The sequence below is a fragment of the Python bivittatus genome, unplaced genomic scaffold, assembly GCF_059951505.1.
Source record: "Python bivittatus isolate LINGU-HERP-01145 unplaced genomic scaffold, Pbiv_v1 ctg000700_np1212, whole genome shotgun sequence".
Taxonomy (NCBI): domain Eukaryota; kingdom Metazoa; phylum Chordata; class Lepidosauria; order Squamata; family Pythonidae; genus Python; species Python bivittatus.
Genome location: NW_028277098.1, coordinates 15,970,159 through 16,042,247, shown reverse-complemented (window position 1 = coordinate 16,042,247; position 72,089 = coordinate 15,970,159). Strand labels below are relative to the sequence as shown.

Here is a 72,089-nt window from a genome sequence, read left to right as displayed (position 1 = left end):
GCGATGAGAGTCTGCAAAGTTCTAGAGTCCTGTTTTTTTTTTTCCTTCCTTCCTTCCTTCCTTCCTTCCTTCCTTCCTTCCTTCCTTCCTTCCTTCCTTCCTTCCTTCCTTCCTTCCTTCCTTCCTTCCTTCCCATCTTTCTGTCTCTTTTTCCTTTGTATGTGCAGTGGAGGCAAAGAGATTTTTGTTGCTACAGGATTTGTAGCTGCTCCAGGCAAAGCAGAGTTGTTGTTTTTTCCCTCCTCAATTTCAGCATTTCAGATCACAGATCAGCTTCAAAGTGCCCCTGAGGGTTTGGGGAGGAAAAATAGCAGAAGTGTGTGGAAGTACGTGTAGTGAAATATGATCCTAATCAGTGAATAGGAGATAGATGAATCCATACCTTATATGGTGAGAAGCTGGAGTCACCTGGTGAATGAGAATTCTATTAGGAAAAGCATATTAAGGGTATAGGTACTTTATATAATAGTACTGTCACTGTTATTTAATAAATAAATAAAATTGATCATTGTATAAAGAACAAAGGTGTCCTAATTCAATAAATTAATCGGTATTCTTTATTACAGTCACTTGCCAGAATGTTATACAGTTTCATGACAATAATTACAAGGCACGAAGAGAAGTAAAATAAATATTACTAAACTACAAATTAAAATAAACAGAATAAAATATAGGTGCAAATACGAAGAGGAATCTAAAATACCTAGAGGCTGAATTGCTAAATTACTTCATTATTAATTGAATAAAATAATAAAATACTAAACTACTAACATAATAAACTAGTGAAATATTAATATGCTAAAATACTTCACTGTTTCTCAATCAATTTCTCAACTTTGTTGCAATCACAGACAAATATTGAAGATTTAAAATTTCATGAGATCAATATAAAAGCCAATAAAAGAAAGAAACTCGCTTCCATCTTCTTGCACTTGATATTCCTCTTGTAGCAGCACCTTATCTGGCACGATGACAAAGTGTTGCTATTTGACATGTAATTTTGAGTCTTTATCTGCAAACAGTTTACATAAAGTTGTCCAGAGCACCTAGGATTTTCTTTTATCCAGGTGCTATTATGGTTCTCCAAATATCCTATGAACAAGGCAGCATAAAATAACATGGGCCATTGTTTCTAGTGTATTTTCTGCACATAGGCATAATTTTTCACTAAGCACAGTATTCTTATGGTATATTTACCCTCAAGCTGAACTGAGAGAAGATATGCAGAGACTGTTAGCAAAACACAAGTTCAATCTGTGAAAACAAGGTAGTATCAGAAAGAAATTGAAGTTGCTCCACCTTGACTCTCTTTGGAATAAGAAGGAGGGAAGAGGAGATGCTGTCAGCTTTCAAGATTCTATTATAACCTATATCAATAAATAGAGTTCAAGTACTGGCTGGCTGTTTCCTGGCCTGGCCTTCCTTGAAGGGCTGACAAGTACTGCCCTTATCTGTAAGTGGTTTACCACTGCCTTTTTCCTAGGGCCGATTGGGAATGACTGTCCTAAAGTCACCCAGCTGGCTTTGTACTCTGTACCCCAACTGGGACTAGAGTCACTCTTCTGTCATGTTTGTGAGATGGGTAGATAGATAGATAGATAGATAGATAGATAGATAGATAGATAGATAGATAGATAGATAGATAGAGACTAAAACTCATGGTCTTCCGGTTTCTAGCCTGGTACCTTAACCACTACATCAAACTGGCTCTCAAATTTCTTCTGTCAATACCTTTAACTATAATCTATATGGGACCGAGCATTATATTAACTTTATAGGACCAGTATGTCCATTGACAAGTGTCCAGAAATCGGATTATTTTTGTTTTGACAAGTATAGCTATAAAACACACCAGTGTAACAACACAGATGAAGCCTCTTTCTTAGCAAAAGATTTTAGTCAAAAGCTGTCAGCCAATCGGTTGCTCAGATGTATGCAGTGTTGTAGTTCTCAACAGCTGGTCCTTCTTGTTGCTGAACAAGATGCTGCATGACAATCCTTGAAACCCCAACCCAAGATTTCACAGGGAACTGCTGTGGTACTAAAGGTTTTGGTAATTATTATTCAATTTTCTCTCTCAAGGTATCTGGAGAGATCAGAGCTGCTGATGCCTGAGGCAGCGAAGGATAACACAACTCAGTGCTGCCCATCTGCAAGAACATTTCTGTAGAAATCATCCACCTTTGCTTCAGTGGGATTGTTTTGTCATTAAATATACATGCAAGCATTGGTGCCTTGATTAGACGAGGCAGTTTAGCCTTCCATTTTTCACTGCAGAGGTTTGGGTTACAATATGTCCTTTGGCCTGAAGTGCAATCGAATGACAGACATAAAAACTGAAGAGCCTTGACCAGGTATTTGAGCCTTTCCTTTTCTCTACAGTGCTTTAATTTGTCCTTTGAAAAACTGCTCCATCATCTCTTGATTTTAAAGTAGCATGAAATATTCTCTCTTGGTCCTTCCCTACCGCCCCCTTGAATCAGCAGGCATTGGTAATATATACTGCTACGCTAGCATCTGAAACCAAATGGGATATTTCAATTAAAAGATAGGAAGCCTGTCACATTTTAAAAAATCAGAATAATTCCTGATTAGTGTCGTAGGAGGCTTGGTTGAGTCCTTCGCTGTAGTACCTACCAATTCCAAGCAAGAAAATTATCTTCAGAGATTCCAAAATATGGACTTGGGAAACTCTTGACCGATAATCTTGGCTATCTCTTTATGGCATAAGTGGGAAACTATGGCTCTAAAGATATGGTTGTCCCCTAACTCCCATTACCCTAGTCAGCATAGTCAAGGGACAAGGACAATGGGCAGCAAGGAATATTTGGATCGGTTCCCCACCTCTGACTTAGGACACAAGTTCCATTTTAGGACACAAGTTCAATTTTGTCCTTCATGCCCTTAAACATCTACATAAAATTGATGGGAGTTGTTTTCAGATTTAGAGCAAGATTCAAGGGAAAGTGTCACTCATATATAACGTGCAACTCCATTTCTCTAAACTAATGGGTTCCAGGGATAGTTTTGAGCCTCTGAACTGGGATTTGAAGTAATTAATGGCTTGAAGGTTAATCCAGAGCATTTATAAATGCTTCCAGTTGGTAGGACTACTGATCTCAGGGCAAGAGTGTAACTTATTTTAGATGGAAGCTATGCTGTCATGCTAATTAGATCCTCACATGCAATACGCACACATACAAAAGCAAGAACTATGCACATACCCTCATTAGTCCCTGGGGAGAAAGTACATAAGCATACACCTTTCACTAGGTTGCCTTTGTCCTCTTCCATTGGTCATAATGGAATCAATTGGCCATAACTATTGCATGCCCAGTGCTACAGTAAAACACGTGGAGACAGAGAAGCATATGAGTCTTACCAGGAGGAAGTATAAGATAATTTCCTCTCAGGGGAGGGGCAAAGGCATAAGGAAAACGCAACTAAGGACTTCATCGTCAAATGGAGCTGCAGACTTATGAAAACCTTTTGTGAAATGGAACACAATATGGTGAGAATACAGGTAGTCCCCAGGTTAAGAACGTCTGGTTTAAGGAGGACCTGTAGTTAAGAACAGAGCCTACTAGAGCAAAATTCAATTTAAATACACAATGATTCAAGTTAAATACACAATGGTTCGAGTTAATTAAACAACAAACACTACTGATACAGTACAGTATGATACAATAATACTGTTCCACTTACATACAAATTCAACTTAAGGGCAGATCTTGGGAACCGAACTCATTCTTAAATTCAGGATTATCTGTACATAATGTGCCTGGATCAGTGAGTATCTGGTCCCTTCAACCACTTTATTAGGGGACCTGCTTGGACAGAAAAAAATGCTATTAATAAAGGCTGTCCAAGGTCTCTTCTGTCTCTTTGCCACTACAGCAGGGATCGGGGATGAGACCTCCATGACAGAAAAGTCTTGCTTTGTGTCACAACAAAGAAAGCAGTAAACAACACAGAGGGCATGACCTTGCACTCAGCCTTTGCCCTTTCTATCAACTGGACTTCATCCAAAATAACAGACCTGCCTGAAGATGTGTCCTATGTCCCAGTAATCATGCTAATGAAAACACAGGTGCTGTTTATCAAGGTCAGAGAAGTTCCATAACATCAATAGTTATTTCCAAGACATATTTTAAAACAATGTGCTCTGCCTTATTGTCTTTGGAAACTTCAGACAGCTACCTCCTGTGAAAGTTCTGCTAATTTTCCAGCCAACTTTGTTATTGTGGGCCATTTATTTTGCCTGTTCTGGGGAATCTTTTCAAACGTACAAACTAACCAGCATCATGAGATTGAAGGCTAATGTGCCAATTTCAATATGCCATGAACAATTTCCTCGCTTCATGACCACAACTTTTCTGAAGCAGATCTTCCACGTGATGTGAAATGTGCAGCGAAGCTGTATAATACAAATACCAAGGTACGGTGTTACAATTACATGGTCCTGAATTCCATCAGCACAGAGTCAATAACAGGTAAACTATATCATGTCGCTTTAGGGCTGGCTACGGAATCAGCAAAGGAAATTCATTCTAAAAACCTCAGCAGGTTCTATATTGCTGAAAATACCAGCAAAGTAGATGGCCATGAGTAACAGTGACCCAAGCGATAGTCTTGTGAAGGCTACGGCAGTTCCAGTACAGACCAGCAGGTGAATGTCTGTCATTAGCACTTTATCTAAAGTGTGACAGCACCTAAGTAAGTACAAACACATGTGGCAGGTTGTCACAATGCACAGAATTGCACAAGTTCCCCAACACATGGGCTGCAGTAAAGTCAAGTGCCTGTGTAATCCACACATTAAAATAAACAGCTGCAGGGGACATGCCATCAATTTCCCATCCAGCAGAGCGGATAAACATCCGCAAAAGCCAAGGAGCACTTAAAACAAAGTCATAGTCCAACTCAGAAAGAAAATGTTGAGAATAGACTTCTATGTGTCTTATTACAAACCACAACCTTAACAGACCTATACCTACGGAGGGATTTTAATCCACCTCAGTTTCCAGATGCTGTAGTGCCAATGCCACAGGCAAGGATATGGCAAAACTGCACTGCCAACCATTTGTACCCAAATTCTGCCACCTGCAGGAGACTCTAGATGGCATGTAAATCAGGTGCCACAACACCCAAAGCCTGCCAAAATGCTGCTTGGCTGTGACCACTGATGCTTGTTACATGGATTCACGTGTGCTATTTGCTGAGACTTGGACCTTGCCTGAACACCAAATACAACTGACAGAGATGCAACACGTTCTTTCATTACACTGAAGATACAACTGCTTCCTATGGCCACTGCTTCTAAATAGGTTGGAAATAATGTTTAAAAACCATTATTTTTGGTTTGAAACCTCTTAATGTTTCTCCTACCTTTTCCCTAAAAATAGATTTACTATTATTACTTCATAATTTTAAGTTTGTCAGTCCTTTTGAGCATTATATTAGTATAGTAGGATGTAAATGTGGATAATATGATATTGTCTATTTTTCCCCATGTGGAATAAAAAATAATAATTCTCTGAATCTGCTAAGAGAATGAGAAAGAGACAGCAAGTGCATATGTGTGTTTGGATATGTTGCAGGGCCCCCAACCAAGAGCTACATTTAAAAAAACCCTGAATGATACATAGGTTATCTGTGTCAGCTTCTATGAAGATGGCTTCTCAGAATATAGTCATTAAAGCTCAATTATAGTTATGCAAATTATTTGTTAGCATTTAACCATTTAACCATTTCCAATCAAATGACACTGATGTCCTCTGCTGTTCTAGATAAAGGTTATCCAAATCTTTTTCTTTATTATTGTAGTAATGGTGTACTCTGGAGTAGATGTTCTGTTTCCAAAGGTGCTTAACAGATTTCGATTTTGCTTACATAAGGAGCAGGAATGCTGATCCAATCAAGATACTGAAGGGTAGAGACTCATGCTATTATTCACAATCATTCCTTCATTTTCTTTCTGTTGTCCTAGAGAAGAGATTGGGTGGGCTCACAGAACAGCAGTCCAAGAACTAAAGAAAAACATAAAATATTGCTCATGTGGTACAGTAAAACCTGTGCATAACAGGGTTATGCCTTCTGTTTTGGAGTTTTTCATCGTAGTTATATACATGAGTGTAAATGATAGTTCTTATGTCACGTTAATTGTCTTTCTGTAATTACTTCCTGCAGGTACTCAAATAAGGTACATGAAAAAGATCTATTAGATCTGAAACAGAACAAAAGGTAGAATTCTTAATAGAGTTAACATAAATATTTCCAAAAGTGTATTCTCGTAGTACCCTAAAGGTAGTATATTTTTTCCCACATTCAAATCTTCTGTCCAATACTGCCAATTGTGAATAGTAGCAATTATATTATTAAAATCTCCACCAATACTAAATGTTCCTTCACCAAATTCAATGGTTATTTCATCAGTTGTACAATTTATGTTGGGTATTTCATAATCTAAATACTACTAAAACTCTCATTGTGTTTATCTGTTTGTCTGTTTGTACCCTCAAGTTAGCCTAAACTAGTGATGGTAAACCTATAACACGCATGTCAAAGGTGATACACCACAATATTTTGGGTGACATGCCAGCGTTCACCAACACCTGACAACAACTATTCTCTCTGTTTGAGTTACCAAAGAAACTGAGTTTGTTTTATTCATATTTCATTTTTGTAATTATTTGATGTTTCTTTATATAATGCATAGCACCATACATTATCCAGTATTTCTTTTAAATAAATGAATATATAAAGAATTGTTTCTCTTTTGTTCAGGTGTGACATGCCAACAGAGTCAGGTTAGGCATTTTCCAAATTTTTGACATGCCGAGTCCAAAAGGTTTGCCATCACTGGTCTAAACGGTGCGTTATACCACAGCAATTTTTGAATCAAGGTACCTAAAATCTACTAACTTAAAGAATGTGTAAAAAATCCAGGACCCATTACTCCTGTGGAATTGAAATTTCCATGATGTTCAGACCAGTTTTATTTGCAAAGTTGTGGCCATTGCAGCATCCTCGCGGTCACGTTATCTAATTTCCGACACTCCCTGCCAGCTTCCCACAAGCAAATCAATGGGGAAGTCAGCAGGAAGTCAGAGGTTGCTCCTGCTCCTACTGCTTTTTTGCCTGCCCGTGGTCATTTTCAAAGCAAAGTAACAGAAATACCATTCAAGAAAATTTAATGTTCATTCTGGTCACATCAGACTGCACAACCCTTCTCTCAAAGGATGACCCAACAGGTCACAGGTTGTCGAGTATTTACTTATGAATAACCTCCATATGCTTCAGTGGGATTTATTTCTGGATAAACCACAACAATGCCTCCTAAACTGGGAGTGTCATACAGCTATAGCAAAGGGTCCCAAAATGTGGAAAACCAAACAAAAAGTCCACTCACACAGCTCTTCCACAAGCAAAGATAGTGAACAAAAGATACTTCATTGCTTGGGGTAAGGGGGTAAAGAGAAGTCCCTGTTTTACTTTCACCTATCTGTCTGCCCCAGCCCACCTCCTCACTACAGCAAAACATGAACAGAGGCACAAAGTGCTTCTTCACCCAAAGAAGAAAGTACCTACATAGAGACAGTTGGTCATTCTGTAGTAGCAGAAATAGTATATTTATTTGGAATGTACTAATACATAAGCTCTGTACAAGAATCTATAGTTCCTTTTCTTTTGAATAAGTGAACACTAGGAGTGAATGGAAAGGAGGATATGCCAGCGGAGACTGGTTTTATAAGACAAATAAGGGATATTATGAAAAATAGGTACCTTCTAGCCTAAACTAAATAAAAAAATGTATAACAAATGTGGCAGCCATCTTTATACATAACTTGGATAGAATATTTGAATGAAAAAGTGATAATTCTATTTAACAGTGGCAATTAAAAAAAACCTTTACAACAGCAGTTAAAGGAGACAACAGAATTATACAAGGGATGGGATTAAAAAAAAATTAAAAGAGCTTGCTACTTCCTCCAGGGAATAGTTGAGAGCCAGACAGAAATAAGTTTGATCTGTTTGCTGTACTGTTTTATCAGAAAAACACAGAATGAAATTTTGCTGACAGATTCAGGACACACCTTCCAGCAGTTAAAAAAAGTTGTTATTCCTATATTACTCTGCCCATGTTCTTTCACGGAATTAATTACTTTCATGGTGTCTCTATATACCCCTCTAAAAAGAGATCCATGAAATCATACAGTCCCCATCAAACATGGAGTTTCCCAGTTCCCTTTCTGTTTAAGAGCACATCTTCTCAAACTTTCCTTTATATCGTATTGCATTTTCACTGGTTTCTGGTCTCTAATACTGCATTATTTATTTCTCTTCCATTAAATTAACCTCTTCTTAAAAAAAAAAACAAAACACTTGCTTTTGCATCGAATCTAAGAATGATAATAACTCCAATCACCAGCCAATTTCAGCTGCATAGTATTAGTATAACTATCTGAAGCCATTTCAACAATGCAAAAAAACCAGGATTACAGCAGCACCTCATTTTTATAAAGCAGTAATTCCCAGATAGTGCATTGTCAGAAAACCACGTATAAAATTTTTAAAATAGGTAATTGTTTCACTTGTTTCATCACTGCATTATACCGTCTGCTATTCCCAATGTAGAGTTAAAACCATTTTTTTTATGAGAGGAAATGTATTCAGCATTCATGCAGTCATTGATATTTCTTAATCTGGTTCAATCTAAAAATAAACCTTTGGAGGTATATAAATTATTTCTCTGATCTCAGTTCAGAAATTTAGTTGCCAGCCATTTGGAAAAACACTACAATTTTGCACCTGTTTGAATGCTTGCTCTTCTCCCCAATCCTCCTTTTTTAAAGCCTAGCCTATGGAAGGAACACTCCAGAGATTAAGGGATAGTACCAACATTACCATTAGGACAGACAAAAGGAAATATCACTTACTGGACATGTTGAATTTCTTCAGTCGTTTCTTATCATAGCATCACCAGAACAGGCTGGCATTCCCTATTTTATCCCTTGCCCCATGATACTGGCTTTGTCTTGTCCCCAAGCAATGATTTACCCCAGGAGTACAAAAAAATTGAGCCTCCTAGCCACATGCAGTTTGGTAGGCTGTTGGGTACAGCCCCCAGACCCCCCAACTCCAAGCGGGTGGTAATTTATTGCATTCTTTTAAAAACCCCACAGAATTAAGGCAATATTATCTCTCTTTTTTAGTTGCCGTAAGGGCCAAAATGGATACCTCCTAATTTATATACCTTTAGTTTGTTTTCTATAGCACAAAACAGAAAAATAAGGGCAATTTATCGTTATACTGCCAGCTGGGTCACGGAGCAAAAACTGAATTCCACTCAGGTTCACTACTGTGGTAAGGCTCTTACTCCCTGTTCATAGATTGTATCCATTTTGGAACCCCACCAGAAAGTTGATGGACAGATCATGCTCAGTCCCAACCTTCCAAATGGAACCTTTTGCATTTTGACCACTAGATGGCAGTAACACTGCAGCTTTCACAACATGTATTGGTTGCCAAGCTGGTACTGGTATTGGGAGAATATTGGTAAGTGGGCCAAAACAAAATGAATGGATGAAATTAGTTAGTATTAATGTAAAAGGGTTACAAAAATCCCAAAACAAAATGTGATCTTGCCATATTTAAAATCATTAAGGGCAGACATTGCTTATTTACAGGAGACACATTTAATGGAACAGGATAAATCTCTATTAGTGAAAGATTGGGTGGGACAGGTTTACTTCACAGATACCTTGACAAAAGCTAAAGGTGTGGCCAGTTTGGTTCGAAAAGGATTCTCAATTGATGTACAACAGGTAATTACTGATGTGAATGGTCCTTATTTAATTTTATGTGCTAAAATAACAGGGAACCAGTCAATGAACCCAGAGGGAGGTACTGTAGATTTAGACCTAGTCTTGTCTGAGGCTAAAATAACTCTTCTTAACTAAATTCCTTCACAAGGTGCCAACTAATCAGGGGGTTCACTCCCCCTTCTGACAACTGTGATCAAGAGTCTTAAAGAGGCCCTACAAAAATTGGGTAAGGGAGATACCAGACGCTCAAGATAGCTTTAGAAAAGGGATATTATTGCTATGCATGCTGGTTAATTGAGAAAGCCAAAGAATATCAAAAAGAAGCCAATATGTGCTTCATTGATTATAGAAAGGCTTTATAGTGTCAATCATGTCATGCTGAGAAATGTGCTTAGAAAAATGGGAATCCCAGAACATGTCATTGTCGTAATGTGTAACCTATACACAGGTCCAGAAGCCACAGACAGGCTTCAGAATGGCAAAGTGTGGCAAGACTGTATATTCTCCCCTTATTTATTCAACCTACATGTGAAATATATATTGAGGGAAATTGGACTGGAAGAAAATGAGCATTGTTTTACAACTGGAGGAAGGAATATCAACAACTTGTGCTATGCTGATGACACTACTCTGACAGCTGAAAATGCAAATTATCTGCAAGCACTAATAATGAAAGTCAAGGAGTAGAATGAAAAAAATGGAGCTAACTTTAAATATAAAGAAGACCACACTAATGATAACAACTGCAGCAACCAGCCTTACAATTGACAATGAAGATATTAAAATAGTAGGATAGCTTCTACCTTTTAGGACTAACTATCAACAGTAAAGGAACCAGAGGTCAAGAAATATACCACAGACTAGCACTTGATAGAGTAGCAATGAAGGCTTTGGAAAATATATTCGGATGCTGTGATCTGCTTATACTTACAAAGATCAGAATTTACAGGCAATGGTTTTCTTTGTGACTCTGTCAGAGTTTGAAGAAGGTAGGTAGAAAAATGATTGATGCTTTTGAATGTTGGTGTTGGGAAAGACTCCTGAAGATACCACAGATAACCAAGAAAACAAACAACTGAATCATCATACAAATCAACCCAGAGTTCTCTCTTGAGGCTTAAGTGTCCAGGCTCAAATTGTCATAGTTTGGACACATTATGCAAAGACCTAGCTCTCTGAAAAGTCCATAATGCTGGGAAAAGTGGAAGAGAAGAAAGTTGGGGACAGATCATCCAGAAGGAAACCTATCTATGTAGTTACTAAGAATCGACACCAACTTTATGGCACATAATCAATCAATTACAAAAGTTGAACTACTTTAGGAACCACCTTCGTGGTTGTTTCATTTTCTCCCACCTCTGTTGCCAGATATGCTGGCTGGGGAATTCTGGGAGTTGAAGTCCACACATCTTCAAGTGGCCAAGGTTGAGAAACACTGCTATAGAGAGTGCTCAGATTATTTGGGAGCGGTTGGGAGGGACTATAGGGTTGATTATTGCAATGCTGTGTTCCAAGTTACTTGAATGCAGCTGTTGGGCATGATTAAAGCAAATATTTTAATGTTATGATCTGCATATCACTTGTCCTGGTGACAACACAACACACTAGAGCAGTGATTCCCAACCTTTTCTATGCCCCACACCCCTAGGAAATGTTTGGTTAATGTTCACACCCCCTATTAAAAGTAATATCACATTTGAAGATGAAGTAGTCTAATTTTTAATGCAGGTGAACAAATTGAATCTAAAAAAATAAGCTTTTAACTCAGTGCATAAAATTGTCACACACCCTGAAATTCCATCTCGTACCCCCTGGGGGTGCGGGCACCCCAGGTTGGGAACCCTTGCACTAGAGGTTAACTGGGAAAAAATTAAAAACATTAAGCTACACCTTCAGATGCATTGAGCCACAAATCTGAACCAGGTGCCCTCCCTAGAAAACATACAGATTGGAGGAGGTTGCAAGAAAGGTTCAAGCCAGCTTCTTTTGAAATCTGTTCTGTTCTTCCATGATTTAACTGCATAAGCTTCCCAGAAAGGTCCAACATGATACAGTTTATGCATTTTATTTCATGCTTAGGAAGTTTGTTTTGACAACATGAATTTTATGATAGAAAGTATGTACTCATGTAAATATGTAGAGTTGTTCAAATATCTTGGTGTTGCTTTTATGTTCATATTATGTGTGCCATTGTTGCTTATTCAAAGCAGCCTTTTCTACCTCAATTTTTGCATAGCCTGTCACTTTGTGGACTGTCGTGTCTAAAATAGAGACTGCTGCAAAACACAGTTTTGTATCACACTCCATCTGCTTAGGTAGGTGCTGAAAAAAACTAGTTTTTGCAAGATGAACACGACAGAAATAAATAAATAAAAAGTGTCAGCCTTTAAAAACCACTCCTTTACGATAGTCAGTAAGCTTTTTTTCAGCCAAAGCCCTCATTTTTAAAAATTATTATTTTGTCTGCCAAGGTCTACAATAAATAATTGCGATGATGATGTGACATCATCATAAGAGGATTTTTACCCTTTTTCCAGTTTCTTTAAAAGAATGTTTTATAGATTCATTAATCCAACTGGAGACTTAACACTCCTACTCTATTTCATTTCCAGATTTTAAAAAAACAGCTGGAAATCGCATTGCTGTTATTCAAGTTTGCCACTAAATTTTGGTGGTGCACTTCTGAGAAGCAGTGGGCACTACAGAACAGAGGGCAGGATGCTAGCTGCCTACCCTAATTTGGGAGAATGTGCTGGCTTTTGCTAGTTCTGGTTGTGAGTTGTAATTTGATTTGTATTCACTCACAATGTATCAGCAGGTTTTTAAAAATATATATTTATATATATATATTATGTTTCTTACGCTCTCTCATTGTGAGACTACCCTGGTAAAACCTGTTCATAAAATAACCATGTATGTTCTCTAGTCTGAATAACATTTAGCTTTAGTTAACTAACAATATATATATGATATTCTTAGCCTAGAGATTGCATCATCTATAATAATTCCTCTGGACCAAAGATAACCAGAATGTAGTTTGCTGATTAAGTTCTACCACCGCCTAACAACTGAAAATAATGTGAGCAGGACTTGAGAGTTTGACTTGCACTGAGTGTCACCTTAATCAGTCACAGGGTGAGAAATGAAATATGGAATGCAGAGGCCACAGTTCGTCACATTGAAGGACTCCTAGGATATCTGGTGTTTTCAGACAAGCATAGACTTGTATTTCAGCAAGCTGCTGGTATGTAGGCCCAAACTATGACAGAGTAAGTAGGGACTGGTATCTCTTGGAGGTACCCCATCAACCCCACGCTGAGTGCCTATACGGATTGCCCATTGCTTTCTGTATCCAATTTACAATACACAATATCAGGACTGTCCAAAGCCCTTCATTTGCTTCAACGAAGTGCATTGTGCCATGGTAGTAGCACTATTCATCTCAGTGAGGTGCTTTGTCTCCAACAGTTTCCTCCAGCATGCCCTGTAACTAGAAGAAGGCTTGTATATGCAATGCCTCTTCCTGTACTTTCAGTTCATGAATCACAGCTGTGCTTTGTGGCATGGAAAAAATAATTTCCCGGAAAAGCTCTTTCAGGAACAGTGGCTGAGACTGCAGACAATAAGCACTTGCACAGCAAGGTCAGGAGATAGCTGTATGTTTTGATCATGTGGAAAAAGATAAGAATAATATGAATAAAGTTATTACAAAGCTTGGTTTGCTTTTTTAACTGTTCTCTGGGAGTTATACTCCAATTTGCGTGAGACAGAACAATAATAATTCTCCTGCCGTATATTAGGACTGAGGTCAAACAAGAAAGCAGTGATACAGCTACTGACATGTATACAAATAGGAACATTGTCTAGCTATGTTTTGCTTGAATTGAGAGTTACTATGCAATCATTAATTTACACTCTGGCTGGTTAAAAAACAAAAAGGATTCTTAAAAAATTAAAATAATCATCTTCATTCTTTGTTGGAAGACAGTGTCATAAACATTATTGGGTTCCTCTTATCCTGGGCAGTAACTTCAGAGATAATTGCTTGGAGGGTGCAGAGTTAGGTCAGTAGTGTATGACAGAGGCCAAAGTGAGTGGGGACACCTATAGTATCTCTAATTCCCCTTTTTGACATTGTTATCATTCAGATTGAAGGCTGCAGAGATCGTAGAAATAATTGTATTCAGATGTTAAAATTGATATTTTGTTTAGAGGGATTGAAATTAAGTTGAGGGCCACATGCTGTGCTGTGGCCACAGACTGTCCAGCTCTGATTTCACCTATAGAAATGTTAAGAAATTTGTACAACCCAGCCACCTGCACCCTGGAAAAATAGATGTTGGTTTAACATTGACTGCCTTTTTTAATCATAACTTAATGGCATGTATGAGATATTGACATAAGCTTGTGTACTGGTCATGCTGGTACCATTTTGAGCAGTGAAACCACATTCTGGCAGTAACTATTATGAAAGTGAAGAAACTTTAAAATTAATGTGAAAAAGCTTCTGTTTCTGTTACTGTATCTAGTCCTTGATCAAACAGGCTATTTCTTTCCCTCTTCCCCTCCGCCAGCTTAATAATGAAATTCTACACATTAGTACAATCATGTAACGTAAAACCAAATCACAGGAATATCCAGATCAACTGACCGCAACAGTGAAACTGAAACAAAGGGGGATACTGAAGCTTCCATGCCTTTTCCTCCTGCTGTGGTCCTGATCTGAATTGGGACTATTGGTTTATACCATGCTCTTTAGGGATAACAAAACCTGTAGTTCACATATGGAGAACATCAGATTTCGGGAATCTGATGAAGTACATTCTTCTGGTCACACTTTTGAGCATTCGATAGCAAGTTTTCTTGCAATGTTGTTATGCATCATCTGCTAAGAAATGTATGTTAGATTATGTGTTATCAAATCAGTGTAAACTTTGTGCTTCCATTTCAGATTTGACTTATGGAAAATGATTGATATTCAGTTCTCAGAATATAACAAAATGCCACATGTGAATGCCTCCGTGTCTTAGAAACGGTTATCCTGATGTTATTTCTGATTCATAGAGGAGCTATAAAGCTGACTTGTAACTATCCACAGTGTGGCTCCTGGCTATTCATAATGTGATTTCTCAGATTTCTGTCAATTCTGAGGATGTTCCCTTAAACAAAATTTCATCAAGGGGAAAGTTGGCCCTCACCTTATTCCTTTTATCCACTACAAACAGTACTATTTCTTTTAAATGCTTCTAACATATTTTGAGGCTCAGCTATCTTTTGGCTGGCATGACATTTAGAAAACAACATGTCATTCGTCTCTGAGAGAAAACATGCTTTGAGGAGGCAACAAAGAAAATGTTAGTATGGCAGAGAGTGCTATAAGCAACAAAACACATCAAAGTATTTTCTGAATGGTGCAAGGAGCAGGAGTAAATTATTATTCCGGGAAGAGCCTAGGTAACTTTTAAGATAGAATTAAAGCTAGTCCTAAATGGAGCATGCCTGTACATGATGTACCTCTTCAGCATGATAGTTATAAAGTTTCCTTACTAGCTTTAAGGAAGATGACCTTAAGCTGTGTGTTTGATACATTGAACACAAGTAGAGGTGTGCAATATTTGCATCTGAAGTGGGAAAGATCTGGTATTGGAACCCATATTATAGCTGTCAGCAGCACTTTAAAGAAACCACGTTTCCTGGTCTTGCATTTAGTCACAGGAATTTCCATTATATATCCATAGGTCTGGGTTTGACCACGAGCTGTATTTGGCAGGGACTGGCATACAATTCCATCTCTTTGACAAGGCAAATATATATATATTTTTGAACACTTGCTTATCATCATCACCTATACTTCACATTAAACAACTGATCCCAGTGGTAAAATAGTATAAAGGTAGTCCTTGCTTACCAACCACTCATTCAGCAACTGTTTGAAGTTGCGACTGTGCTGAAAGAGCAGTACTTATGATTGGTCCTCAAATTTCTGGTCATCACACCACCCCCATGGTCATGTGATTGCGATCTGGGCTCTTGGTAACCAACTAACACTTACAACGGTTGCAGCACCCCGCAGTCGCATGATCACCATTTGCAACCTTCCCTGCTGGTGGCTTCCCACAAGCAAGTCAATGGAGAAGCCAGCAGGGAAGGTTGCAAGTTGCTCAGATAAGTCTCCCCTACCCAGCAGCAGCAGCCACCCCCAGGCCTGAAATAACTTGCATGCACTGCTGCAACCACACATGCACCCTCCCTCACCCTGTAGCAGCCACCCCCAGGCCCAAAATTGCTTGTGCATCCCACTGCAGCTGTCTGCACACCCTCCCCCACCCAGCAGGAGCCACTTGCCTGCCTGCCGGCCTGCTTGTGAGCCACCTGGGACTTGCAACTTTCTGCAGCCTTCCCCATTGATTTGGTGGTTGGAAGCCAGCAGAAAGTTGCAAGGAGGTCTTGACTTAATGACCCACGATTCTTGCTTAACTACCGCAACAGGGATTGCTGGGGTTGCTGTCACTAAGTGACATGGTCACGTGACATTGCACTTTACGACCACATCACTTAGTGACAGAAATTCCGGTCCCAATTATTGTTGTTAAGCTAGGACTACCTGTAACAGGAGTGTATGTTCATTTGCATAAGAAAACTGTAAACTCACCATCTTGCTGTTCCAAAAGAGCAACTGCAGCTGTGACAGCAACACTTTTTCAAAAGATTAGCATCTGTCCTTTTTTTATAAATTTTTATTAAGTTTTACAGAGAACATAAAAACTAACACAAATTAATAGAACGTAAAAAGAACAGAGAAAGAAAGAAAGAAAGAAAGAAAGAAAGAAAGAAAGAAAGAAAGAAAGAAAGAAAGAAAGAAAGAAAGAGCAGAGAGAATAAAAAGAAAAGAAGCTTCTGATTTCCTTTGCAGCAAATACAAGTGCAATGGCAAAATTATCTATGATTACCAAAAAAAAGGTTACTTTCCTCTATTATCCAATTTTTTTCTAATCATCAAATTCATAAGTGCATTTTTTTTCTGTTTCATGCAAAAAGTCTATAAGGGGTTTCCAGTCAGCCATAAATGTAGGTATTGTTTTATCTCTGATCAAAGAAGCCATATCCACAAGTTCCATCATCTTCACCAACCCATTCCTCCATTGTGGGTAGTGTCAAACCTTTCCATTTCTGAACATCTAATAATCTCGCTGCAGTTGTCATATACAAAAACAAGTTCCATTACTTTTTTCTATTTGCCTGTCCATTAGTCCCAAAAGGAAAGTCTCTGGATTCAATTGTACTTTAATCTTTAAAAACTTTTGCATTAATATATGTATTTGTGTCCAAAATTTTTTCGCTTTTTTACACATCCACCAAACATGATAAAATGTATCTTCATGTAGTTCACATTTCAAGCAAAGATTCAAAATATCTTTATACATTCTAGACAATTTCTCTGGTGACAAATACCAACAATACATCATTTTATAAAAGTTCTCTACGGTTAAAACATAATGTAAACTTCAATCCTTTCAGCCATATATTTTCCCACTGTTCCATTTGTATATTATAACCAAAGTTTTTAGCCCATTTTATCATACATTCTTTCACTTGTTCTTCTGTCTTTAACAAAAGTTTATACGTTTTAGCAATAACATGTTCATAATTAGTACATAATTCTGTTTCAAATTCAGTTTTACATTGTTCAAAACTATAAAATATTTCATCCATTTTAAATCTTTCTAAGAATTGTACGTGAGAAAACCATTGACAAGGATATCCTTTTATTGTTAAATCTTCTCTAGATTTTATTTTACAATCCCCTTGAGAAAATTAGTAAGTTAACCATTTATGTTTACTTATCATTTCTCATCTATGAAATGCTTCTTGTGCTGAAAGCCACAAAGTGTTTTTGGGCAGAACCTAAATTTATATTTATTCCATACATTAAAAATAGCCTAACTGACATAATGCTTTTTTAAAAAACTACATTCATCTTAGCTTTGTCATTCCATAGATATTCATGCCACCCAAATCTGAGATCATGACCTTCCAAGTCCAATAACCTTCTATTTCTTAACAACACCCACTCTTTCATCCAAACTAAACAGCAGGCAGTAAAATATAATTTCAAATTTGGTACGCCCAATCCCCCTGTTTCCTTCACATCTTGTAGTACCTTATATTTAACTCATGACTTTTTCTCTTGCCATACAAATTTAGATATATCTTTCTGCCATTGTTTAAATGGTACATCAGTTGTCAAAACAGGTAGTGTCTGAAACAAAAACAACATTCTAGGTAAGACATTCATCTTAATCACAGAAATTCTCCCCAACAGTGACAGTTATAATTTGTCCCATCTTGACATATCTTTTTAAACTTCATTCCATGTCTTAATATAGTTATTTTGAAATAACATACAATTCATATTTGTCATAGTAATACCCAAGTATTTTACCTTCTTCTCGATCTTAAAGCCCATTTTATTCAACAATTCTGTTTGATCTTGTATCTTCATATTTTTTGTTAAGATTTTTGTCTTCTGTTTATTAATCTTGAAACCTAATGCCCCAAATTCCTTTAATTTAATCATAAAAAATTCAATTCCTTTAAAGGTTCTGCCAAAACCAAAACCAAAAAGCTCTTAACTTGTATGACTCTTTTTTAATCTTTATGTCCACGATCCTCTCATCTTGTCTTATATCTCTGTTCAATATTTCAAGAACTAAAATTAAAAAAAAGAGGAGACAGTGGCCAACTTTGTCTTGTTCCTTTTTGAATCTCACATGGTTTGGTAAGTCTCCATTAATGATTATTTGTGCAGTCTGTGAAGTATAAATTGATTTCACCCATTTCATAAAATTCTCTCCAAAATTCATAGCTTCCAAAAATTTAAACAAGAAAGTCCAGTTCAAATTGTTAAAAGCTTTCTCTGCATCTAAAAAGATCAATGTGGCTTGTTCTTCATGATGTTGTTCCAAATATTCCAAAATGCCCAACACAGTTCTAACCTTATCTTTCAATTGTCTTTTAGGTACAAGCTCACATTGATCCTCATGAATAAATTCTTGCAAAATTATTTTTAATCTTTCAGCTAAAATTGTTCTAAACAATTTAGTCAGTATTGAATAATGATATTGGTCTGTAATTTTTTACTGAAATCAAATCTTGTCCCTCTTTAGGTATTAACATTATATTAGACTCATTCCAAGACTCCAGCATCCTGCTCCCTGCAGAATAGAATTCATCGTATTTTGTAAAGGTTGTAAAAGTTCATCCTCAGACCACTTACAATACAAACTCAATGGACCATCTGACTCAGGCACCTTTCCTGATTTACTCTTTTTAATTGCTTCTGAAACTTCCCTTTTCATTATAGGTCCATTCATAATTTGTCTTTGTTTTTCTGTAATCCTCAGTAAATTTTGTTTTCTAAGATATTCAGCTATTTTCCCCAGCGGAACATCATGTCCTTTATACAAATTAGAATAATATTGATAAAAAAAAATTTGTATGGCCACATTATCCATTAACATAGTATCTCCCTCCTGTAGTTTCAATACCATTTTCTTTTCTCTTCATAATTTATAAGCCAGCCATTTCCCTGGTTTATTCACAAATTCAAAATTTCTTTGCTTTCTATAATTCAATTTCATTTCCATTTCTTTTATTGTTAACATAGATAACTGTTGCTATAAAAATCTTAATTTGTTGGGAGATATTTCCTAGGGAGTTCCTTAATTCTTCTTTTCTTTTTATTTCATCCAAAGTACTTGTATTTTCTCTTGCCTCTTCTTCTTAAGTTCAGAATTATATTGTATCAGATAACTTCTGATAAAGGCTTTACTTGCATCCCAAACCATTCTCAAATCAGTACCTTTATTTAAATTATTTTCAAAAAATTCTTTTAATTTCTTTTTACAATCCTCAACAATTTCATCTTTCTATAACAATGCTTCATTTAATCTCCATCTGAAAGAAATCTTTTTTATTATTATTTATTAATCAGACTCACAGGATTATGATCTGAAAAAATCTTTTGTAAAATCTCTACTCTGGAATTTTTAGTAGCCAAGTCATTTGAAATTCAAATCATATCTATTCTTGAAAAAGATCTATATCTTTCTGAAAAATAGGTATACTCTCTTGAACTACCATTCTTCTGTCTCCATATATCAACCAATCCTAAATTGTGCAAAAAAAAAAAAAAACTTTTGGCAACTTACCCTGAGTAATTTTAATATTTTTCTCAGAAGTCCTGTTCTGCTGGGTGGAAACCACTCCATTCCAATCCCCCCAACTTTCATAAGAAAATCCATTAGTCCCTCCATAAATTGTTTATAAAAAGTCACTTTATTTTCATTTGGGGCATAAAGTCCCAGGGTCATCATTTTAACTCCATATAATATAACTTCTATTCCAACAAATCTGCCATGTTCATCAGTTAATACACATTCTAGGTTCAGTTGAGGATTAATATACAAAGCAACTCCATTTCTCTTTTTAATATCTGCTGAAATAAAATTTTCACCCGAAGATTTGTAGGTCAAATATTCTATATATTTTTTCCTGATATGAGTCTCTTGCAGGCAAATAATGTCTTGTTTTAATTTTTTCAAATAATGGTTTTTTTCTTTTTTGAGGAGCATTTGCTCCATTTATATTCCATGTTAAACATTTGTAATCCATAGTTAGTCCAAAAATTTAGAAAAGTCCAAACCTGTAGCACCTAGTTCAATATCATCTTTTTCCAGTTGCTGTTGTATCTGTTGTGTAGTTCCTTCTGAGATCTCCATTTCCATCTACTCCAAATCTCTTTTATATCTTTCTAAAAAATCTCTCATCTTCTGAACAGGGTTCAATTTGAATCTTTGCTGTTTAAAAGTAAAAATCACATCTTCCAATTTATCCTATCGAAATGCAATCTTTTTCTGTTTTAATTTTTCAGCCAAAAAGGAATATTCTTTTCTCTTATGCAAAATTCTGATGGGAATCTCTTTCAAAATAATTATGCCACTATTATCCACTTTTAATCTTATATTAAAATACTGCTGCAACACTTGATCCCTTGTCTTCTTTCTAACAAAATGCACCAAAACATCCTTAGGAATGTTCCTCAATCTGGCATATCTGGACTTTATTCTATAAATCTTATCAATTTTCGCATCTACATCTTCCTCTTCCAGATCCAAAAAAATTGCCAAAACATTAATAAACCACTTTCTAATATTTTCATCTGAAGCCTTCGGAACAGCTCTAAATCTCAAACAGAATTCTTTCTCTCTCAATTCCTGTAAAGCCAAATTATCCAATTCTCTTTCCAACTCTCTGCTTTGGACTTCTGACGTACTCTCTAAAATTTCCACTCTATCATTAATTTGTTTTACCACCCCAGATTTTTTTTTTAACATCTTCTTTCATCTCCTCTCTTCACTTTACAAATCTTTCATCCATTCTTTTTCCAAAAGCATCCATTTCCCATCTGATCAAATTTATCTGACATTTGTTCGAAACATGTCTGAAGTATATCTTGTGTAATTGCAGGTTGTTCTAACGAGTCTCTTCTGCCCTCTCCTGCCATTTTTCTAGTAGTCATTTTTAATCCAAAAGTAAAAATGTCCCAAGCAGGAAAAATAAAAAGACAAGCCTCTCTCCTTTTTTTCCTTATTATCTTCTTGTTTCAGCCACTTTCATTTCAGCCACAACAAGCATCACATCTCCATGGCAACTAAATATCACAGTCTGAGTCTTTACCTTATCTTTTGTTATGCAAAATCCACCAATTACATGCTCTCTTTAAAGATAGGTAGCAAGCATTCCCATGCCAGGGTATTCTCCTTAACTGGCTTAGTGAAGAATTATATCAAAGCACTTTCTTTTATTAATAATAATTATTATTTAATAATAATAATAATAATTATTATTATTATTATTATTATTATATCATCATCATCATCATCTTCAACCTATCCCAGGTCCTTGAGAAGGACTCAATAGGTAGATAAAAATGCCAAATCCAGTCTAAACATCTGGCTGACTGTGCGATCAACAACAATAAGAATAAGAATAATAAAAAACACCATCAAACAACATCTGTCTATCCCAGGTCCTCGGGAAGGACTCGATAGGTGGGTAAAAATGTGAAATCCAGTCTAAACGTCTAGCTGACTGTGTGACCAACCATAATAATAATATCTCTCTGACCATCCACTATCAAAAATAGAAGCCATTCCTCCAGCCAGTGGGCAAAAGTCAAGATCCTCACATAAGCAGGTATGTGGTGGGGCTATAAAAGAACAATAATTATTTTCCTGATCTGTGGCTCCTGCTTCACTTCTGACCCTTTGAGAGAAAAGATGTTAAACATGGCACTTTCACTCAATGAATGCTTTTCCTGTTGAACCATCCCTAAGTCTTCTTAGCTGTCCAATGGAGACTACACAGGATTAGAGGCACAAAATTAATCTAAAAATGCTGCAGAATGCTATGTGTGGGCAAATGCCTGAATATTCCCTGGCTGTTCATGTCTCTGCCACATTGGAAGTATACAAGGTAAGAAAAGTGCACAACAGAAAATATTTTCAGAGCAGGGATGCTTTGTTTCATTGAAACTATTAAGCTTTGAAAGCAATGCTGCGCTATACAGCAAATAGGAAAATTACAACTGCTAGTATGCTGCATAGGAAAGTTTATTTTGATTTGAATGGTTTTAGTTAGAATATGTTCTGAGTATTTGAAGGCAAACATGTATATAATACATATATGTATGGAAAAGAAGGCTATATTAAAAGAAACGCCTATGATTGCTTAATGATGCTCTATAGCTCAGTCTATTCTGAAACCTTTTTTTTTTTTTTTTTTGTCTTCAAGTGAGACTTGACTCCTGGCAGATACATGAGTGAGTCCCTGCAGTTTTCTAGGCAACATTTTTGTAAGTGGTTTGCCATTGCCTTCTTCCTGAAAGAGAGTGACTGGCCCAAGGTCACCTAGTTGGCTTCCATGTAGGACTAGAACTCAGGTCTCCCCACTCCTAGTCTAATACCTTGTCCACTAGACCAAACTTAGTGCTCATTCATGAGCACTGAATTTGGTCTAAAGGATAAGGTATTGGACTAGGAGTGGGGAGGCCTGAGTTCTAGTCCTTGGTTTGCTATTTTGGAAGTACCAGAAATAGGCTGCCGGATGAGAAGCTGGACTGATCCACACTTCCTCCTTGCCCCAACATGAGGACAGCTTATTATTTTGGAAAGAAGTATTTCACAGCCTGCATCTACCCTGCTGGGAAGGCCACCTCCACTCACATTTTCTTGCTCTGCATCAGTTTTCCCACCCTGCTGGTTCAAGCACAGCAGTCCAGTGCACCTGCTGAGCTTCAGTCCATCTTCCAGAAATGTTTCCCTTCCACACACCCGCTCTCTGCCCTTGATGGCCATTTTTGTACTGGGCTGCTAGGCTGATGGACTTTTTTTTAACAGGTTCAGGGGTGAAACAGTAAAAATCTGGCCATTTCTTTGTTTGAACAGGGTCAGCAGAAAAACAGTGAAATGCTAGCCACTGGGGGGGGGGGTCCCCTTTCAACTGGATTTAATTGGTCTTCTAGCACAAATGACAAAAAGAACTATAAAACTGTTGCCCTTTTCCCTATCCCATCTGCCCTCAAAAGACATACCCACAGAAAAGAAAGCAGTTGGAAAAGGAGAAAGGAGAATTATCCAACCTCTTTTCTGGCATTTTCTTGATTGCAGTTGTATGCGAAGAATGAGGCCCTGGCACTTTTGCTCCCATCCCTTTGGACCCACTGCACACCATTTTGATGTGGCAGAAGTCTAAACCCGGGAACCTTTTCCCTCATCCAGAATGTCAAATTCTGATTTCACAGGGCTCTAACTCAAAGGGGGTATCTTAGTGCATTGAAACTAAGCCGTACTATTGTTACACATTGTGGTTCATAAACCACGGTTTATGACTCGGCCTGAAGTGTTCACCTTTCCAGCTGTGGTACAGTCAAAAAGCCAGTGTTAAACAGTGGTCTAGTGGAATGTGTGAATCCAGCCTATGTGGGTACAAATGGCTCGAAGGTGATGGGGCCAAATGGGAAGTGCCATAGGGGTTGTAATAAAGTGAAGTGAGTATTTCTGGCAAAGGCTTGTGCGTTCTCTGCTTTCATCCTTCAGCTTAGGGCAGTGTTGTCCAAACTTGGCCACTTTAAGATGAGTGGACTTCAACTCCCATGCTGGCTGGGGAATTCTGGGAGTTGAAGTCCACTCATCTTAAAGTGGCCAAGTTTGGACAACACTGGCTTAGGGCCTACCCACTTCAAACATGTTTTCCATTCTCCCTTATTTGGGTTTTTTTCATTTAAAACAGAAAACACTTGACGTCTCTTCCTGTTTCTTCTGCCTATCAAACATTCAAAGTTGCTTTTACTGCTAGGAATTCCTAGAAAGAAATATCGCAACTTAGCTGATGGGATGTGAAATTCAGAAGAAGGAATTTCCCTGAGAAAAGATTGAAGGAAAAAAGGGGGGCAGGAATCAGAGGAACCAATGAAGTCTGAGGGAAAAAAATGCTTTAAAAAGAACCAGAGAAATTTAAAAACAACAGAGAAAGTATATAGAAGATAGTTACACAGAAAAAAGAAGATAAAACAATACTGTAAACAGAAATTACTGCCAGATTCCAGACAATGAGCAAAGCTGCTTTAAGAAAAGAATATGAGGCCCAGTATCTACCGTTTGAGGGAATCAGTGAGGAAGACATTAGTCTGTTACCGTTGAAAAAATTTGAAAAAAAAGAGGCTTTTCAAAAGAGCTGGTAAAAGAAAAGAAACGTCAAATCACTCAGGTACTGAATATTTAGAGATGTTAAAGGAAGAAAACAGACCGTGGGAAATGGAGATGAGGGTGGAAAGTACATTAGAAAAAAGAATTAGAAGCCCCAAATTTCAGATGCAGTTCAAAAATGAAAAGGCACAATGTCAGCATGAAAATGAAATGTTGCCATATCAGGGCTTTCATAGCTTCCAAGCAAGCTAAATCAAACCAATATTTTCCTAGTCTTTAGATAATATGAGAGCAGATTGGAATAACTGAAGTAGATTAAAACAGTGGCTTATAGATGACTCATTTGAAGTATTCGTTACTGCAGTGTAAATTCGATATGCTGACTCAGATAGTCAGTGTTTCTCCCTGTTGTGATGACCATTTAATTCAAGTAGGACAGATTTCATCTTCTCCTACAGTTATAGGGCTTAGGTTTGATGTTAGATTAGAGTATAATAAAAAACTGTTTTCTGTATGTTGCTGTTATTGCTTTGTCTTAGTTTTTGTTCTTGTTTTTATGCTGGTCCTTGACTGAAATAAAGAATTGATTGAATGATTGATTGACTGATTGATTGATTGATTGATTGATTGACTGAACATTTGGGAATGGTATATGCAAGTCTCATCTTATTTGTTACAAATTCAAAATGGGTGGACCAAAAATAACTTTATACATAATAGCTATGCGATAATACAAGGTTAGAAAGCAAAAATCCTTTTAAATTACCAGTGGCAGGAGTGTCAATAGGATAGCGATGAGAAAGAAGGTTGCTTGAAGTAGGCATAACTGAACATCAATTTCTACAATTTATTATAGGGGCATCATGGGCCCCAATATTCATGTTTGTGTCCTTACTAAGAAACAAAGGAGCAACAGATAGAAATGGAAAATTGTTGATAAGAGTTTCTGAGATATTTACACCTAAGCATGGGCTATAGCTGGAAAACCAGACAGCTGTGGAAGAAAAGCCAATAGTTGCCGGAAAAAAACACTGATGATTTTTAAAAAGCAGTGTTATAGACTCTCTTGGGCCAGCCCTTTGGAAAACCGCAGCTTTCTAACCTACTAGCCGCAGTATTCTACTATCCAATTCATCTAACATTAACTCATAAGCAGACCCTTGTCTATCACCCTATATATGTGTCCGTTGCAAACAGTATCATTTACTGTGCAAAAGTCTACATGCATTGCAATAACTTCCAAAGCAAGTGGGCCATTAAGACCAACTTAATTGGTCTAAATACTAGTGAATAGCTAAGTTCTACATCCTAATACAATCCTGTCTTAATGGCATCCTCTGACTGAACAATTATCCAGTCTCAGTCTATTTTTGCTGAGAAGGGAACGTGATCACTTGGTCACCATCTTCTTTACTATGTATGATATCTAAATTATGACAATTATTTCTTCAATTGTATGAATAATTATTACATGCATGTTTTATGCATATAAGTATCTGTCCTCAGTTGTCCTTTTATTTCCCCATGATACATCTCCTTTTTGACAATGCATTGCCAAAATCCCTATAATCTGAGAATGTTCAGTATGTTCATGCTGTTTCTGCAGCATGAAAGTGAATACATGAAAATTAATTAATGTGCTATTTTTGAGTATATATTTGATTATAAGAACATTCATTGATCCTGAGTGATCTTATAATCATTCAGTAATTTGACTCTTACTGGATTTGGAGAATAGATAAATAGGAATTGCTGCTAGTAGGAAAATAAAGTATTGCAACCATCTCAGATTACAGCATGAAAAAATGGAGGGAGATAGTGTACAAAGTTTCACAGTCAGTTGGAGCAGCTTTTCTCAACCTGGTGCTCTTTCAGATACCTTGGACAATACTTCTTATAATTCCTAAAAGTTTCAGTCCAACATATGTGGAAGGCACTAGGTGGAAGAAAGCTATGTCTCCATTATATAGCATGTGCTTTGCGTACCAAAAGCCTTAAATTCAATTCTTGTCATTTCCACTTAGGCTGAAAAAACCCTTGCTTGAAATTCTGGAGTGCCAACAGTACTGGTTTAAGGCAATATTCAGTGAAGATTTCATTTCAGGGAGCAAGTTCCTTAAAACATGAGGATGTTTTCTCATGATTCTATGTCTGAGCTGAAATTTAAATATGCTTCTAGCCACTGTATCATATATTTTATCCTTGTTTGCTTCTGAATCATTTACAATATTTCCCTGTGCCAGGTAAGCAAGCCTGAAAGCATCAGTGTAGATGCTTAACAACTATATTGAATTCAAGTAAATTTAATTTTAGATAGAACAGAATATAACAATGAAGGACAATACTCTTTTTATGATATCACCCAGATATCATAAAGATGATATCTTTTCTCATCACCCAGATTCCCACTTCAAGCTGACAAATTAATTTTCATGTAATATCTTTTGTTAAAAATATTTGTTTTGTCTTTTTTTTTTTTCAGGACAGGTTTTTAAAGCTTGCCTTGCCCTGAATATGAGTATAATGTAGTGATGAAAATGTTGGATTGGAATTGAGTAAACTCAGGTTCAAATCTCTTCTCAACACACAGGCCACCAGATATCTTTGGACTACTCATTGTCTCTTAGCCACCTTCCTTAATTGGACTGTTGTGGATATAAAATTAGCAAGACACCTGTGTATACTCCCTTGAGCTCCCAGAGAAAAGGTAGGATATAAGTATACTTTCAGGGCAATTGGAAACATTTTCCCTGACTTATAATTTTTTTTACTTTAAAATTAAAGTGGAGATTTCCAATTGTTAATATATTTTTAGCTTTTAAATATGCAAATCAGAGATTAACATTATGATTTTACGATACATATTTAAATATAAGTCCCAGAGAATTCATAGAACTTTCTCCCAGATGAGTAAATATAGGATTGCAGTGTAAAAAATCGGCTAGCCTAAGTCATTAAACCAAGTTTTCCAAATCAAATGGCTGGATTCATACAAATTCCTGTAGGACACATTGTGGATTAGTGCAGTGAGTGAATGCAATAAGTGATGAGTATCACTTACGAAAATTAGGTCTCCAAGAAATAATTGACACCTTATTTAATTAATCTACTAATAAAAACAAAGAGAATTTGTAGCAGTAAAGTCCACTATTGACTTGCATGTTCTTTTAATGTCATTGAACCAGTGAAATTAACTAACATAGAAATAAATTTTAAAACAACAAAAAATGTTGCAGTAGATAATCCTTCTTATGTCTATTGACCATGATTGCTAAATTGACTTTCCACTGAATATAGTTGCTTGGAAGCAAAGAATGCAAAATGACAATTGCCCTCATACTTTGATAATATTCCTAAAAGTATCTCCTCTTCCGCTGCAGAAAATAAACACTTGGCTAAATAGGCATTTTGTTTCATTCAGTTCAATCTTTCTTACATTCCTATGTACATTCTTATGGCTCTAGTTTACCACGCTCCAGATTCTGGGATGGGTGAGGCTGTTGTAGAAAGCCACCATGTTCCTGGATCATCACACATCATTTCTGAGACTGCTGGAGAAGTATCTCCAGCAGTTGCCATGTCATGAAGTTTATAACGGAAGAAATTCTTAATCTGTTGGTCATAGTCTAACACAAACATAATTTCTTACCCATTTAGGTAAGATAAATTCCTTTTCTGCAATGTAGACAGGAAGTAAGACTTCAACACGTAAGGCACAAGGTTAGGGAAGACCGATATATTATCTTTAAAGTGAATATCTGCTAATAAAATCATACTATTTGTTGCTGAAAAATATTTAATTCCAACTGCTTTTCTATTTATCTAGTATGATTGACTCAAGGACATTTTTAGTTCACCTTTTCCTTTTATTGTTGCTTTAAAACAAAGCAACCACTTAAGGGGCAGTTTCTTAATGAAAATATATCCTTGCTAATTTTATAGTCTTATGTTAAATACTTATTCACTACATATTTGATATGCAACAATGCTATTCTGAAACAACCAACACTGCTTCAAAGCTGGCAGTCTCCAAAGTGGTGCCTGAACCATGATCAGCAGTCCTTGGGGTATGCAGGCTAATATGATCATGACCTATGACATCTGCACCATGCTATATACTAGATGAGTATTCACCATCATCTAGGAGGATCTGCTCTCCTTGGGTACTATTCAACTGATGAATGAATTATCACTTTTTAATAATATATGATAATCATGTTGTTGTCATTGGCATTCCTTATAAACTCTTGTTGTTCCATGTTAATAATTTGTACATAATTGATATTTAGAAGATCTGAGGTATTTTTATCCAAAGTAGATTTTATGTTGCAGAGATACCACATTTTCTCAGCCTTCAAAGGGTAGAGTTTTATGTTTCAGAAAATGCAGTATTTTTCCCATCTACTATCACCTCAGGGAGCATTATGTAGCATATGAATGTGTCAAAGATGCAGTTAGGACAACAGGAAAGTCTGTGTTGTGTCAAATTATAAAACTATATGATGACTTTATTTCAGTTCTTCAGAGTGATGGTTTGTAAAGTCTCCATATCAAAGAAACACTTACCTCAGGCCTGCTGGGGAAATCTCATGGCTATCTAGAATCACTTTGTGTGATATAATAGAGCATAGCCTAGAATTTCTGCTCAATCTCCAAAGGGAAATTGGTCAGCCCAGGAAAGGTGTCCATATCTGGGATCCTTGGGTTACCAGCCCTACATCTCAAGAAGGCTCGCTTTCAATAGCTCACCTGCCCTGCCCTTCTCCTTAAAAAAGTCCAGACCAGCATACTATTGGATGGATGAATCTAGCTAATGTATTAACTTTTCACAATGCCATTGACACAGCACTATATTGCCAGTGGCAGCTATTCATAGTTGGTGCAATTTTTAATACTAGCCAGAATTCTGTTGCTGATAATGGAAAAACCTGCAGCAGAAAAAAGCAGCTACCTGAGTTCATTTTATTGGGGTCTCTTCAAAGCTGTAGCTGCTAGACCCACTTTACTTTGGAGTTCATCAAAACTGTAACTGCAGCTGCACCAGTTCACCACTGCAGAGTGACTAAAGGGTTCACCCTTTAAGACAGCAAAGGTTCAACTTCAGTAATACAGCTGATACTAGATTTAAAATATATATATATATATTTTATATAACTCCAGAGAGCTTTATTGATATTCTTAACAAGAAAACTCCTGCATTTTAAGGTTATAAAGAATAATGGAATTAGAGGAAACAGTGGCAGCATTGTCATTTTGTTTTGTTTTTTAAAACAGAAAATGCAAGGTTCCCTGTTTCCTTTGTAGCAATATCCATCTAAAGCACCCATCATCTTTTCAAGTAGAAAGCAAGACTAGCCTTTTTCTTTCCATTATATGACAAAGGGAATAAATTCATTAGTATTGTTGGGAAAGCAACACATGGTATTTTAGAAAATATTATAAACAATATGAGGCCCCTGCCCTAACAACTTACAATAATTCTATGTAACACAAGTTTTTAATGATGTAAGAAGAAAAAATAAAAATAGTGTGATATATATTTATACCATTGTTTTGAAAGCCTGTTTTAAATTCCCAGTGGTTTTTTATAGAAAACATATTTGCAGACATTTTGCATGCTATGACCATCAGAAATATAACATTGTCCAGAGTATTATAGATGCAATTTATGTTCTAGCTTGTTTGGTAATGTGTTGTTTTGTTTCCCATTATTCATAAAACTGAAGGAGTTTAAGAAAACATTCAAAATGCTCAGCATGCACACATAAATGAAATATTTTAATGTCAGATCATATTCATAAAAGTTACATTGTTTACATAGGGTTCATTTGTATTTACGAAAAAATGTTTTAAATGAAAAGAAGGGTTTTTTTTCTCTTTTTCTGGCAATCCTATTAAACAAATTAACATGTGCTTTGGATGTACAGCTTGAAAGGAATATAGTTCTTCAAATATTCCACAGGCAATAGTGCCTTTTAACAATTACAAGGCTTTTAATGCTAAAGAAATAATAACATCTTAACCTTGATAACTGAAATTCACCAATGATTTGAATGGTGCACAGCTTAATTTTGCTAAGAACTAGTTTAAAAAGAAGTCTTAAGTGATTTTCTTCATTGCATAGTGAATATGTAAACTTATTGAGAATTAACATGATTCATGGTATTTCATATTGATCTGCTCGAGTTTTACTAAAATAATGGATCAAATATTTTAACAGGAGTGCAGAAAGCTAGTAGCCACTGGTCAGGATGCAAAGTTTCTTGTTGTAATATTTAAGCAATCAAAATACAAAGTAACCAAATTTGAACATTCTAAAGTTCATTTGATATCAAGAAGGGAAGTACCAATTGAAAATTGGCTGGATTGTGCCCTTGTGAGTGAGATGAATTATATTAATTGTGCAGGGGGGAAATGAAAAGAAAAGGAAGTCAGAAGAATATCAAGGAAGTAATTTTATGTTGTTCAATAGCCTCTTTTGCTTCATATGCTCCAAAAACATTTGCAAGGGTGGGGAATATATCTACTGCATGGATTTTGTAAAAAAATGATTTTGTAAAAAATAATAATAATAATAATTTCAATAGTTATGTCTGGGTTAACTAGGTTTGCATCAAGTAAAATATTTATTAATGAAACTACTATACAGGAAACATCAAAGCGAAATGCATCATACAGAAAAAGTACACTCTAGGTGACAGATGAAAAAGTGCATGCAGGTTGCTTTAAATTTTAAGTCAGAAACAAATAATACTAATGTTGATCCCTAATATCTTAAATGAGTGAGAAACTTCTCTAAATTTACCAAAATGCCATCGAACATATATGACTAATACACATTGGCAAGCAGTATGAATGAATTCAGGTTTGGGATCTTATTTTACAGGTATTTTTGCTTGACAAATGTGAATTTAAATAGATTCATAAAAAAGGAAAAATCTTCTTAAATTGGACTGGGTAGTTCTGCCAGGTTGCTCTGATGTCACACACAGCCTCCAAGTGTTTAATTAGACACCATCAAATCACATATGTCATGTTAACATTCAGGAAATGACATTGAGTCTGTCTTTAAAAAATTATTTTTGGCTCAATAAATTTTGAATGTATGGTTTATCATAACCTAATATTGTCTTTGTCTTCACTGCAGTGGATTTCCGATCAAACTTTCCCCTTCTTTTAATACTTTAGGGAATTTTCAAACGTCGGGATGTTTGGCTGTAATGCCCCAAGATTTGTTCTCCCTGAAAGAAATCATAGTGACAATTTATTAAACTACAGAGCAACCTGGCTTTTAGGGGTCTGTACTTTTAGATTGTGTTCAATATACCTAGCAACTAAATTGTGATGCAGTTCACCATAATTTATTATTTTTTCATGCAATTACTACTTCCATTCCTATATTCTCTGGGCTTTGGGTTTTAGATTATTTGGTTGGGGTTGGGATTGGTTTTATTTTTTAATTATTTTAAAAGAAATATGCCAACCTGTCCTTAAAACACAAACAGGCACAACCCAGTAACTGTTGTTTGTGACTAAGTCTCATTAAATGCAATGAAATGCACTGAATCAATATTAATTTAAGTCCCATTCCATTTAATGAGACTTAATTTGGTTTAAAATTCTGAACTGTGCTCTCTATGACTTGAAAGGAATTCCCATTCCAAACCACCTCAAGCTAGTTGCATTTGCATTCAATGGGACTCAAGTTAGTTACAATTAATTTGTCCAATTTTCCATTGGCCTTAAGTATAACTAGAGCTCAATGGATCAGAGCCATATTATTAAACATTGCAAACTAAGACTGGGTTGTAATATCAATCAGTGGGGCATTATTTTCAATTTTTAAAAATAGAAATCTTAAATTGCATCATGTAAATTATTATTAAACAAAAACTAGAAATAATCCTATTTTATAATTGCTGTAAGATTCCCATTAATGTGTTAAGCACTTCACACAAATTCACACATACTGTAAAGCAACACAACACACTGCCACAGTCAGGAAAGACTCCAATTTTTAAAAAGGAAAACTGATAGTAAATAAAACTCCTTTGATTCAAAATGGTTTATTCACACAAATTTAATAGGATATATCACAATTGTTTGGTCCATAAATATTTAGGGGAAATAGTTTCTATACAATGCATTTTTCAATAAAACAAAACATGGACAACTTTGCTAGACCACTTAACTGTACTATAAACACGAAGCTCAATATATAAGATTATTGAATTTATCAACTATATCCGAAAGAGTGCACAACTGCTTTCTATGACATGTTTGTCCCCTCTACCAGGTTACACCATAAAAAGAGTTTCAGAAATAAGAGGTAAAACAGTACAAAACTAGTGAGGTGTCAAAAGGGTTTAAAACAGTTAATTTAACAAACAACACATATATATCCTGATTTTTTTTTTCCACAAGCTTACTCCCAAGTTATAGCATAAGGCACATTGTAGAACTGAGTTATAAGTAGTCTACTTAATAAAGTAGATCTATAGTACCATAGAGTTCTGTCAAAGAACAAAATTTATACGTATCAATTTTTTGTACCTGTAAAAGTGTATTAATAAAGATCTCAGCCTTTCCAAGGTTGTTTGGTCTGGTTAGTGGTAAATGCCCATAAGGTAATAGAAACAGGAAAAGTCCAAGATTGGCACCTCAATCCTAACTATATCAACTTGGAAGTAAATTCCACTCATGTCAATTGAACTTCCTTCCTTCTAAATGTGCTTTAGGTCAGCAGCCTTAAGCCTTCTAGAAGATCATGACCACACTGGCTAAATATATAACAACAAAGACACATTTTCTCCGTTACAGTGTTAACATCTCTTCCATTGTTTTTCTTTAAAAAATAAGCTACTTTTCTGTGCTAATTTTCTAAAAACCCTGAGCAAAAGTTAGAATAATGCACTTTAATATGGGCAGTGAACTGTCAGTATGTATCTACTCATTATTGGAGATCAAGCCCCCTCTCCCGCTTTCAAATAATCATGAAAAAAAAAAAGACTTTAAATAAAAAGAGAGAGGTATGATTGAAAGGAAAGGGGAAGGGAATAACAGAGAGAAGATGGACAAAATATAAAACATTTGTGCAAAAGTTATTCTTAACAATCCATCCAAAACATGATTTTGACAGTTTTTGGAAAGTCTCCCCTGTTTAATTAGTGTTTTACCAGAATAAAGGATACAAATGAACATTCACCACTGCCCAGACCATTCAGACTTTAGCTTAAATTAAAAAAAAAAAAATCAACCACTTGCAACTGTAAACTAGGAAAGGTATTTCCAATCAGCAATACATCCACAAGGCTTCTGAGTTTGGCAGCTTCCAAGAATTTCAATTTTCAAAAGGATTTTGTTTTTAACATAAAATATTTTCTCATACTGAGAAGAGAGCTTTTGTTTGCCTTTTTAAGGAAAAAAATGGGGGTGGGGGAGTGGCCACCATCAAACACAGAATGAAACTTACATACAGTGCAATCCAAATAATGTCTAATCAAAAATGAATTCCATTGGGTCCAATGGGGCTGATTCTCAATCATATTATGATTACATTTTTAACCCACTGAATTATGCTGGATTCACCAAGTGTGGCTATGGGTCTGCTATGGCCAGTATGTCTGCCTTTATATGTGTCATTTTGAATATTAATTATAAATTCATACAAAACAAATCAACCCTAGGTGAAGTTCCATGTAGGTAGCGCAGTACAATATATATGTTTACTTGGAAATAAGCTCCCAGTGAGTTAAAACAGGCAGACTTACAGTATGACAGCAGCACAGTATTACTCACATATTTGCTGAACTTGCCTTTTGAAAGTAATACATTAAAATGGCCAGCATTTACCCATGTTAAAAAAAATGCAAGTATGTTCAAAACAGCAGTGAATAAATATATTTAAGTAATTGTTCAAACATTTTAAGAAATTATGTTTTGCCTATTTCCATCTTCTTCTGAAAATGATTGAAAATCTGAATAAATCTGAACTTTAATAATGGAAATTCATGTTTTAAAGCCAAAAGTTGTGTTGGTGATTTTGCAAAAATTATTATTATTATTCTAGACTTACTCCACCTTGTCCCACTGAGATTTAAAAGCATTTGATATGCACATGCTGGATTTTTTACTTATTGAAGGAAAAAACAATATCCAAGACAGATATTGTAACGGCTGCAATTCCCAAGCCACTTGGCTCAGAATAAACCCACTTGTTTAAATATAATTAATCTAGAGCAGACAAAGAGAAAAGCATTGCTATTTTAATAGGGAAAAATAATATTAGCCTCAAATCTACTGATAATATCTAGCAAAATTTATGCACTTTACTTTGAAATCCTTTTTATTTCCATGGGATAAAACTGGGTAGACATTTAATTCTTTTCTTTAAATCAACAGAATTGTTATTTAATTTAATCTTGGCTATGCTAATGTTTTGCTATGAGTTCCACTGCAAGCCAGATTAAGCTGGAAACTTTATTTGTTTGTACAGTTGAGTGGATATTATGCTTCTAGGATCAATGTGTTTTACCCAAAAAAAGTTTGTGTTAGACACACGTAGCCGACACTCATTCTCTCTGAGGCTATTCTATTTTCTAGCAATATTTTCTAGCCTGCAGGACAGAATGATAAAAACTGACATTCATAAATAGCCTAAGTTAGTTGAAAACTTAATATCTAAATGTTATTCAGCACATGTATTTAGACATAGCTGGGGTATTACAAATCCTGAAGAATAAATATCTGAAGCATGGAGTCAGTGATAGGGTACATACACCACATTAAGCCATATGTTTAATTTAGCCTTAATGTAATGTGTGAGGTTTGCTGTGATGGTTTATAAATCAAGACTTTATGACTCAGCCAACCCAGTCAGTTATGGTTTATTCACTAAGCAATGGTTTAGCATGATACGTGAAACCTGTCTATTAGTTGCTCACTCAAGCTCTTACTAAGCAATGGTTTAGCATGATACGTGAAACCTGTCTATTAGTTGCTCACTCAAGCTCTTACATACAACACACTTTCAAAAATAAATTGCCTTTTGCTTTACAGGATGTTGATGGGCTAGAAAGGGCAGATAATGCCCCATGAAAAATAGAATTTCGCATTTAGGCTATCAGCTCTTATATATCAGAAGAGGCTTCTAAACAGTATAGCATAAAGCATCATACAGAAGCCAGCTAATACAATGAAGAATTTAAATGCTATTTCTTGGGGCTAGAGCACAGTACTTCCAGAGCATACCTACTCCCTCTCTTCTCTTTCCCTGCCCATTTTAAGCCTAATAAAACTGTGCAAACCTCAGTTCCAAACAAAAGTTTTGCAACTTTTTTGTATGCATAGAAAATAAAAGTAAAGCACAAAATGTAAGTATCTTAATAATAAAGTGATGATTAGAAGTCTGAAACTCAAATGATTCTTGGCCAGCCTTTCAGTAGTGAAATACTGGCATTGATTAAAAGTGGTCAGAGCATTTCGGCATCCAGAAAGTGACTAAGGAAATAGCCACAGAGAGTTGGGCTAGGCAGAGCACAGATCTCTCTGACATAATTATGCTAATGCTCAGCCCATCTGAGATTCAGTTAGGTGACCTGTACATGAGTGAGACTCGTATACAGGACATGTAGTATGCCACATCTCAGAATCAATACAGACAAGTCTCTTAACACACATCTGTAACTGATGTGTACTAACATTATTATTCTAAATACTAAGAACCGACCTCAGAGTGTGGTAGTTTGATTCTTTAGGCTGTTCCTACTCAGTGGTTCCTTCTATATATCCCAATGTGTATACTATTTGAATTTTGTGCTCTTTACAACTTTTTTCTTCAGGCTATGCTGGTTCCTTGTAAATGGCAGGTCAGTCATATAATTTGATGCCAAAAAGCAACTACCACTAGTTTAGCATGCCAACCCAAGTCACATCATTACACGGTAGAATGCAAATTGAGTAGGTTCTGTGCATGGCAAATATATCATAAAGACAGCTTCCAAATTGCAGGGAACCACCACTGAATAAAGAACTCAAGTCACAAAGATCACCCAACTTAGAACAACTGTCCCTACTGATCCAAATTTGACAACTGGCCAATATACACTATTAAAGTTTTAAGTCTAGCTTAATTTAGAAATATATTCCACTGAACTCAATGGCAGAGTTAGCCCTGTAACGTGGAAGAGGAATTCACCTACCTCAAGTGGCAGATTTTGTGCTGCTAAATATTTTTAGATTTTCTGCATCAGGCACCAAAAGATCTTGGCCAGCCTTGCTCAATGGGACTTCCTTACAACTGTATGTTTTTTATGATTTAGACACCAAGCATAATTTAAGAAAACAAACACTGATCTATTTATTTGGAAATACAGTTCTCTGACTAATATAGCAACCATTTTGCCCCCAGTAAATTCTGGAAATAAGGAACATACAATTTTAAGAGGCACTTAAACCTTCCCTTTAATTAGACAACGATTTAAAGAAATCCAACAACAATTTATAGACAAGTTCATGTCGCTTTATAATAGAATTCTATTACTGCAAACTCATTTGCCAAGTGGTTGTGGGTGCTACACACCAAGCTGGTTTTCCCAAATATGTTGTGGTGTTGTCTATTTTTTAAAATGTTGCAAATAATATTAATAGTAATTATAATAATATAATGGAGAAAAAAAAAGAGGAAGCAGAAGTAACGAATAAGAAGAATTTTGAAATCAAATGTTAGAAAATGTTTGTTAAGGTAGTTTGTGAGGGGCTCGCGGAATCGTGGCTGTCCAAGTTAGAGGTCACTGATGATACTACAGTGATAGTGGGATTGGTCAGGTCTGTTAAAGTGGTCGCAGTGCCGGGTGGAGTGAGAGCGCCGCTGTCTGCTGAGGGCGGTGCCGGAAGTGACGTGCCATCAGCTTTATCAACACCCCCATTCTCCTGTCGCAAAAGATTCCTTCTGAATTTGGCTCTTGCGTTTTGGAACCAAACCTGCAAACCAATCCCAATTGATTTCTTTACCAATGTTAGCTTTTGTTTTTGACTAACTTTTTTTCCTCTCTTTTTTGTTTCTTCCTGTTTCTGTTTGCATTTTTAAGGATTGTGGATTTCTTGTTCTACCTTTTTCCTCCCTCCCCCACATGCACTTGTCACACTATTATGTTATCTGGGGACTCTTTCAATGATAATTCACTAAGTCTAGCCAATAATCCTTTTAATGGGCACTTGTGGTTAGTTTCTTTCACTTGTCCCATAACATCTTAATGAAACTTGGTGAAATAAATATTCCACTACAAACTCAGATGATCATTTCAAAACATGGAGACTAAATGCGGGATGATCATTTCAAAACATGTGGTTTCTGTGTGTCCTATTTCAACACTGAGCTAGTTATTGCTATGCTGAGATCACTTAAACTTTTTCCATTCATTTTTGTTGACTTCTATGGAGTTGGCCCACAAGAAATGATGTAAACCATTTACAGGTGTGATACACTGTAGTATCTGTGGCCAGAACCTTATATCCATTAAAAATATTGTTATTACTTCTTCCAAGATCACTATTACTTTCAACTGTGTTATGAAAGAGTCAGATTTGAGAGCATCACATCTCATGGAACAATTCAAAAAGAACAGATTAACGTATTTTACATACAACAGAAATCCCATGTGATATATTGATTGCTACACTGCACTGCTTCAGCATTCAGGCGGAGGGCATTAAATCTTTGGATGTTCTCAAAATCTCCAATGTATAGTGTCAAATCAGCTTGCTAGTGACACTATTGAGCTAAAATATTTGCCTTCACATCATCTTAGAATTCTAATATAATGCAATATAGCAACAAATACACCCATAGGATGGCTGATTGTGTATAGCTCAGTTCACGTTGACACAGAGGACTCAAGGTTACTTTTGGGTAATAAAAATGGAGAACTGCAATAAGATAGATTATTTGCCTTAAATTCAATATCCAATTACTATTTTAATTACAAAGGATACTAGTATATTTTACACATTTCCCATCCCAATCAGAGCAAAAAAATAAATAAATGATTTTCCTTCAGTCCTGAGAGCAGTAGCTCTGGAGGGTAGCATAATTGCCCACTTAAATATACCTTCAGTACCTTGGAGGATATGATCTGAATATGTAAATGTTTACCTATTTATCTGTTGGAGGAGTCAGCTAATTTAAGCTAGCACAAGGGAAATGTAAGGGATATGCAATTTTTAAATAGAGAGAAAGGGTTGGGAGGGGGACATTTATAGCAGAAGCTTCTTACCTGCAGAACTCTCTTAGTTAGTCCAGTCTTCTGGGCAAGCTGCTTGAGATCCTTAGCATCTGGATTGTGATTAATGGCAAAGTAGGACTTCATGGTACGGAGCTGGTGATGCTTAAAAGAAGTGCGCATGCGCTTTGTCTTCTGAGATGGGGGATAAGGCTGCTGGTCTCTGTCCAGATGGTCTGCCTCATTTTCATTACAGCCTGTTTGGAAAAACAACAAGAAACAATAAAAGAATTGGAAAACTGAAAATAAGCAATGGGCAGGAAACCTTTCTAGCTGTGTGTACATAGACAAAAAAAATAAGATATGACACTAACATATTTTCTTCCATTGCAGCATTAAAACTTTAATATCACTTAATGTACTGTCTACGTAATATGCAGAGGATGAGGTGATACAATCCTGGACATCGTTTCAGACGGCAGTGGAAGTGGAAGGGTTGGATGTTTTCATGTTCCTCCATTTTTTAAAGTGATTTCATGTTCCTCCATTTTTTAAAGTGATCCCTGCTATCTATTTATTTCTAAAAATCTCAAAGCAGTGTATAATCTATAAAATACTGTAGTATAAAATAATAAAGTATAATTAAAGTAATATTTTTAAAAAAACAAAAATAAACATAATACAATAAGAGAGAAGCACAGAATTTTAAAAATGATAGTAGCCCTGAATCACTTGCTATGACCCAAATGGAAGAATAAAAAGCCAGACCTTTACATGTGACATAGATTCAGTCTGAAGAAGGAGCACAACACTGAGAAGAACCAAGCTTTATTTTGGGTGCCTGCCCAAAAAGCAAAGATTTTTTTTTACAGAAGTTGAGAGCTACAAGATGGAAAATCCTAGGGATCTAATTTGCTGGCCAGTTTGGGGGGGCTAGGCAGGTCCTTCTCAGTGTACCCAGGGTGAGTTAGGCAAAATGGGCCTTTCAGAGGGCAGCAAAGCTAGGGAAGCCCATTGTTAAAGGAGATGGAATATTGAGGTCATCAACTGATAGAGGATGGACGGTTGGGGTTTCTCTAGGTTGCAATTTTCTTATAAGGGCTTCTCTTGGGCTGTATTGTGGAGGAAAGGGTGCCATCTCCATTTTGTTTGTTAGGTTTACTTTCCCACTACACATGACACTGTAAAGCAAACAAAGTTGATTCCTGCCTAGATTCTCAGAAAAAGGGTTTTCAAAGCTGAGGTGTCACGACAGAGAAGGTCTTCCCCAACTCTCCATGTAATGCCCTTATGACAAAACATGGTTAGGCAAGTACACACTGGGAGAGGCACTCCAGTACCCCAGCGTCAGGGCCCCATACTTGAATGTCATTATTAAAACTACATCTTGGAAGCCCAGGCAGCTAGTTGAGCTCCCTTAGATATGATATCATAAAGGATGTCCCAGATAGCAGTCTTGCTACTCTACTCAGTATTAACTAAAGCTTTCAAATTGTTCACGGGCAAACCTGTACTGCAATCACCTAACCAGAGAGTTACCAGAATATGACAAACAAGGATTAGAGATAGTCCTTGTTCAACAAACACTCGTTCAGCGACCATTCGAAGTTATGACGGCGCCAAAGGGATTACGACTGTTCCTTGTAGTTGTGGCCATCAGTGTCCCCATAGTCACGTGATCACAATTTGGGTGCTTGGCAACCGGCTTGCAATTATGACAGTCGCAGCATCCGAGTCATGTGATCATCATTTGCAACCTTCCCTGCCAGCTTCCAACAAGCAATGTCAATAGGGAAATTGGCAGGTCACAAATGGTGATCACATGACCGCAGGATGGTGTGACCATGCAGGATTTGCCTAACAACAGCACCGGGAACTGCCACAACTGCTGTTGTAAATCAGTGCGATCACATGACGTTGCATTTTATGACCGTGTTGCTTAGTGACAGTGTTGCCAGTCCCAATGACTGTCGTTAAGCAAGGACTACCTATATTGTGACAAGGCCATCCCTATTAAGGAAAAGTCTCAGCCAATGGACCAGCTGCAGCTGGCCAAATGTATTCTGGTCCATTAAGGCCACTCAGATCTTTGACTAATAGAAACAAATCTAGGAGTATATGAAAACTATATACACTTCTGCTCCTCCAGGAAGAAGACGTCCATCCAGACTAGATACTTACCCAATTCCAGACATGTGAGCCATCAATCCACAGCATCTCCTTCTGAATTCAATTAATACAACAAGAGAAGGGCATCTAGCAAACTCCAGATCTTTTGGACTAAAACTCCACTGATCTCTTACTGTTGGCCATCAGAAAAAAAAAGTTAATATATACTTTGCCCTGATGCATTTATTTAGCATAGGACTTTTTTTACATGCAGAAGCATTAAAGTCAGCATGGATAAATATTCTTCACCAGCATAATGCTGAATTGGAAGTGGTATAGTCTGGAAATCTACTGTTCCATTCAGCATTAGCTCTAAACGATAAACAAAATGAGGGGATGGGTGATGATTCAGTAAAAATGCAAAAGCAGCCACAAGGCTGTTTCCTTAAAACATATATTATGCACCAACTGCTAATCGTGCAGTATTTTGAGAAAAAGCCTGCCAACTTTTACTCCTTTATTTTTAAGGCAAGTTTCTCCAGGAAGATAAGGAAGGGTTTCAAATTTCATTTGTTGTATTTCTGATACTTTGCTCAGCCAACTATCAGCAGACCTCCACGTTATTACAGCTACCACCTATAAGCTGCTTCCTTTATCCAAATTAATAAGAGTGGGTGCTCTGCAGCAGAGAAAAAGCTGCAAGAAAAGGGATCAGCTTGTATCCTTTCCTCCATCATCACTTTTCTCCTGTAGCTGTCATCAATATAATTTCCCCACAGAGAGGATGCTAAACCCATGATTGTGCATAACTGGCCAGTGCTAACACTTTCCTTTCACCTACACACATGAAGAAAAGTCAGTACTGGAGCACCCAAGCCCATCCTGATCACAGCAATAAGGCTTAAATATGTTCTTATCAAATGTTTAGACTACCTCTATAATCAGCTTGGACCAAAGGCACAATGGTATATATCATCTTAATTTGCTTCCAAAAAGCAAGGAAGTTGGGTCTGATTGTACCTCAGAGAAAGAGAATTCCATAGAGTAGGAATTGCCTGTCTTTCTTTCCATGCTTCATCTACCTCACAAGGAGGTGGAGCTCTCAACAGGCCTCGTCTCAATGACCAGACTTGGCAGGCAGATTTGATTCAGGCAAGGAGCCTGATATGTGTCAGTGCTGCTCTGTACAGGGCTTTAGTGGTTATGAATAGCACTTTGAATTGGCTATGGAAACTACTGGTAACAGTGCAGTGACTCCAAAATAGGTGTTACTCTACATTGGCTGTCCCTCCAGTAGCCTAACTGCAGCATTTTGTTCCAGCTACAGCTTCTGGGTCATCTCCAAAAGCAACCCTACAGAGAACATACTCCTGTAATCCATCCTCTAGGTGATCAAGACATGAATTACCATTGCCAAAGCATCCTGGACCATAACTACATGGACCATAACCACCAGTTATGAAGCTGGGTGAAGTCCCTCTGTCATGACTTCCATTTGCTGCCTGTGCAACAGCCACAAATCCAGTAATATCCTCCTGTCAGAGATCTCCTTTAGGAGGAGCATGACCTCATCCAGGATTATCACCAGTCCCCAGGTGTTTATGGTGGACAGCAGCTCCATCTTGGAGAGACAATACTAGGATTTTGTTTTTCATGCAAAAAGTGTCCTCTCTCCCTTCTGAGGATGGGAGGCCTGAGCCTTGGTGCTAAAATGACAAATTCTAAGTACTGTATTAGACCATTAAGATCAAGGAAATTAAGAGATAGTATGATGCAGACACATATATGTATGCAGTTCCTGCTGGAAAAAAAGGATGGAAGAATCCAATAATCGCATATTAGGAAGAGGTGGTTTCTTTTTCTTTCCTGCTTCAGTAAGTACAGATGTTGTATGCCATAGTGCTGTGTAAACTTGCTTTTATATACAGTAGATTTATGTCCTACAGCTAGCTGTAGCATGGCCATGAATCCTCAGCAGGATTAGATCTTTGAGAAAAGTGTAAATTGTAGACCATTGACTTGTGGCTTTTTTAAGCTGTCACTGACACCGCAGCTGTACTTGCACAACTAAAAATGAGCCAGTTACCTAAAAAAATACTACAAGCCTTCTAAAACCCTGATCCTATTATGTGGAAAGAATCCCTGTAGAGATCAATAGGACTCAGTGCCATCAATACATTTCAGACTGGAGTACAAGTGAATTTGTTTTAACTATTAAGCATGAAATATTAGTTCACTTTTCAGGAATGATTTAACAAAGCCAATTTCATCCTGCAGGAACAGATAGAGAGGGCCTTGAACAATCCTGTTTAGGTCACGGAATAAAGAGTGTAAATTAAATTTAACTGAAATGATTGATTCTAGGAAGGAATTGAATTAGTCCATATTTAAAGTATGTTTGAGTACATGTGTATCATTTGATTTTCATTTAAAGAGACACCTTGGAATATTCCCCAACAGTTGGCCGGATTTATTCATAAGGTCTAGCTATTCCTCATCCCGGTATGATGGGAAAACATAGATTATATTCTACACATTACATCAGTCCATGGAGATAGATCGGACTATTTCAGGGAGAAAGAGGGAGAGAGAGAGAGAGCAAGAGAGCAAGTGCATTTCATGGCTGCGTTTACCTTCTGTTAAAAGAAAGATAATAGGAAATAGATGCTATTTTCTCAACTACTTTGTGAAAGAAAATCCAACAAATGCTGGTTTAATGGTTTTCTAACATATTTCACCTCTCCCACCCAACAAGTATTTTCTGTGAATATAATAAAAATAATTTGGAAAAAACACTGGGAAGACAGAGGTAACAGAACTTTTTGCTACAAGAGGCAGCCTTTTATTCAGCAGCAGACAAAAGTATTTAAAAAGTATTTAAAAAGACTGAAAGAACAGAGTGAGTCCTATTAGGTTCAGGAGTTGAGAGCACTTTAGTATTTGACATATTTTCTCACCTGAAGGCCAAAGGAAACTAAATATAAAAATAATTATACCCACCAAATATATTTGGACTACAACTCTACAGCTCCTAGAATTTCAAGCAGCTCATTAATTTCATGCTTACTAGGAATTATCATCATTGTAATCCTATTACATCTAAGAAGGTGCAGGATGAAAAAAAAGCTGTTTTAATTCATTAATTTTTAGAAGATGCCTATGGTTTAGGCAAACCATCATTCATTTGGTTCTGAATCTGGATCAAATGTGGTTCTTCTGTGCTATCCAGAAACATCTGTACTCAAAAAGCATTTGTCTTATTGTGGATTACATACCTTTTTTTGTGGAGGGGGGTCTTCAAGTCAGTCTTGACTTCTGACAAGAACATGGAGAAGTCTGTGCAGTTTTCTTGCAAATGGTTTGCCATTGCCTTTTTCCCAGGGTTGGGAGAAAGTGAGTAAAGTCACTTCCATGGTTAAGGCAGGACTAGAACCCAGGTTTCCCTGTTCCCAGTCCAGCACCTCAACCCCTAGACCAAACTGCCTCTCTAAGTTCTCTTTTACATAATGTATTATTGCTATGATATCCCTGATTACATAAGGAAGAATTAAATGCCACTGAAGGTCAAACAGAAAATGTTTGAGTAACCTCTTCATTCAGTGATTCCAAACCAATCACCTATACTGTATGCTACTGTGTTATCAATAATTTGTGTAGCAGTTTTGTTGCTGCTGCTGTTGAAAAGTCCTAAATTTTGATATTCCTCAATTACCCTCTATGGGGGGGGGGGGTTGCAAACTAATTTATACAATAAAACACCTCTTAAATAAAACATAAGTCTCAGAACAGGCTAATGAAACTTGATTGTCCAAAGAACACTGACTGACTTCTGGGGAGATAAGTTGGAAAAATGGGTGAATGGAAAACAGAATAGGATATCAAAGGAAACAGCTCAATTGCCTGGCTGACTTGTACCCTGATCAGACACATCTCATACAGCAATAATTTGATGGAGGTTTACTGGCAAATATGTTGATGTCAGTGGTGCTCTCATTTTGCCTTGAAATTGTAGCACAATCCACGGCAAAGACTAAGGGAAGTAAAACTTAGAGTTTCACTTTTAAGATACAAACAGGAGAACACAAATAATTTTATTTCTCCAGAAAAGGAGCATCAGTGATGTAGGTGTTGGTAGAGAGGAAGGAGTGGGCAGGCCATGTTTTCCTATCAGAATGACTTGCAAAAATGCTAGTTAGGGTGAGATTGTCTTTGTCCTCTCTGGAAGAGGAACAGCAGCTGCTGTAGTACCAATGGCATTCATATCAAGTAAGAAATAACTGGTTATATTTCCATTAGCAGCAGTGGAACAAGAAAACAATGAAGTCTTTTTAGCAGAACAAAAGTGAATAAACACATTGCATACTAGCACAGGGTAGTTATTCTATAGAATTAGCCACTCCCACAAATGGCTAAATTACCTGCATTTTTACAGATAGTCCTTGTTTAGCAACCACAATTGGGACCAGCAACTTGGTCATTAAGTGAAACAGTCACTAAGTGAAACCACAACTTTGTTTATGATCTTACTTCAGCTTTCCTTTGCTTTACAGACCTGCGAAGGTCATAAATGCAAGGATTGGTCACAAAGTTACCTTTTCATCACCATCGTAAATGCAATGGTTGCTGTACGAGGCACTCACTAAACAAGGACTACATGTGCCTCCAAAGCCACTTAGAGAAATTCTAACAGAACAAGAACACTAGAGCTTGTCAATCATTCTCCATTATTGTAGGCATTAGGCATCAGCCTGAGCAAAATGACAAGATGGCACCTTCTGCCCTACTTCAACTATGGCAGTGGAACACCATTCTTCACTGTATCTGAGGATGGCAGGCTAGTGTAAGGCGCCTAGGGCATATGGTATGGCTTATGACCTCTGTCCTTGAATCTTGGTATCTGGCATCTGCTTTCTGAGATGGCTTTGCCAAATGATGAGGCTGGCCCTGAGCAATATTCTCCAGCAATACGCTCTTCTAATAGTTTCAGTGCAATGAAAAAAAATTATTTGGTATAAGAATTAGGATTTCAAAACTGAAGAAAGTTTGAATATCCTTCAATTTTCCAAATGAATGAGAAATCAACTGCACATTTCATCCTCAGTCCCAGAGTTACCTTCCTTTTCTTCTTTTTATGTGGTACCCCTTGGGCCTTGATCATTCACATCAGGTTAATGAACAGAACAAACAAAAGAAGTTGCAGATACTTTATCTTCTACCACACTAGAAAGCCAAAATATTCCCTGGCTTTGCCCAAACCCAGTTCAACAATATTCAGTATTGGTGTGCAAATGTCATGACTCACAAATTGGAGCACTGTCTACCCGCTATATGTGGTAGCCCACCAGTGACTCCCAACTGTCTTGCTGCCTGGGCAAAATACCTCACATCTCTCTAGAGAATGAGTAAGCAAGTGATAGACTCTCAGCCCCGTTTGGCCATCTATAAAACGTAACAATAACAGCTTAACTCATATAATTCTTGTTCAATGACCCAGGAATGTGCTTTGCTTATTTGAAAGCCTCAAACAGCTGACAGTCCATTGATCATGAACAACAATTTCACAGGACTTGTCAGGGCTTACAGAATAGGAAGTGACCTTAGTGCTCCCTGAAAGCAACCAAAGGAAAGATAATTTCCGTAAGCTTTTAAAGGAAATATTTTTTACAATACGTTGCCATATTTTGCTATCTTGCATATTTAATCATTAATTTGATTTTTACCACCATTTCTTCTTACAGTGACTAACAAAAATTTAAAAACAAAACATTTACAATATGTTGCCACATTTTGCCTATTAGCGGTTCAAACTTCAGGCTCTTGAACCACTGACCTCCATGTTGTCTGTGCGGACTGTCCCCAATTCTTAGCAAAGGACTTTTTCTCTCCATCTTCTACCTGAAGATATCTCTGGTAGCCTGGAACCATGTGCATGCAATCTTTAATATCTGCTGTCCTAAATGGCTAGAATTCTCTTCCTCCAAATTATTTTACAGCATTTCTGCACTATGTATTCTTTTAATTATTCTATTTTTTTCTCAGTTTTAAGGTACTGAATTACTTCATGTATAGTTAAAAATAGACTTCTAAAGTAATTCTAATGTAACAAATTCACAGGAAAAGAAGTGGCTTGGACTTAGGAGCAATCCTTACATATATTTGTCTTTTGTGATGTTTCTCAGCCCTTGGCAATATCTTGTCAGTAATAATTTTAAAGTACATATAGTGCACAGTAGGGCTGTGTATGCTTCAAAAACGATTCAGAAGAAGCACTTTGGACCTCACATGAGCACAGCACTTCTCCGCTATTCACTAAACCAGCCTGTCATTTTTCAGGTTTTCACACAAACCTGAAAAAAGGAGCTGCTTTAATGAATACCAGAGAGGAGCTGTACTCACGTGAGTTCTGAAGAGCTTCTTCTGAATCATTTCTGAAGCATGCACAGTCATAATACACAGAATACAGTATATGCCAGAGGCTTATATGTAAATGTATTATTCCATCTTCCTTACTCTATCAAATATTAGCAGTGACCATAAAAATGATCTTTGTGATTACAGAAGTAGACAACAATCTAAGATTAATTATATCTAATCACATTGATTTTGTATGGAGACTGAATTTTCTTCATGCCTTTGTAAGTTTCCATCTGCAACTAGACTACCAGCAGATCAGAAAAAGATGCTGTGGCACCAGAGAAAGCAACACATAATCACTTGTTTAATCCCTTTTTCATTTATTTCAGCTCTTAATACTAAAACACACTATGCTATAACCTGCTGCTGCAATCCTATTATATTCACCAGAAAAATCAGTGAAAGTTTCTTCTTGGGGAAAGTGTTTATGTTCAAAATGTTCTGAGGCTATATAGTCCTGCCATCTCATTCATTCATACCTGCTTTGTTCACTGAATCCACATGTTACATCCCTTTATTTAACCCTGGATATTTTCCATAATTGCAGAAATAGCAGCTTCTTTAAAAAATCTCACATGATTACTAGACCTCTATGTTCAACACTTCCCCTGCCCACCATCATTAACATAAATGACTTATTTTTATTTTTAGTACAAACTGCCTTAATTGGATTGGAATCTAAGAAAATACATGGTTCACATTTATCTGGGACTCGGTCATGCAAATCCTCTCATATGTCCTCAGTTACAAGTTGATAATCAAATAGAACAGATTTACCTGTTACATTTTTTCCCATTACTTGATTTTAAAAAAAAAGAACTGGAACAAACTAGACTTGCATTAAATTAATCATTTTCCACCTACATTACAAAATATACTTGGGATTAAGTTCCACAAGAAGTGTCTACAACAAAATGAGCAATGCTGAATGCTCTTCTTCAGGGTACAAGATTCCAACACCCAGCTACCCCTTTTTTCTATGACATTTTGCTCCCTTACAAACAGTTAACACACTATACTTGCTAAGCATGATCAGCACTCATTATGCCGTTTGGGGGCATTCACCCTCCTTAATTTTTTTCTGTAATGCATATGACTGCATTCAGTTAGTGAAAGTATCTTCCAAATTCCATTGGTTCCAGAGAGAGAACCTTGCTCCTAATTTTTTGTTTCTTTCAGTTTTGAGATTAATTAGAGTACAACTTTTCCATACTGGTAACCCCTGTCTGGAGTCCATATGTAAGGACACCTGCCTTACTCAATTTCTGCCACCAGTTGAAAACACAGTCAGACATAGAAGACATTCTACCAATTATCCACACTGCTGCTCACATTTTGCTTGTTGGCATGTCAATTATGTAAACAGTTTGCTTAGAGATGCTTTATAATAATCTAGGATTCCCTCCCCTGGTTGTTCTAGTTGCTTTAAGAAAGACCTAAAATACAATCCTATGTTGCAAGGATGAGGATCATTTTTCATCCCTAAGGCCACATGGGTCCTAAGCAAGTACGCCAGAGGCTACAGCTTAAAGCAGACACCTACTGCTGGCATGTAGCTACCCACATCTTTGTCTGGTCTCCTATCATTCCCACACAAATGCACATTGAGATAAAGCATTTTTTTTCTTTGATGTAGCTTTAATAGAGTATGGAGAACTGTTGCTTCTGAAACTGCTTATTCAAAGCATTGCAGAACAGCATTTTCCCAAAAATATTCCCAGCACCATCTTTCCAAACAGAAACGGAAGAAGTAGGATCTTTAGGAACCATATCTTCAGCCAGTACCTTGAGCAGTTATCAATGGAGCTGCTTCTTTGCCCCTTGCCTTTTGTAATAAGAGATTTATGAACTTTTCAGGAACTACTGCTACCAAACAGGCAAAGAGTTCCTAAATTTGCTCATTTGGAAAAAAGAAGAAATTCACAATGAATACAGTGAGGTTTATTTCTGAGTAGAAATGGATAGGATAGCACTATTAGAGTGTTTACTCATATGCACGACACTTTCATTTATATTATAAATAAATGCCTCTTATAAAAACCAAAAGAAAATCATTTCTAGAATCCAAATGAACATTAATGCTACTGTAATGTAAGTTTATACACATATTATAAGTAAGCGCAAAGTAAACGTCACTATAAGTATTAGACAGGCTCATCAGTGTTTGAATTAGACCACCCCATCACTTAGGTGTTCCTTCACAACAAAGGTTCCATCTATAGCAACTGCCAGGTAATATTTATCTCCATACCATGAAAAGCTTCTGCTTCCTGCAGACCACATTTCTGATAAAAGCAAAAACCAGGCAAGACAATTGGTAGGCACAACATCATATATGAAAATACCCTAAAAGCCAGAGAGGATATCAAAACCACCCTCCACAAAACCTTGGCAAGACAAATTCCCTATTTATAAAGAAACCCAATAAGCCGATATCTACGATTGGTAGTTTACCATAATGTAGTGCACATGTTGTCAGAAGCAACATATATTTTTCCCAAAGCCACGAGAATGTATTCCATCACAAAGAAGCCAAATACTTATCTCTGCCTCCAATTTTTAACTGATAGCTGATAACTAATGATTTTTAGAGACACATGAAGAGAAACAGACACATAGTTATATGCTTTATATATCCTAGCAGGGTTGCCAAATCCTGTGCACCCCTTGAGTTTTCTACTGGCAGGCCAAAGTTCCTCATCAGATCTCTATAAATGTGCATATTGAAACCAGATCTAAACCAAGCTTCAATTGCCTGAAAAAGGAAGAATGCCTTAAATTCAACAAAAGGACAAGGGACCTCTGCTGATGTTTTAAAATGGGAATTAGAAAAATTACTTTGCTTTACTCCTGCAGCACAGTGAAGTAGGACACTTATACCAAATCTTCCTTTCTAGTCTAGTCTCTCTTGAAAAACAGAGTTTTGCCAGGGTCCTAGATCCAAATCCAACAAAGCAGCCTTCCTAGGCAATGGACCAATAGATTTTTCTGAACTACAATTTACCATCATCTTCAGTCAGCATAGTCAACAATGGATAGAAGTTATACATTAATGCATCTCAGAGATTCCTAAAGTGGGACAAAGAAAATAAGTTTCAATTTACTTCTGATTTTGATCTGAATACAAGAAAGCTTGGCAAATGAGAAATAGTCCTACTAAAATATGTCACATTTACTTTTCTCTCTATCGCATTTTAAGGCCAACACAATAGCCACAAGCACATCCAAATTAAACAATAAACAAAAACTCTCCTCCCTCATTCCGTGAGCAGGCCTTCTCCATTCAAAGGCCACCAGAGGTCACTGCTACATTTGTTTGGCAGTTCAAAGATGTTGAGAGCTAACATTTTATGATTTTTTACTGGTGGAAAATGTGATGCCTCTTGTTTTAGCTACAGAACTCATATGGAAGTGGGGTGGGGGGGTGGGCAGGTTAAGTGCCACATAAATTTTATTTAGTCAGGCTTTATAAAAGAAGAAAATCCAATTCATTTCAATTCTCAGTTGCAATCTTTGTCCCACTGTGTTGTATTTGATTTTCTATCCTCCCTTAAACACTCTAATTCATCATGCCAAAAACCCTGACTTTCTTGTACAAAACATCTATCACGAAAAAAGAGGTTTTAAGCCACTTCACTAAATGAAAGGATTTTGTGAGTTAGATCTGAATTAATTGTTGTACTTCTGAATCTCCACATATGTTCTACTCAGAAAGAAACTGACTTATCCACAAAGATCTGTAGAAGTACAGACATAAAAAGGTACTGATACCTTAAAAACTATTAAAATACTTTACTATTTTAACAATTGTTATGTATAATTGGGGAGGGGTGTTTTTTTTTTGTACTTTCAGATATTACACTAGTGACTTAGAATAGGAGGGGGTGAAATTGGAGGCAAGTAGAATTAAGTTCCACTTGGGCCATGTGAAGGACTAAAATTCTCTGGAAAACCTGGAAAACTTCTTTCAGAGCATAATCAGGTCACATAGCCTGAAAGGTTATATTTCTATATAAATTTTGAATTTAGTTGTAATTTGCTTTACAGTGGTTTTTACCATACAAAACAGAGTAATGGTCATTTCTCCTTTGAGCCAAGCTTAACTCCTGGTAACTTCATGGACCATACAGTTTTCTTGATTACAATATGGAAGTGATTTGCCAAGTTTGTTTGTTTGTTTTTTTAGTTTCCCATACTGTTTGCACTGCAGATGCAGAGGAAAAGTTAAAATAAAAGCCAGATTCATATCAGAGGTACATTCTAGCCAAGATAACTGCAGATGCAGGTACTCGGGTATATGTGTGTAAACATAACACATACACGATATCACATACATTATATTCAGGTATGCCAAAAAAAAATCTAAGATATTGCAGTTCTTTTCCTGCTTGGACATTCTTTTTTGTCTCATCTGGTTTGTGGAAGGGAGACCTTCATTTGGGGGAGTGGGTACTTTCTACCAACATTGGCCCTTGACTCTAGTTCATTGCAACACATCATTGCCGTCCAGAGAACTGAACTCCGTGTGTCTGATCCATAGCCCAGAAATAAGCCCTACTTTACTCAAGCATAAATAGGATTCCAGCTTAAGGTTGCCATTTATCAGAAAGATTACAAAAATCAGGCTTTATATGTGTTGGGATGGGGGAAAATAAAGAGACATATTCCCCCTTCTACAGCAATCATGGCAAGCATCTCTTGGGAATCTGGGCAACAGAAAGCAAAATAAATAAATATATAGATAAATAGCAGCTTTAAAATGCAGTGGTCACTTTAGCTGTTACAGGTTTTTACCTTTCCAGTAAATGTGTAATATTACACTGGCATTGGATGAATATGAATTAAATCATTTATTTTCCGTGAGATTCAGTGTTCCAATAATAGAGCAGGAATATAACACTCTGCATGGCAGCCTTTTTTGGATCACATGCTAATGTCCAGCTCCTAGTAACTTTGATCAGAAACAGAACAGAATATTAGACATGTGTATATAATCTGATTGGCCTGATCATTTCTTCATGATGATTGTAAAGTTCACCTACTTCTACAGCCTCAAAGAATAAAATGTGCCCAACTAATTTGGGGCACAACCCAGCCAGCCTTAACAATGTTTATGTCATGTTCATTTCACTAAGAAAAGTTTAAAGAAGTACTTAATTCTCCCATTGAAAACCACCGGAATTGAATGATGGAACCCTGTGTTCATTAACTTCAGTCTTGCTAACTTTGGGAAAAACATTACAGGATTAGCATTTAATTCTCTAAAATTTACTCAGTGCCATCTTATAAAAAAATTATGGTTACCTGATTAGAAATATTTGGTTATTTGCTCATCATTAACTGTCACAGTTATTCTTCTGCTCTCTACAATAAAGCATTCGTTCACTCATAGCGATTAAAGCTTTCTAGCTGGGAAAAGTACCCGGGTTTTGTTTTGTCTTTATTTTTCAGTACGATTATAAACGAATGAACGATTCCAGTCAGACCTCACACACCCAGCTATCGAACAGTGTTTCTTGAATAGATTCTGGTAGCGATAGACCTGGAAATCCTCCTGCACAACCCCACCCCGCCCCCACCCCAGAAATAAACCAGAGCCAATTTTTGACGTCATTTGGAGAAAGTTAGGAACCGGGAGGTATCCCTTTTCTGCCAGTCTGGGGTGTCCCCATGCTGTTTTCTAAATTATTGTGCACACATTTTTGCTTTCTTCTTCTCTAAAAGGGCAGTATTAAGGTCTTCTCGTGGGAGGAGTGTTTCGTTCCTAAAACTGAGTCGCTCCGAGGCAAAAATGAAAGGACTGCAATGAAATCGAAGGTACCAAGCCCAGGATTAAGCACCGTTAAGATATTTGTGCCCTGAAATTTAAGTAACTCGAGCCCGAAGCTCAGTGAAGAAAGCCCCAGTGAAATGAACGTTTTCAGAAATATCTTCTGAATTTTCCTTACACTTTCATCCTATATAAACTTTTTTGCAGAAAACCGTGCAAACCAACCCAGTTGGACCGGGAAGGTCGCAGCCCGGGGGACTTTGCGAAGGTGGGAGTTAAGTGACTTACTTCTGAGTAAACCTGGGTAGCCTGGGGCTGTTCAGAAAGCACTGGATGACTTCAAATCCCTTTATTTCGCTCTGAAATAAGGCTGGGGCGGTGGGGCAAGGAAAGGCCGCTTTCCTCGACAGCAAGCCGCCGCTGCCTTCTCCTCCTAGAGAAGGGTGCCCAAATTTGCGCACACCCTCCCCCCCCCCCCCGCCATTCTCGGCCTCGCATTCCTAACGGGGAAGAACGCGGGGGCTGCCCGGTTCAATGCAAGCCTAGCCCCGGGCGCAGAGCTGCCCTCCCCGCGAGTGACGACACGCCCTGTGGCGGCCCCTCCCCCGCTGGATGCGGCCCAGCCTGCCTCGGAGGGAAGAGGCCCCAGCGCTCCCTGGCCGTTCGCCTGGCCTCAAAGCGGCTCCGCTGCCAGAGGTGCCGGTGCCAGCTCCAATTAACAGCGAACAATTAAAAACAGCTCGGCTTCCTTCTGCCCCCGCCTGAGACCGCTCTGTCCCGCAGCACAGAGGGGGGTTCTCCAAACAAAGGCTTCAACTGGTTACGGGATTAACCCATTTTTCTGGGTTGGTGCAGGACCTCGAACTTTAAAAGAGCCGAAGGAGCTGGTTTGCGCAGCCCCCGAACACGCAGCCCATTCAATCCTCGCGTGTTGCAGCTGGGAAGACAACCGCCAGGCTTTCGGCCGACTCGATTTAGCTTGCATCAACATGGTCGAAGGCTGTTCTCCGGCCCATCTTGGACCTGAGACTCGGGACTAGAGTGACGCGCAAGAGCAAGCAGCAAGTCCAGAGCCTCGGGGCCGTTTCGAAAAGACGATTTCATGCAAGAGGGTCCGATCCAAAATAACCAGTCGCGCAGTTCCGTGTTTCTCGCCCCAAGCTCCCTTCCTGTCTTTCCAGAAGTTCAAATTCATGCACAGCATACACACAACCACTCCATCCTTCTGGACCAGACCGAGTTGCACGCGGGCTAAGAGAACCGAACCAACAGACAAAGCACACATCCCGGAGGGGAGGTCCCGCGGAGCCCCTTCGGTTGACCACAGTCTTCGGGACCTCTCGCTTCTTCTCATAAAGGCCTTTTGCAACAATAACAGGGAAATAGCCTGCGCACATTTTCCTGAGCATAAGCGCCAAGTAATTCATCAGGGCTTGCTGCAAAATTCCTCGGAACCAGACTGTGCTGTTGGTTTCTGACTGAACGAATAGGTTTCAACTGCTTAATGTGGCGGGGTCGCGATTCTCAGCGCCATCCTTAGCCTTTCGGCTTTTTTGTTAAGACTTCCACACTAGAAATTTATAGTGTGATCGTTTTGGTGATGTGATGTACCATCAATGAAAGCAGGCTTTATCCCACCACAGTAATGACACTATACTAAGATTACATCTTTCCGATTGTTTTAGTAATTATGATAAATTGTCTAATCCAACACACCCACTACCCCTTTTCTTATACAGAAGATCAACAGCAGAAACTAAACATCCCAAGAATTAAAAAAAAAAAAAGTTGTGTCTTCTCAGAAGTAGATACCACTTACTCTGTTGGGCAGAACTTTCAGGTAAATGGACAACGGTAGCTTTATTTTCGTGAGAGGAAGGAAGCCCTACTCAACAATTGGACTTACTTCAGAGTAGGCATAACTAGGTTTGCACTCTAAGCAGTCAAAAGTCCTGTGATCTAAGAAGTCCCCAGATCCAAAGCCATGCCATCATAAACACTAAAGCCTAAAGAACCTCCCTATTTTTCAGCAGGTCATCATTGGTAGAGGAAACAAATCAGACTGTCCTACCTTGCAAAGCTGTTTTAACTTTTAACTTTACAGGCATACTTCAGTGGTGTACTTTGTATATTTAAAAGTAAAATATCAGCAGCATATTATTTTCTGTCTTCATCGTACTTGCCTGAAAATATGCTTATTGTAAACTAAACCAAACTCAGTGTGCATGACAGGAAGAAGTTGCTAAGGAAAGTGAGGAGAAGAAATACATTTGCATTTGCAAATTTCCAAGAGAAAAAGAACTATTCCAAATATAAAAGTCAGACAAGCTGGAGGAACATGCAATATTTATCAGAAATAAATATCATCTGAACCTGATAGTGCTTCAGGTTGCAATCCTAAACATACTGGATGGATTCACTCAATCCCCTAAACTGCAAAAGCTGGATTGGCAAAACAAGCCAACTCCATTTTGACCTAATGAGCAGTGTGAATCCAGCCCTGTACTCATTTTATACTTCCATATGTCCCTGAACCAAGGAAATTGGATTGATCGAGAAAACCAGGGTTAAGTTAACCATAGATTCATGTGTGTGTGTGTGTGTGTGTGTGTGTGGACATAACCTATGTTTCCCTTAAGCTCAGGGGAACTTTCTTCTGCCCAGTGTATGCTCTTATTCTCCAAAAAGCATATTTCCTTTCAGGCTTGAAGGCCAACTTTACAGATGATTAAAGGTTTCTATTCTTCCTTTAAGTCAATAGCCTCTGGCCCACAGTAATTCCTGCCAAGATATTTATTACAGGTTAAGGTGAAAAGATTGTTGGGGGGGGTGAGAAACTCTGAAATGGCCTAACAAAGATCCTGCTCTGCAATTTACATACAGGGTTGCAAGGGAAAAAACTGGTATCCGGCACCCTTCAGGGAAAAAAGCAAGCATGCCTCCCAGTCTACGACTAAGATCCCGGGCGGTAGAGCGATTAAGGCACTGCCATGCTCCTCCCGAAGCGGCTTATCCTGCGACCCACCTGAACTGTAGCTGACCAGGTCGACGCCCAGAGCCGGGCTCTTCCTCTTCCTGGGCCGCCCTTTCTGGACTGTACCGGTGCCATTGAAGTAAGGCAGGGCCAGGCCACCGCCCTTGGCTGCCAGCTCGGTGTAGCTGAGTGACGCGGGCGGGAAGGAGGCGGGGTCGGCGCCCTGGAGCAGGCTCTCGAAGTGCGCCCGGCAATAGACCACGTTGTCCTTCATGCCGAAATGGTCGCCCGTCGTCAGCGTCTTGTTGCACGTGGTGCAGGTGAAGCAGCTGAGGTGGTAGACCGAGTCCCGGGCCCGCATTACCATCTCCGAGGCCGAGATGCCCAGGTGGCAGCGGGCACAGCGCTGCACGGAGAACCTTCTGGAGGAAGAGCGCACCGAGTTAGTGGAGACCCGCCAAGAGTGGGGGGAGGGGCAGCGGTATTGCAGCCCCTCCGGCCTGATTGACTGAATTAGACTGATCAGCCCAAGGCCTGCCGGGGGGGGGGGGGCGGACAGGTTAGTTGGGTCTGGTTGGGCTCAAACCAGTTGGGGCCAAGCGAAAGTAACATAGAAGTTACAGCTTGGGAAAGGGTGACGTGATTGGCTCAAAAAGCATTTAAAACGGCTGAATCTCACCTGCACTACTCCTAAATCCAGAGGGAGTGAGTGGAAAATGGTCTTCTGGATGGGTTCAGTCCCTGAACTCCGGTGTCATACAGATCAAACGGGAAAGGTTGTCTACAGTTGGGCAGGCAAGGGAGGAAAATAAGTATTGCTTAAAAGGATAGCAGAGAGCCAGTTTGGTGTAATGGGTAAGGTGTCAAGCTAGAAAGGGGTAGACTGTGAGCTCTAGGCTCAAAGCCAGCTGAGTGACATTGGGCCAGTCCCTCTCACTCAGCCCTAAGAAACAAGCAATGACAAACCACTTCTGAAAAACCTTGCCAAGAAAACTTGTCCAGGCGACTTGTCCAGGCAGTCGCCAGGAGTCAAGACTGACTCAAAGGCACCAAAAAAAAAAAAAAAATTATAAAAGGATGACAATGAGATGATCTTGTATTTTAGTGCTGTGGTTGTTTATTAAACCCTTAAACCTGATTTTTTTGCCTTTTAAATTCACAATCTGGTGAGCAAAAAGAGACTTCAGGAGAGCCTTTCCAGATGTGGGAGCAGGAGGGAAACGCCATCATTTTGTAGGGAGGGGGGAATTGCACTGAGCTCAACTACACCTTCTTTGTGAATTGATCCCATTGAACTTTACGGAACTTATTTTTTAAATATGAGTGGATAAACCCTGTCAATCTCATTAATTTCCCCAGGGCAAAGTTCCATTTTCTTCGGATATCACATTGTCCCAATTTACCAGTCGGCCTGGCATGTTGTGCACACCCATCCCACGTCGTTAATTGATGGTTCAGTATGTCCTGTAAATACAGACGTTTGTACTCCATTAACCCAGAAAATTGGGTTAATGGAGTACTCTGTAGTGGGTCCTGCACAGTCATTCTCACTTACCTGTTAAACTCAGTGGGGCTACTTTTGAATTTACAAGGATTAGAATTAGGATAGTCCTATTACATTTCCCTTAAAATACTGTATTTCTATATCACAAGTAGGTACCTTTTCCATCTACCCAAAAAAAAAAAAAATTATATAAGATGGCAACCTCCATCCCTACACAAACGGTTTGTTGTTTGTTTGTGAAGCAATGGCTTTTGAGGAAGAAAACATCACTGGATTAATTGCTCAACTTTTAAGGCTGAACAGCTCCAGAAATTGAAGACGAATTAACATTCTTCTGGGGTGGGATGGAGTTACAATCTTGCATTTTTAGACTATGCCCACCAGGAGTGAGCTGTAATTTCTTCCCTCCACTGAAAAAGTGTTCTCTCCCTCACAGAAGGGGAAATTCATCTTTTGGTCAACCCTTGCCTGGGAAATTAGCATATCTAGCAATTAAGCCGATTAATCTATTAAATCAATCTACTTGATTTTGCGCTGCTATCTTGTTTTGTAATGGAAGGTGGTGCTCAGAAACGGGAGCTGGTATCCCCAAAGAGTCATCTGGAGTCCCGGAATAATGGGGGTGGGAGGAGAGATTCAAGCACATCAGGAAGCCCAGCCTCGCGTTCTTCATCCCTCGCTCAAACTAACCACTCCAAATATCCCTATTAGCTGCAGTCCTGGGTCTACAGCACATGCTCTCTGCGTGCGCTCAGGGGTGTTCTTTCTGGCTCAATTCGACGATGCTCCTTCGGGATTTCTCAGGTGGAGAGAGCCCAGAAGCCGGAGAGTGGCAAAGCTCATTTCCCCGCAGCGCAAAATCAAAGAACAGCGAAGAAAGAGGGCCTCTTTCCCCACCGGCTTAGCGTTGGTCCCCTCCGGCAAAAGGAGGGGGCGAGCAGGGAGCTGAGTCTGCTTCTCCCTTGACTGCGGGATTTATTACCACAACAAGGCGTTTAGCCCGGGGGCATGAAATGTGGAGCCTAAGCAACTTCCACCACTCTGGCCCCAGATAGATGTGGGGAATCCTCTATCTTTTCATTAGGACGAGGAGAGAGCCCTGAATGAGAGCAAATGAATGAGTCATACTTTGAAAAAGACCTGCGTGGAACAGCACCGGTCTTTAGCAAGACTCCCGCGAAATTGAAAAGCCTAGTAATTCAAAGCTGCTCTTTGGTTGTTTGAGAAAAGCTAACACTGGAAATGAAGCCTAAGCTTAATTCTAAGTTTAAAAAATTTGTTTTTGAGTATACCTTTCAGAAATAAAGCTAAACATAAAACACACCATGGTTGCTTTCTTACTTTTTGAAGGTTTTAGGTAAAGGTGGTAGCCCTAACCCACCAATACTTGGAAATAGATCTCATTGAGTTCAGTAGGATTTAGTGTAGAGTAAATAAGGAGCACGGCCCACATTTGGGGACACCTTAGAAACTTTCCTGAAATCTATAGGAAATGGTTCCAAGGAAGCTTGAGGGTCTGGTGGAAAATAACAATAAAAATGGGAATATTCATTTGAAGCATTGGGAAGGGAGACTAATAAAAATCCGAATATATCTCTTTAACAGGTGGACGAAAGCCAGGCTTGTCGGAGGGCAGTTTCTCATGAACAAGCGAGTCGGAGCAGGCTGCCCAGCGGGAGAGCTTCTGTGCCAAGCCAAGTTAATTTCCAGGCCCTAGTTAAGGAACGGATGGATCCACCACGCTCCAGCCTTACTCAGAAAAGAACATGGCAGGGCTGGCCACCAAGGAAATCTGCAGAGAGTATGCTAGGACAGCAAGTTACTACGTTCACATGACACTCCTAACATGGTTACTTAGTTAACCCGTTTTTTGACTAGGCAGAATACATTGAAACATAACCTACTCTAATGGCCTGGTTTCACATAACACGCTGGCCCTGGCACGCGCTGCACACCCAGCCTTTTCTGAGATTAACACTAAACCAGTTTAACCGGTTGTGCGAATCCCTCTGCTTCATGCATTCCTGACCTGATTAAGCGAATTGCGTGTACACACAATCTGTAAGAGTTCACCGGTGCAATTCAAGTAAGTGTCCCCTGGCGTTGCACTGATTCCCGGGGAGAGTATTTTGGAGCGTTTTGAAAGCGGCCTTCCTGGTGGCTTGACTTTTGCCCCGTTGCCTGTTCTGAGCAACTCATTCTTCCTATAGGAAGAAGGCATTTTGTAAAACTCGGTGGAGCGGAGAAGGCCTTGGCCAGCAGCCCGGGCAGAGGAAATACGCCCCGCTAGGTAGCAGTTAGTTATTTCCCAGCGGCAAGTAAAATGTTTGCGTCCCTGCAGCCCAGCAGGGATCTCTGCCCTGGACTTTTCTGCCTGTGCTTCTGAGGGCCTTTTCACGTGCATCCAATTCAAAGGGGAATGCGCACGTGCGAATGGTCCTCCACAAGCCGAACACTGTAATTTAGATTTCTCTGGACTCCCCCACACTTTTCTACAGAATCTACTCAACACTTAGGCCTTAAAGTGCCAGCTTCCCTCACGCAGGCTTTGCCCGGTGAGAAATGGTGGGAGGAACAGATTTAATGTCTCTGACAGGGTTTTAAATCCCTTGACGACACCCCTCCCTTTCTTCCAATAGAGGCAAGGTACGTATTTATTTTTTTCAGTAGCGGTGATTCACGCGTTTGGTCCGGAAGCATAAAAAAAAAATGTTCCGTCCAAGGAAGCACATGTGTGAATTGCCTTTATCATAATTTCCAACAAAGCAGTTGGGTCAATGGCTTAGTTCCCGATATGTTTGTGAGGAGGAAGGTCCTTTCACTCCTGGATGTCACATTTCCATTTTCAGTGGGAGATAAGATCCCAATATTCCCTCAAAGTTGTTTAATTTACCATCCCAAAACGGGGCGGTGCATCTGTGCTACATGTCGACATTCATGCCCGCGTAAACTCAGCCTCAGACAATCAAGGGAGGAAAACTAAGGTATCCTGCAAGTATGTGTGAATGCTCCCTGGAAGATGTTTTTTCCAAGGAAAAGTTCTGAGCCAAAAGGAATTCTTGCACTTCACCCCATTCCATCTTATTCGCCACCCCCCATTCCACCCCTTACGGGCTATACCTGTAATAGTCCTCCTTGCAGTAAATGCTGCCGTCCTTGGCAAAGCAGGTGAGTTCTGACTCCAAAGCCAGTTTACATTCACAGCACTTCAGGCAGCGGAGATGCCACTGCTTGTCCACAGCCAACAAGTAGTAGCGGTCGGAGATTTTGCCCCCGCATCCTGCGCAGAGGGCAGGCTTCTCGGGACTCAGCGGAGGCATGTTCTGCAGAAGGAAGCAAACGTCAGCGGATCGGGCAAAGGCTCACAGGCTCGACATCTAATCAGGTGTACTTTTTCAGTTTGTTTTTTTTTAATTTCAATAGCAGAGACATTTCCAAGCAAAATCACAAGAGATGGGTAACGGGCCTCAGCTGAAGGTTTACAGCACGATTCTACACAGACCTACTTGACGTAAACTTGCTGCATTCCCTCAGTCTTACTCCCAGCTTCGTGTATAATGTTTTAGTGGCGCTTCGTTTCTGAGGTACGTAAGGAATGATTTCCATCCCGTGGATTTTAATGGGAGCTTCATTCCATGTACAGTACCTGATCACAAGTTACCTGGGAGTAAGTCCTGCTGGATTCGATTACATTTAGTTCCGCATAGATAGGCATAAGCTTGCACAGTGAATCCGGATCCCTTCCATTGGCTGGATTTATTCAACATTAAGCTCTCTGGGTTACCGAATACACCATAATTTTTTGGACTCACACAACTCTTCACCCTCCATTGGCAGAGCGCAATGGCTGGGTTCACACAAGGCTGCTGAGTCCTCAGGAAATTGGGGACACCCTAAAAGACGCGATGGGTGAAGTCAGTATTCGTGGTTTATGCTGGCCTCCCTGAGGGAACTTTTGCTGGGAGAAACCGCTGGATCTCTCCCCAAGCTTAAAGCGGCCTCAGCCTCAAGCAGAAACTGGCAACCTCTCGTTTGCTCCTTCGCTCGCTTTTCACTCTGCACGCTGCGTAGAGCCGCTTTTGCGAGAAGCCGATCTGTTGACGCGGAAGATATTAGTTGCTGGAGAGGGGAGGGGGGATTGAAAAAGGATCTTATCCTTTTTCCCAGGGCTGAGTTTCAATGGCAGGGTTTACATTCTGGGCAGAGAAGATATAACCCTCAGTTCCTTCTTCGTCCCAGACCAAAATCCCTTTTCCGGCCTTCATACAGAGAAGGGATGCATCCAAGAGCAAGGCAGAAAATCTAGGGAGACCGAGAGGCTCGGCGGTTTCGCCTCCTGGAAGCACAGAAGGCCATGCTCTCGCTGGTTCTTCTTCAAAGTGCGACCCTCTTGATTGGGGATTTATTTCCGAGGAAACAACCCTGGGACAGATCGGGCTGTGAGCTTGGGGGGGGGCACTGCTGCCCCAGCCGTTCGCTTTTATTCTCCTGACCTGGGCTGAGCTACAGAATACATTTTGAAATAAGTGTCACACTGTTGAGAGAACGAAAAGAAAGAGGGAAGCCCTGTTTCATCTTTTTTTTTTTTTGTTCCCTTCGGGTTGTTTATTTAAGGGGAAAAGTGGTGGGGGGAGGACATGACTTATAAAGTCCTTACTGCCTGGATTTTGGGAAAGTCCACTAGGAAGAACAGCTGCAGAGAGATAGTTTAAATCAAGCACGTGGCCTATTAAAACAGGTAGGTTTGGGGGGGGGGGTAATAGTTATTTTGGGCAATTCTTTCCCAGTTTATCTTTGAATCTGAGAAAGGAAAGGGGAAGATTTAGACCATCTGGGAAACAACTGAAAACTTTCCACAGATTAAAAATACAAAGGGCTAAATCTACCAAGAACGAGGGATGGTGGTAGAACCACAAATGGGAGTAGGGTTTTTTCCCCTCTGTTTATCTCTCTTCTTTCTCTTTTATTTGGGATTTCTCTCCTCCTTTCTCTCCTCTATAAAGCTTAGGAAGAGTGAAAGAGACTGAAATGCCAACGAAGCCTTAACTTGGTCTCTGCTGTGGATGCAGGAGAGTCCAGTTCAAAGAAGCACAACTTTCTGTGGGCCGTTACTTGGATTCGTGGTGGATGCCACTGAAGGTCCTGGGATTTGGGACCAAAGGAAATTTCCTTTTTGCCCACCCCCCAGCCCTTTTTCTTTCCGCTGGAACCCCTCGGCTTAGAGTTTTGGAGCCAGCTAATGCTCAAGCAACCGCTCTGCTTTTCTGCTTAACACTCAGAACGATTCCACTTATTAGGCATTTTAAAAGAGAAAAATAAATCTGGGAGCAGAGTGGGAGGGAGACCTTCAACTGAACATTGTTTATTTCTTCCGTTTTGTCGATTTCGCTCAGTAGCCTCGGTGGTACTTTTACAAGTTTGAGCCTTTAGAATGGGCTAGAGAAGTGAAGCGAGGATAAACGTTTGTTTCTTTTTTCAATACAAGAAGTTAAAATGAATCTCCAGCAGCACCCGAATAATGTAACTGAAATTAATCTGTTTGAAAGCCATCAAAATGCTTAATTTTCCCCTGTCGCATCTATTTTTACAAATGACCTGGAATATAAAAGTCATCGGAGTCTTTCCAAAGGGTATTGAACTTACTTGGAAGTAAATTTGGACGCCTCAAGTCTTCCAAGCAATTTCGTTCTGGAGCCTGTTGGGTTTACCCTCTCCTGCCCCTGGAGAGGCTTGGCGAATATCTTTCTTCGTAGACGCCCCCATTAAACGCCTTCCAGCCTGACTGTCATCAAACTTACTCCGAACCAAATGGCACAGAGCCCCGTGAGGTTCATTTCTTTCGCGCGAAACTGGCTGGAAAACGAGGCTGTGCCGCTCCTACTTTAGTCGTGGCTTCGATCCTCGACTAGGCAACGTTCCTGAACTTGCTTCCCAGGAACCTTGATGGGACCGGGCTGGTGCAGAAACTGAGACTGAATGTTCAAGCAACTGGGTAGGATCCAAACACCCTAAACCCTTTTGAAGAGGGAGGTCAGCGAAAGGGACTGAAGTTTAGGTGGGTGATCAGGGGGAGAATGGCAAATCGATTTTAAGCAGGTTTATTCGGGAGCAATGCCTCCCTTTCCCTGGAGAATCGTTTCTGGAAATCCTAGACCTGCGCTGGGTCCTGCTTACCTGCGTGCTCGCACACACACATGCACACTTTATGAAGTAGGTTGGAACTTGAAAGCCTACCCTAAAAAATTCAGTAGAATTTACTCCTGAGTAAAGCTCCTTACAATCGCGCTGTAATACCTGCGCTTGTTTGTTGTCTTTTTTAAAAATAACCCAGATGTAGAGAAATAATTGTGATTTTAAAGTAGAGGAAGAAACGGTGGACCTCTTTTAAAAAAGACAAGTGGAAACTACTCTTTTAAAAAACATATCTGGAACTAAGGCTTGAACGTCTCGCTGGGCATTCTCAGATACGCACGCACGCACGCACAAGACATTCCAGTGACCCTGGGAGGTTCTGGTTACTTTACTTCTAGAATTGGGAGAGGGGTGTCCTACTCTCTCTCTCCCTCACAAAATCCACCCTTCCTTCACCTCTTCTGTGAAAGCTCCCGGCTTTTTCCACTGCTGCTTACCGCTTCCCGGCCGTTCATCTGTCCCGCTTTAGCCAGGCGGGATTCGGTCTTGGACCGCCTCTCCATCTCCTCCATGATCCCCTGGATGTGGCCTCCGGAGATGCCGTGGAAAAGCATGGCTGGGGAACGGAAGGGACACGCGTTTCCTTCGGCTCGGCACCCCACTATTTCCATATACAGGTCCCAGAGTCTTGGTTTAGAGCATCCGAATCGCCAGGCGACGGGACGAGCCCGCAGGAGAAGCTTCGTGGCTCCGGGGAGAGGGCAGGTAGCAGCCGAAGACTGGGAGGACTGCAGCGCGGCAGCTCGCGGGGGTGGTCTTGGGGGTCTTCCCCCCGCCTGGCCGGCGCAAAAGACTGGGCTGCTTCGGGAAGAAAGGACAAGCAAAGAACGGGATGGACCCAAAGGGGAGGGGAAGAACGGGGAACGGGGGAGGGGGGAAGAGAAAGAGAGAGAATGCAGACACGAAGTTGAGACTTGGGCAAAGCAGAGAGAGCAAAAAACAAAAAAACAAAAGAAAAAACGGTTCAGGCAAAAGAAAGGGAAGGATGGGGGTGTTAAAAGACAAAGAAAAGCCAAACAAGATAGGGAAATGAGTGTGGGTGTGTGTAGGGAGTGGGGTAGGTTAAAGCAGAGATCTCCGTTTGCTTGAAAGTTCCTGTTGCTCTCGCTTGGATGTGGGACTGCTGCTTGCTGGAGCTCTGTCCAATTTGTTGGAGGCAGAAGCCAACCCAGTTTGGATAATTCAGGAGGAGGAGTCCTCACCCAGGAGCTGCCACCAGCCCCCTGCTCCTCCTCCTCCTCCTGCTCTGCAGACAACAAAGAGCTGTCAAACTTTGCCAGCCCCCACCGTGATGGGCAAGCAGTGACAAATATTCCAGAGGAGTGGGTGGGAAAGGGTTTAGGGTTTAGGGAGGGGACAAGAGGCACCTCCCAGGGATCTTTCAGAGGACTGGATGGGGGGGGGGGGTCTAGATTATACTTCTGTGCCCCATCCACCCATCGTCCAGCTTCTCTCCCACCCCCCCTCCAAATTCTTGCCTGGCATTCAGACCTCAAGTTCAAATAATTTTTAACAATGAAAAAGGATGGGGGAGAGAAAGAGGCAAGGGCGTCTCTTTCAATGGAACTTGGTTGGAAAGCTGCCCCTGACCAAGACGAGAGGAAGGTATGGTGGAACCAACGGACAGACAAACGAAGGCAAGGTCAGGAATAATTTAGAATAGATCAGACTTTCTCAGAGACTGTAAATGTAATCCCTTACATTCCAGCAGAATATAGGCAAAGGTTTTAATTCTAGACTTGCTGAAGGAACTCAGTGAGGTTTACTTTTGAGTAAAAGTGAATGTTGTTTAATAATAATATTTTATTTTAAAGCATCTACTCTTTCCCTAGCTCTAATACCTCTAAAGAAAGGCCCACTGAGTTTCATGGCAAGGAATTCTGCCTAGGAAGCAAGGAATCAGAGAAAACAGCTGTTGCACCAATTCCTGTCATTTTGGCAGAACTCACCACTCTTTGCAAATGGACCAAAGTAACCTTTCTCTTTTCTTCTGGGGAGAAATCTTCCCAACCTAGTATAAAAGTGTTTCTCAACCTTGACAACTTTAAGCTGTGTGGACTTCAACTTCCAGAATTCCTGGGAGTTGAAGTCCACACATCTTAAAGTTGTCAAGCTGAGAAACTCTGTAGTATAATGCCCCTGTTTAAATGTATTGATTTCACCCAGCTCCAGAAGGAATCCAGCAAAGGAATACAATATTTGAAGATGCTAGGAGGACAGGGTGAAGGACAGAACAAATTGAAGAAAGTTAACTGAAAGCCAAGAAAGATGGAGACTTAGTGCTGTATCTCTTGGTGGAGAATTGAGGAATATCAAGTTTGGGATGTCCAAAAGATAGGTGGGATTTAGTAGGAAATGCTTGCTTCCACATGTGATCTCTTGAGGTTGAGATGGTTGCTCATTGGATGAGCTGAGTGAATGATTTTGATACTAAACTTGAGAATCACACAGTGCTGATCACCAAGTAGGCTTGAGATCTTCTCAGCTCAGAGTCCATGGAGGAAAAATTAAGAGATTCTCGCTGCCACCTCCAATTTTTCCCTTTGGGGCTTGGGTCAACCCACCATCCTCTTGGATGGAATCCAGATTTTGGAAATCACCATCCCAGGAAACCACATCATTGGCCGCCTGCATTTTTTCTGCCCAGGGACAGGAGGCGGAACTTTTCTTTCATTCGTGTTGCTTTAAAAAAAATAATAACCCCATTGCTTTTGAATTGTGAAGGAAAAGAAGCCCCTTCATATGCCTGTCCTTCACACATCCAAATTCAAGAGCAAGAGATAGATGGGAAAGATGTTCTTTGCATCTGGGTAAGCGTCTCTTTCATCGTTTAAGGAGAACAAGAAACGAACTACAATGCAGTTCCACAGAGCAGAGAAACCCAAACAAGTGAAATAAGCCTGCATGTGTGCATGTATCTATGTATATTATACGGACACTTCCTTTTTCTTTCTTTTTTATGGAACTCAAAAGCCCATGACAGCAGGACTGTCTGTTGATGTTAAGTCAGATTAGTCTGAGAAGTCAAAAACAAAAAAAAAATCCCAGAGGGAGACAGTAGCAAATAATTTCCTTATTGTTCCCTTAAAAATGATGTGGAAGTGTCCATGAAGTTACTAAAAATCTCAAAGAAAACTTGAGCTGACTTAATACAATCAAGAGAGAAATGTTGAGTTGAAAAAAGGAATCCCAAACATACATTCTAGGAACTACTAGGAAAAATCAAGAATACAGATCTGGTCCTTTGTCCACCTTCTCCATGATCTGTATCCCAAAACAATGAATGGCTGAGCAAGATGGAGTTCTAAGAATGAAATTGTGAAGGGGGCATGGCTCTGCTCCTCTTGAACTCCAAAGAAGAATTTCCATTGATTTGAATAGAGGAGAAATTGTCATCCTGCAGAGCATCACTGCAGGAAAGTTGGGTAACTGGGCTTAATTATTTTAACCCCCACCCCCCAATTAAATGTCAGAGGTTGTGTTTGTAGGACTTGCTTACCCCTAGTTAGCTTTACCATGGGTTACTGAATTAATTCAATGTTCAGGATTCTCTGTGTAGTCTGAATCATAAACAGGCTGGGCTAAAATGTGCTTGGCTTGCATGAAATTACTTAATTGTTTTCAACATGCGACAAGCCAGGCTGCTGTATTTTGGCCTCTTCCTGTTCATTCTGCTCAGCAGGATTCTGGACTTCTGCCCCAAAGTCCTACCCTGGCAATTCTACACAGTGATGGACTCTAATTGTGTCCAAACAAATGTGTTTACTGTGGAGACCTTACCTTGTCATCTTGGGCATACCTGCTCAGAAGTGAGCTGAGTTTAATTTCTGTGCATGCTAATTAGTCAGTCCGATGTATTTAATGAGAATTAATGGGGTTCAGTGTAAGTGTGGTGAGCATGCTGGTATGTGCACTCTTGTCTTCTTAGAGTTCAGTTCTGTGCTTGACTACTCAGGAGTAAGCCTAACTTTTATGATTCCCATCCCCAGATAATTGGGTGTAGTGGTCTACAATTATGTGTACCCAATTTTGTGCAAGAAAGTAAGTGTTAGTGAATTAAATGCAGCTTCTGAGTAGTCTTAGAGAAGAGTTGGGTCAACTCCTTCCAGCTAAGAACTCAGCAGAATAGAGAGCAAGGCCAGGGAAAGGGAAGCTGGTAGCCTTCTGTCACCTCCTGCCCTCCAGTGTTTTTGGACTACGGTCACCGGACAAGTGGTGATGGAATTCTGGCCAAGCCAGCTGGAGGATTCCAGGATGGGAAAGCTGGATTACAGTCTGAACAGGACATAAAGATCTTGTGCAAGAGAAGTTAAGGACATTGTTTGTTTGTTTGTTTGTGCTGCAGTATAAGGCTAAACCAAGGAAATTTAAGAGATGGACAAGCCACATCCTTTATTTCTGTTATTTAGACCCCTTTTTGAATAAAAATAAAAAGTAAAATCCGACTTATAGTATTGTAGGAAATTTGTTCTGAAGTGGAATTAATGGCTCAGTTATGGTTAAAAGCCTCTTTCTCACTATTTTTTTCCACCAAAAGATTCTTTTCTATCAATCTTAATTGTATGGTGCATACAAAGGGCTGTCCTGGCTGACTGCTGTTGGAAACCAGATTCTTAACTGGGTCTGTGCTACATAGTTTCTTTCCCACAAATAATGTTTCTTTACCCATCTGGTCATGGAGCAGAAGATAACCCAAGAAACACAAATCCAAATGCTTATTTCTACACTCAAGACTTACTGGCCTATAGAAAGAAGAAGAGAGCAGTCCCATCCCTGAGCTCTGTGCAGCTGAGGTGGGAGGGTGGGATTCTGGCTGAAAGCAGCCATCTCATTTGAGCAGTGGGCTCTGACCAGCAAGTGTTGTGCTGACATGAGGGGCAACCAGAAACCTTCACTAAACTGGTTCTCTGCACTTGTGTTAATCAATCCACAGTTCAATCTATCTTTCTTCTATCTTCTCTTTCTCTCCTTTCCCTTGGGAAGATTAGCCCAATGGGACCTCTCTTCATAAGGAATCCATCATTTTCAACTCATATGGTCTGTGTCTGTGAGGCAAGTAAAAGAGGTGGAATGAAAGACCTTGAAACCCACAAGAAGGAACCTGCAGGATCAGAGGAAAGGCCTCACTAGCTGTTCCTACAAAGGCCAAAAGGCCCCACACTGAGACCATTAGTGGTCAGAGCCAGTCTGCCTTTGGTAGAGGCAATTAAACCCCAGTAATGGGAGATGGTTTCCCATCAATACTAGATGTCAGTTATCCAAGCTTAGTGGTGTCATCAGGGCAAGACCTTAGGATAGAACTGTAAGCACACACACCCCTTCCAGGGGAAACAGTAGGAGGGTCCCTAATGCAACAGACTGGGAGAAAATGAAGGGCATTCATTGTGGCTTTGCTTGCATAACATGCTTAACTGATTCAACATGTTGTACCACATATTTAATGAAAAAGGGTTACTGAGCTATACAATGAGCTGTACTGGCTATATTGAACCATACACAGAGCAAGGGGGCTGGGTTCGCCCAACACGCTAAGCCCTAACAAAGCATGACCCAGGCAAGAGCAGCAACTTGGTCTTTAACTGGACTGATCAAGCATCCTGTGTGAATGTATACAGCATCCCTGAAAACGGGGCTTTTGAAGATCATGAATTGCCAGAGTCTAAACTGGTCTAATGGCCTAAGCTACATCACTCCTTCTCTAGATACCTTGTGTGTGTGTGCGTGTGTGTGTGTGTGTGTTTTCCTGAAGCAGCACAATGGGAATGTGAGGCATCCCTTTCTTGTTTCCCTCTTTGCTTCCCTCTCCCTCTCCCCCTCCCCTCCCAGCATGAAAAAGAGGAAATATGTGAAAGTAAAATTAATATAGTGGCAAGAGCAGAAGGAAGATTCTGGAGCCTTTCAAGAAATGCAGTCTGTTTTTAAGGGCAATGAAATGAAGGGATTCCTTTGTCTGGATCATGTTGTAAATGTTGCCTGAGAATGGGGGGACCAAGACACCTCAAGCCTCGCTTTTCCCCAGAAGAACAGACTTCTTCCTTAATGTCTTATAGCCATTCACATCGAACTGGATATACACATTTCGCTGCACGGCATAATCATGGCTCGGGCACACAACAACTTCCATCCGAACTTCTGGTGTGTTCAGCCTTCCTCGCAGGGTCATTATGAAAATCAGGAGAAGACAGAGGGTGATGCGATAATGCAATTTGCGTGCTCCATGGTCACTTCCACGCTGGACACGCTAGGTCCGAGCGGACCCCCTGGAAGCCTGCCCTGCCTGGGAATCTTGTGCGGGCACTGCCTGACCCTACAGGGCGGATTGGAAAGGGACCACTCAGTAGGGCTTGCTCGCAGGCAAAGCACCCTCGGGTGAGGTCTGGTTGGCTTCTACAAAAGGGGGAGTGCGTCAGAAGTTTCCTGCCCCAGCCGCCAAGCTTTCAAAGGCCTTTGTTGGCACCTTAAGGCAACTTTCCATTGCTCACCTTGTCTCTTCTCTAAGCCTTCTCTTCCTTACACACACGCACCTGCGCACACACACACACACACCCCTCTTCTCTTTCTCTCTCCTTGGGACAGAGGAGAGGAGCTGCCTATAGAGAAAAATGGCCCAAATAGCACCCGGGGGTGGGGGGTGGGGGTGAAGGCAAGAAACCGGAAAAGTTTGCTCGAAAGGGAGGCCAAAGATGGGCTCCTGATGAGAAAGCCCTCTCTCCCGTTCGGTGAGGTGGCTGAAGAAGCAAAAGGCAGGTGGATGCAGAAAAAGGCTGAGCTCTTTACAGGAAACTCCACTCCCCTGCTGTCCCTACCCACATGGGGTCGATGTTGCAATTATTCTCAGAGGGGGAGGGATCAAGACTTTTCTTTGGACAGTGTTAGAAGGTCCAAATCCAGGGCTCTCCAAAGAAGTTAGATTAAACCAGGAAGGCTAGCAGAGGATGACCAAATGTCCCAATTAGGTGGTTGTAGCACAGCAGGTGTCTCAGCAGGTGGCAGCACCTGGCTGGCCCTGTGTGGGCTCAAAAGCAAGCAGATTGGGCCTGGTCAGTATTTGGATCTGAGACCACCCCAAAATCTCAGAGTTATAGGAGGGATCGGTAAATCGGGAAAACAGCTTGAAAGAAAGGCCTTGCCAAGCACATGGCACAGAGGTCTCTGCAAAGTTGCTAGAGTTGAGCTTGACAGGAAAGAGGCTTTACACAGAGGCAGGGATGGGGAGAAGGGAAATTAAGCTTGAGGTTCAGATTATGAACTTTGAGTTTCCGGGCAGAAGGTGGAGGTCAAGACAGCTTGCCAAGGGGCAAATCCCAAGACGGATGACAGCTCGGGGGCACTGGACGGTGAGCCTCACAGCGAGCCTCGGAACAAAACACTGGCGGCGAGCCGGGAAAGGAGCGACGCTTTGGCAGAAGCAAGAAACTTGCTCGGAGTGGACAGACAGAAAGACACACATACACATATTCGGAAGATTATCAAGAAGAAAAAAGGCTGAGCCACAGGCGGATCGAGCAGCTTGATTTTGGCTATAGAAAATCTATCCACGTGCAGATTAAGAGCCGCCAAAAAATAACAATCGGAATTAGAGGAAAGACAAGAGCAGCGAAAGAAAGGCAATCGGAAAGCGAGTCACTTGGCTTCGGCCCTTCTCTATTGAAAGGGCCCAAGTGGGGACGGTGAAAACCGGGTGTGCGAGCCCCAGCCGGACAGGCGAATAGTGCGCAGCGATCTCAGTGGGAACAGGGCGGTTCTTTCCTAGTTGTTCTTGCAGGGTCAAATACAAGCTTTCTTTCTCCCCGGCTCTGTTCTTCAAAAGATACCAGCTTCCCGATCGAGGGAACCCACTTTAAGGCCTCGCGAGTTGGCCCTGAAAAGTGCCCGCTTCTTCCTTGGCTGCTGGCATCTGCCCAGCTGGGCTCTAAAGCGGGCCGACTGGGCAACCCAGCCCAGGCCACATTGATAGGAAGAAGCGATTCCGAACTGGCGCTTTCCACCCCAGAATAGGACGACCCTCTTTGAACGCCTCAGCCCCTTTCCCATTTCTCCCCAACGGGCCCAGTCTGGCTGATCAAAAGCGATCCATGCTCTTATTTTAAACCCCTCTACTCCAGAAGCGCCGAAGGGGAGTTGATCTGAGAATATTTTTTACCTCACACGCTTCCTTTCGTACTCATGCACTTTACATGCGGGACAGGATCCGTACCAAGCCTCCCTCTTACAGGGCCACCTGCATCTGACGAAATCTTGAGAAGGGGATCCTGGGGGTCCAGCCCGCTATCTCCCTCCCTCCCTCCCTCTTTCGCTTGCTCTCCCTCAAC

General features: G+C 39.5%; 1 protein-coding gene across 3 annotated transcripts; it reads right to left on the bottom strand.

The window, feature by feature from the left end:
- Positions 1-30,472: 30,472 nt before the first annotated feature.
- Positions 30,473-64,428, bottom strand: LHX9 (LIM homeobox 9). Of its 3 annotated transcripts, XM_007434278.2 has the most exons (6): positions 64,215-64,428; positions 60,706-60,908; positions 56,139-56,503; positions 39,228-39,239; positions 38,869-39,071; positions 37,319-37,576 (listed from the first exon to the last, which is right to left on the bottom strand). In XM_007434278.2, the coding sequence occupies exons 1-6, from the start codon at positions 64,386-64,388 to the stop codon at positions 37,319-37,321; spliced, it is 1,215 nt and encodes a 404-aa protein (XP_007434340.2). In that variant the 5' UTR covers positions 64,389-64,428. The 3 variants fall into 3 exon arrangements, with proteins under 3 accessions (XP_088009626.1, XP_007434340.2, XP_007434339.1); XM_088153500.1 differs by lacking the exons at positions 37,319-37,576; positions 39,228-39,239 and adding an exon at positions 30,473-31,836 and having other exon boundaries at positions 56,133-56,503; XM_007434277.2 differs by lacking the exon at positions 39,228-39,239 and having other exon boundaries at positions 56,133-56,503.
- Between the last annotated feature and the right edge of the window lie 7,661 nt (positions 64,429-72,089).

Coding starts and splice junctions, on each gene's coding strand:
- LHX9 (XM_007434278.2), bottom strand. CDS start 64,388: ATGGAAATAGTGGGGTGCCGAGCCGAAGGAAACGCGTGTCCCTTCCGT. Junction 56,504..60,705: donor TGCAAGGAGGACTATTACAG/GTATAGCCCGTA, acceptor CTCTTCCTCCAG/AAGGTTCTCCGTGCAGCGCT. Junction 37,577..38,868: donor TAACTAAGAGAGTTCTGCAG/GTAAGAAGCTTC, acceptor ATTGGTTTGCAG/GTTTGGTTCCAAAACGCAAG.